The sequence below is a fragment of the Pungitius pungitius genome, chromosome 16 (assembly GCF_949316345.1).
Source record: "Pungitius pungitius chromosome 16, fPunPun2.1, whole genome shotgun sequence".
NCBI classification, from domain to species: Eukaryota; Metazoa; Chordata; class Actinopteri; order Perciformes; family Gasterosteidae; genus Pungitius; species Pungitius pungitius.
This window is the reverse complement of record NC_084915.1, coordinates 6,263,915-6,324,862: the sequence shown is the minus strand read 5'-3', so window position 1 is coordinate 6,324,862 and position 60,948 is coordinate 6,263,915. Positions and strand designations below refer to the sequence as shown.

At 40.5% G+C, this 60,948-nt stretch overlaps 7 protein-coding genes across 13 annotated transcripts; 1 reads left to right on the top strand and 6 right to left on the bottom strand.

The window, feature by feature from the left end:
- The first annotated feature begins 533 nt into the window (after positions 1–533).
- On the top strand, positions 534–11,164 carry cnih2 (cornichon family AMPA receptor auxiliary protein 2). 2 transcript variants are annotated; one of them, XM_037467443.2, is made up of 6 exons: positions 535–2,156; positions 4,472–4,540; positions 6,797–6,844; positions 7,381–7,493; positions 7,576–7,719; positions 7,880–11,164. In XM_037467443.2, exons 1-6 carry the CDS (start codon positions 2,058–2,060, stop codon positions 7,905–7,907), a joined length of 501 nt encoding a protein of 166 aa, XP_037323340.2. In that variant the 5' UTR covers positions 535–2,057; the 3' UTR covers positions 7,908–11,164. The 2 variants fall into 2 exon arrangements, with proteins under 2 accessions (XP_037323339.2, XP_037323340.2); XM_037467442.2 differs by having other exon boundaries at positions 534–2,156; positions 7,576–11,164.
- Positions 11,165–14,747: 3,583 nt separating this feature from the next.
- Positions 14,748–23,576, bottom strand: tm7sf2 (transmembrane 7 superfamily member 2). 2 transcript variants are annotated; one of them, XM_037467235.2, is made up of 11 exons: positions 23,351–23,432; positions 22,669–22,751; positions 21,778–21,974; positions 21,481–21,535; positions 20,900–21,094; positions 19,869–19,972; positions 18,151–18,270; positions 17,839–18,007; positions 17,596–17,760; positions 17,361–17,483; positions 14,748–16,068 (listed from the first exon to the last, which is right to left on the bottom strand). In XM_037467235.2, exons 2-11 carry the CDS (start codon positions 22,739–22,741, stop codon positions 15,908–15,910), a joined length of 1,362 nt encoding a protein of 453 aa, XP_037323132.2. In that variant the 5' UTR covers positions 22,742–22,751; positions 23,351–23,432; the 3' UTR covers positions 14,748–15,907. The 2 variants fall into 2 exon arrangements, with proteins under 2 accessions (XP_037323132.2, XP_037323133.2); XM_037467236.2 differs by lacking the exon at positions 23,351–23,432 and adding an exon at positions 23,456–23,576 and having other exon boundaries at positions 14,751–16,068; positions 17,680–17,760.
- Positions 23,577–24,000: 424 nt separating this feature from the next.
- On the bottom strand, positions 24,001–29,197 carry vps51 (VPS51 subunit of GARP complex). Its single transcript, XM_037467234.2, has 11 exons — positions 28,745–29,197; positions 28,160–28,289; positions 27,909–28,055; positions 27,600–27,819; positions 26,453–27,362; positions 26,153–26,368; positions 25,899–25,982; positions 25,686–25,820; positions 25,476–25,597; positions 24,950–25,037; positions 24,001–24,872 (listed from the first exon to the last, which is right to left on the bottom strand). The coding sequence occupies exons 1-11, from the start codon at positions 28,934–28,936 to the stop codon at positions 24,612–24,614; spliced, it is 2,505 nt and encodes an 834-aa protein (XP_037323131.1). The 5' UTR covers positions 28,937–29,197; the 3' UTR covers positions 24,001–24,611.
- A 301-nt stretch (positions 29,198–29,498) lies between these two features.
- Positions 29,499–38,141, bottom strand: frmd8 (FERM domain containing 8). 3 transcript variants are annotated; one of them, XR_005120028.2, is made up of 12 exons: positions 37,755–38,141; positions 36,714–36,811; positions 36,366–36,533; positions 36,005–36,106; positions 35,031–35,089; positions 34,670–34,836; positions 33,698–33,913; positions 33,478–33,601; positions 33,162–33,311; positions 32,689–32,917; positions 32,310–32,556; positions 29,499–31,145 (listed from the first exon to the last, which is right to left on the bottom strand). XR_005120028.2 is itself a non-coding variant. In XM_037467305.2 (11 exons), exons 2-11 carry the CDS (start codon positions 36,802–36,804, stop codon positions 32,444–32,446), a joined length of 1,419 nt encoding a protein of 472 aa, XP_037323202.2. In that variant the 5' UTR covers positions 36,805–36,811; positions 37,755–38,141; the 3' UTR covers positions 29,500–32,443. The 3 variants fall into 3 exon arrangements, 1 of the variants encoding a protein (XP_037323202.2); XR_005120029.2 differs by having other exon boundaries at positions 32,320–32,556; XM_037467305.2 differs by having other exon boundaries at positions 29,500–32,556.
- A 1,139-nt stretch (positions 38,142–39,280) lies between these two features.
- rom1a (retinal outer segment membrane protein 1a) lies at positions 39,281–43,053 on the bottom strand. Its single transcript, XM_037467307.2, has 5 exons — positions 42,946–43,053; positions 42,475–42,683; positions 40,442–40,872; positions 40,108–40,354; positions 39,281–39,892 (listed from the first exon to the last, which is right to left on the bottom strand). The coding sequence occupies exons 2-5, from the start codon at positions 42,622–42,624 to the stop codon at positions 39,686–39,688; spliced, it is 1,035 nt and encodes a 344-aa protein (XP_037323204.1). The 5' UTR covers positions 42,625–42,683; positions 42,946–43,053; the 3' UTR covers positions 39,281–39,685.
- Positions 43,054–44,057: 1,004 nt separating this feature from the next.
- On the bottom strand, positions 44,058–51,744 carry si:dkey-273o13.3 (repetin). 2 transcript variants are annotated; one of them, XM_062558109.1, is made up of 8 exons: positions 51,662–51,744; positions 50,392–50,638; positions 47,013–50,178; positions 46,648–46,676; positions 46,218–46,379; positions 45,873–45,939; positions 45,545–45,649; positions 44,058–45,283 (listed from the first exon to the last, which is right to left on the bottom strand). In XM_062558109.1, exons 2-8 carry the CDS (start codon positions 50,583–50,585, stop codon positions 44,510–44,512), a joined length of 4,497 nt encoding a protein of 1,498 aa, XP_062414093.1. In that variant the 5' UTR covers positions 50,586–50,638; positions 51,662–51,744; the 3' UTR covers positions 44,058–44,509. The 2 variants fall into 2 exon arrangements, with proteins under 2 accessions (XP_062414093.1, XP_037322592.2); XM_037466695.2 differs by lacking the exons at positions 44,058–45,283; positions 45,545–45,649; positions 50,392–50,638; positions 51,662–51,744 and having other exon boundaries at positions 45,874–45,939; positions 47,013–48,261.
- Positions 51,745–53,750: 2,006 nt separating this feature from the next.
- zfpl1 (zinc finger protein-like 1) lies at positions 53,751–57,215 on the bottom strand. Of its 2 annotated transcripts, none has more exons than XM_037468289.2 (8): positions 57,038–57,215; positions 56,064–56,176; positions 55,855–55,966; positions 55,528–55,721; positions 55,308–55,386; positions 55,016–55,207; positions 54,758–54,881; positions 53,751–54,663 (listed from the first exon to the last, which is right to left on the bottom strand). In XM_037468289.2, the coding sequence occupies exons 2-8, from the start codon at positions 56,163–56,165 to the stop codon at positions 54,477–54,479; spliced, it is 990 nt and encodes a 329-aa protein (XP_037324186.2). In that variant the 5' UTR covers positions 56,166–56,176; positions 57,038–57,215; the 3' UTR covers positions 53,751–54,476. The 2 variants fall into 2 exon arrangements, with proteins under 2 accessions (XP_037324186.2, XP_037324185.2); XM_037468288.2 differs by having other exon boundaries at positions 57,049–57,214.
- Between the last annotated feature and the right edge of the window lie 3,733 nt (positions 57,216–60,948).

The window sequence follows — 60,948 nt, the reverse complement described above, 5'->3', positions numbered from 1 at the left end:
ACGTCTGTTATGCAAGTAATTGGGGACTGACTTAACTGGCAAAAAAAAAAAAAAAACCATGACAGAGAATCTGTGATATTGTTCTTTTGGCCAAAAAACATGTCATTCATGTGCATGAGATTACAATGGTAGTTTAAAAAGTCTTTTATATTAGGGGGGTTGAAAAAAGATTAACAAATGTAAATATACATTTGTACAGGTGTTGAGTGAATGATAGTTAATAGTTCATGGAAAATAAATGAAAGGTAATTGAGAAAAAACAACCTCTAAGAAACAAATACAGCGCATTTCATAAAATGACGGATGAATGAAGGATCTGATGGAAGGGAAAGACAGAGGTAGAGAAATGCAAAGAGAGGCAGAGAGATGCAGACAAAATGAAAAACATTTGCAGGCTGCCCTGCCCCCTCATCACTCCATGGGGAACAAGGGATTATGGAAATGTATAAATGCAGGGGAGAGGGCGACTGACAGCCAGAGAGAGGAGAGAGAGAGAGAGAGAAATGAGAGAGCAAATAAGAGGGAGGGAGACAGTGCGATGCTATTGGTTGCCCGTTATAACATCAAGGGTGATAGAAATATTTCTCTCGCAGTCTAAGAAACAGAGGGTGAGACGGACAGACACAGTAGGCTAAGGAAACACATTCAGGTGTGTTCTTAAAATCTCTGGAAGTGATCCAAAAGAGGACTATAGGAAGGGAAATAAAGAGGGGGCGACCATGGAAAGGTGGACTAATTAACCCATGACTACCGAGAGCGATGGACATTTTTTCTTAAGAGCAGAAGATATTTCTAAATCAGAATATATGAGACTCAGCATGTAGACATTTAGCAGGTTTCGGTTTAAATTTCCTCTTCCCCCCCCCCCTCACCCAGAATTGAATAATTTATCCTGCGCATCAGCAGACAAATCTCAATGTTTTTGGAGAAATCTGGGGATGCGTCTGAGAGAAAGATGCTCAGCAGAGAATTCTGACATGGTGACGATCCAAATTGAAAGAGACGAGGAAAGAGTGGACTGTTCAGTGGCAGACACATCTCCAACAAGACACAGGTATTCTCTACTCGATATTAAGATTGGCAACGATATTAATACGTCCTTACTCAAATTATTATGAATATTGTACTCTTGTATTTGCAAGTCCTCTTCAGTGTGTGATATTGCCGTTGTGAGGATAATCCGTTTCATTCGATCATTTGAAAGTCGATACCAGTGTCTGTTGCCTCTCAGTTTGGTACATATTATTATGTTTAATAATTATTAAGTTATTTAATGATACAATTGTATTCCAAAATCACCAGATATTTGCATTGGCAGAATATAAGTCTCAACTATTTAATGTGCAAAGCAATAGCTTGTATCTTATCAAATTATTAGTTCCGTGCAGTGGTAAATAAATATTTTCCTCCAAAATCTTTGCTGTAAAATAATATATTACAATTACAACTCACTGGTAATCTGCAAACTATAGTTGTTTACACCTGTGTTAAATAGATAAACAGATAAATTGAAAGCCATACAACAAACTACTGAACTATCACAAGCCACAACCATCTGAGACAACAATCCTCACTGTTATCCAAAGACAGTCCTGTGCTTAATATCGACAAGAATCCTGTGCTTCTGCTGTCATAGCGTCAGTCAGACACTTTGGGGCTTGCGACACTGTGAAAAGCAGAAATGTGTAGGCTTTGTCTAAAGAGAAACTACATGGAGGAGGAGGAGGAGGAGACAGACATCTTGCCTGTCAGAGGCTGAAAAAGGAGCATTAGGCCAGTGACAAACAACTGTGGCTGTGAAAAGACTTCCTATATCAAAGCCAGCCCCCCCGCTGTCACAAATACAACAGAGACAACATGAGTGCAACCAGGAAAGCCAAGATGATTATTGATTTTTACTAAAACGGAGGGATCTGCCCTCCTGGACGACACAGACTCCGCTTGCATCGGAGGAGGAAACAGAAAATAACCTCCACTAAAAAGGAGGCAGAACCATAGCCAGAGAGATAGAGAGCAAGGGATTTCCCTTCCTCTCTCTCTCGACCCATCTCGGCATCATGCTGGCAGACTCAGCCATGGCATTCACCTTCGCGGCCTTCTGCTACATGCTCACCTTGGTGCTGTGCGCCGCTCTCATCTTCTTCGTCATATGGCAGGTGAGTAGCACTACGCACGCTGGAGCCACTGCACTCGCACTGAAACTAAAACAGGGGACACCAAGGGCCTGTGAGGGTCCACGCCGCATCACACGCAGGCAAGCGCAGGAGCGAAGCAAACACACAACTCCACAGGTGATGGCATTCATAAATGTGCCATCTGAATCTCAGTGTAATTATACGCGAGTGACATTCAGAAGTGTCGCTTGAAAATCCACCAAATAACGCTTTAAACATTAAGATGCAAAGTGATAATCGGTTGAAACAGACCACAGAGGATGTACATTGTTCTGAAAAACACAGGTTGTTAAATTCATTTGTGTTTTTCTTTGTCGTTTCCTTACAGCATCGGTATGCAACCTGCTTACATGCTGATGCTTTATCACCAGTATAATTCACCTGCGCTTTCCTGACGCTGACATATTCAAGAAAAAGACAGATTCCCACCAGCTGCATCCCTTCACAGAAAAGCCACTTAGTGACAATAAACAGTCCCTCAAACACGGTGTTCGCGCTTCAGCAAACTCCACAAAATGAGTACAGGGAGGCGGCAAAACACAATAATCATAAATCTGTCTACCAGGGTGTTGGGAATCTCTGCCTGCGGCATTTTGAGGGGAATTTGCAGAGATATCGATGGGCGCTGGTGCTCTCTGCTTGCTGGTTTACGCGGGTGCAGACAAAAACAAACACCAAAGCTTTGATCCCTGTCACTGGATCCATGGAGGCAGGAATAATGTGAAATATTAAACACATCATTATAAACATAAGACTTGAAATGACTAACGTGGCAATTGACTAAGTGGGTGAGACTACATATGAGTCAGTGAGTGTGCCTGTGTGTGGAAGAGACGGGTAGAAGCGCGTGTCTGGCTCAGCTTACAGCCATGTGATGGAAACGCTTATCAAGCCACGGCGATGTTCACCCCTTCCCCCATCTGCCTCCACCCACGGGTACGGCACCCCAATTCTCTCTGGCTCTCGACCAATCGCAACGTTTGTTCACAGCTACAGTAACCATGGAGCCCACACAGGGGCTCACCGTGTCGCCATGGAAACTGCATCTGTTTACAACAGAGCTAACGTTAAGTGTGCAGGGGGGGGGACGATGGGGAGCCTTCTAGAGGGAAATGACCTCCAGGACTGCTGCTATTTCAAAACAGATCTGGTGTCATTGTTAACAAATCAAATGCTTAACGGCAAAACGCCTGCTTTTTATTAGTTTTCAATGAACAGACCAAGTTGAGCGTTGCTGAAACGAACAGCAAAGCGGATGGCCTTTAACACTGAATTATTAGTACTCTCACAGAGCTATTAATCAGGGAGCTGTTCATACTCACCACACAGGGAGCTGACAGCAAGCTATCAGCTGATCACATCTACACAGTGACATTGCTATCTCTACAATTGTCAGGTGTGGTTCGCTGATGCAGGTGAAGGCAGGCAGGCAGGACTCAAACGCAGGATTCAAATTTCCAAAATGTGCTCTTTATTTAGCACAAAAACGAACAGAAGCCAAAGAACGTGCACCAACGATGGGTAGACATAGACAATGACGCGACAAGGGACAACAGGGCTTAAATACACAAGGGAGGTGCAGGTGATTGGACACAGGTGGAAGCAATCAGGCAATCACAGGACAGGAAGTGAAGCTCACCCAGAGACACGAGAGACAAGAAAACTACAAAATAAGACAGGAAGAGGACCCAAACCGTGACAACAGTGACTTTTAGTTTTATTAAAACGGACAAATAAACAAAATAGTACCACATTCTATACAGATCTCCAGCAATTCAAACAAAGCACATTGCTTAAGTCTTACAAATACATGCAATTTTGCCAAACATAACTTTGAATATGAACTGAATCGTGCCAGGTTATGATAAAATAAATGCATTTATTATTAGGAATTTGTTCTTTCGACAAATGTGGGTGTTTCGATGAACATTTCATCGTTTTCAATGTAAACTGCATGATCAGGCTTAATATGTACAGTATGTCACTTAAGAGGAGCTCCTTAGATAGTGAGAAACCACATAATGACACATGAATCACATCAGAGCTCATACACAGCACACAGCAAGAGCAAGGCAGTTATTACCTATCCACACATTCACTATGTACTTGTACAATGCAAATGTCGCTGCAGCTGCATAACATGAAGTGTGCATGCACTACAGTTCTAGGATAGTTATTACACTATTGCACAACACACGTGAGTATAGTTTATTACCAACTATGTTTTAGTTCCATGTACATGTATAACAGTATGTGCGTTTATTAGTGCTTGTGAGTAACTGTCTGTTATTTTTTAGATCATTGCATTTGACGAGCTTCGCACAGACTTCAAAAACCCCATTGATCAGAGCAATCCCACGAGAGCGGTAAGAAGCCTGCTGTTTCCCTTCTTTCAAGAACCATCAAATGCTTGGTGCACACAGAAATCCCAAGAAGAACATTCAATGATCTACGTGTAAATGCTTAGTAGAAAACTGAGGGTTCCACTCCAAAGATTTTGTGATGACCTTTAATTCGGCACTCTACATCTGAACTTTGTTTAAAGAACAAATAAATCTTTGTGCCTGTAACCTTACACAAAGGAAGCCACCCATCATCTTAAGGAAACAAGGCTTTCGAATTTATTTAGCTACATTAAGTCAACATTAAATATTCGTGAGAGAATTAATAGAATTTGTACTATTCTAAGCTTCCATCTGTAGCACCTATAAGTGTTTGCTTCGAATACTCATTTGTATGCAGATTAAAGCTTTTTTAAAGAAAGACGCTCATTTGTTTAATCTATTGAATGAAGGCTTTGTTTATATAATGAGATACAACAATAAGGAAAAGTGCAGATAAAAGGCTACAAATCAGTGTAAAAGACTAGTTACTAAATTCACATTTGAAAGAGCCTGTCTCAATCTTTTTTTGCAAAGCTGACAGCAGCTGTGAATGTCTTTTTCACAAGTTAGCTAATGTTCCAGCTCTAATGTGAGCCCACAAACCTACAAAGATTAAATGATGAGGAGTGGGAGAGGAAACTGTGAAAGCAGACTGTGGGAGTGTGGAGGCACGCCAGCTACAAGGGGGTGGACACAATAATTGCAACACCTGTCAAAGTCAATGTCAATTATCCTTTCACTCAGGTACAGATGAAATGCTAAGAAATTGTGAACATTGCAAGCTTCTTGGTAACAGCAAGGTTATCATTCAACTAACTGTCCACATACAAGACAAAAGCAGTACAATTCCTATTGATATAAAAAATTCTTACAAAACATTGTAACAAAAGAAACTAAAGACAAGTTGCCGAATCAGTTTTATGTTTAAAGTCATTGACAATGTATGAAACTTGGTAAAATAGCAAACTACAAAGTTTAACATCTTGACATTTCATTTATAAATTACAAGGCTGTTTGTCAGTGTGATCTATTCTTTTATTTTCTCCTGATACGCGATAATATTTGAATTTTTCTACTTATAGTCAGTTATTGCCCAGAATTTCATTTCATTTGTTCTGTATATTATGAATTGTCCAGTATTTGATTAGTCTTTGAGCGTATTTCCCTTGTTGGAACATAAAAGATTTGTAGTGAAGTGTCTGACCTGACAATAATCACGGCATGTGAGGGAGACTTTAGGCTGTAAAATCTAAGGAGTTACTGCAGAACAACAATTTCAAGTGTAATTACTATCATAAATTGTGCAGTTATGATAGCGGTAGATCCAGCGCTGAGCTCTTCGTGTTTCAAAACCCAGTGTTGCGGAAGGATGCCGTGCACAAAGCAAGCAAGAGGGAGATAACGACACCAAACACCAAACACACACACACACACCAGTGTCTGGCTTTGAGGCTGGATGTTGTAGATTCAGGGCAAAATCCACTTTGAGATCACCGGAGGGAGTTTGACTTTACGTCCACATTTTCATAAAATTTGCAGCCGGTGGCTCAGGCTGAAGGGAGCGGACAGCGGAGAGGCCTCAGTACTGGAAGCCATCGTCCTGTAACTAAGATTCCTCAATATATCACCACATCAGTGCGAGTGTCTTTCGAGTGTTTGGGTAAATACAGAGGCAACGAACCCCAGTGTGGTTTCCTCGAGCTAAACACATCTTCATGCTTATCTATTTGTGTTTCACAAGATAAATCAATCCAACTATTCAAACAACAATCCGTCAAGAATTCTCTGACTATTGCTACGTTTGACACAGATTAAATTAGGTCGATGAACTACAGCGAAACACCTCGTTTGGAGAGCCAAATCAAAGATCCCTCCAAGAGGCCACAAGCAGCTGGCTAGTATAAGATGGATGGTTTCATTTTTCAAACTGATCATTGAGCCCTCTCTCGTTGCCGCTAAAAGTCAATTAAAACTGCCATCCTCAGGGCAAAACGTCTGTTCCAAACACCCCGATGCTTAGTGCTCTAAACCCCATAATGAATGTGTTCTTGCTTAGTTTTGCTGAAAAGTATATATTTAGTGTTTGTATTTGAAAGCACTCACTAGGTCTATTTTTGTTGTATTATTATTATCATCATTTCTGCCTTAAGATTAATGTTCATGGGTAGACTATTCATGAATAGTAAAGAGGATGAAGGATCACAGGGATTGTTGATCAGCCTTTCTTTGTGTCAACAGAGGGAAAGGATTCTCAACATCGAAAGAATCTGCAACCTGCTCCGCAGGGTAAGTTCTAGTTATTCATTACCTGCTGATGGTGGATGACTGAAATAGATGTGCTTCAGACACGAGGAGGTCCATGCCGCACACTGTTCAATCCCCACAGCAACAGCTATAGCGTCACATCAATCACATGATGACCAAATGGCCCAATTCAAATGAATGTTTCTCAGTATCTGCTCCATGTGCAAATAGTGTTTGCTAACAATTTTCTACATATATTTGAAATGTTCTAATATGTCGCCATAACCAAACAAGTTATCTAAGCAACCTGAACCATCTCTGTCAAACTAGCCTCCAAAACCAGTACACAAAACTCTATTTGCACTCGTGACAGCAGCGAGCCGTGAGAAACATTAACCCCCTCAGTGTGAAAGTGTTTGCCTCACAGTGTGATTCTGGTTTAGTAGACTGTAGTTAAAAACCGAAAGTGCAACCCACCAGCGTTTCAGTGTTTTCCCATTGGTTGTTGAAGTGTGATTATTGATCACTGTGGCTACGTGCGGCGCTGCAGCCTGACTCCCTGCGTCTGCTCTGGTCAGTTGGTGGTACCAGAGTACTCCATCCACGGGCTCTTCTGCCTGATGTTCATGTGTGCCGGAGAGTGGGTCACGCTCGGACTAAACATCCCGCTGCTCTTCTACCACCTCTGGAGGTACATTCCCGTCGAAAGATGTGTGACAACCTTCTGGCGGTGCGGTGCCAGTGCGCGGGCCTAACGTCTCCGCCTTCCTCAGGTTTCTCCACCGGCCGGCTGACGGCTCGGTGGTCATGTACGACCCCGTCAGTGTGATGAACGCCGACATTCTCAATTACTGCCAGAAGGAGTCCTGGTGTAAGCTGGGCTTTTATCTACTCTCTTTCTTCTATTATCTCTACAGGTCAGTTCAAATTCACAATCTTCTCAATGAAGTTGAGTGAAATGAATGCTTTTTAGATGTGTTGCAATGTTTGATGAAGTTACTGCAAAAAAGCAGCACAATTACTTTTTTCTCCCAATGTTTCCGTCTTTTTTCGACCCCGGGTTATTTCCTGCTGAAGTATGGTCTACGCCTTGGTGAGCTTCTAACAGACAGGATATCTGATGGAATGAAAGGATGTATCTGTAAGTAGGACTAAGAGGAACATATGGGGACATCATTTCTTCCTCCACATCCTTCTTAATTACTGGCTTGGGTTTTCAAACGTTTGACCGTGGACAAAACGAGAAGATCAATCTGAGTGATAACGTGCGCTCGATCACACGGCTTTGACCCCGGAGACTGTCGTCAGACATTTGGACAAAGTGTCGAAAGATTGAAACTAAACAGAAAGAGGACACAGCAGGTGGTTTGCCTTTGACCAATTACACAAATTGACACTATATTTCTGAAGGGCTGGAGTTTTCCCTTGCTGCTCTTACTGATCCAGTCGTCAACTCACTGTGAAACTCCTATCTCTTAGGGGCGGGGAAACAAAATGACGTGTGTATTCGTTGATTTTAAATGTCCTAAAAGCAGGATTGTTTTGGTATCATTCCATGTATTTACGCTGATCGACACTTTACATTTCACACCACTTTTCTTGATTGGGTTATAGAATAACTATGATCAAGTTAAAATGTAAGGGAGAAATTCAAAGCACTGTAAGGAATTCAGGGGACAAGACAGGGAAAAGACTACACATCATGTTCCTTGATGCCAGCCTCGGCCCAAAGTTAAATTTCACACTGTCACAAAAACAAAGAATTAATCTTAAATTTGACTGCAAAGGTCAGTCCTTGTGTAATCTGAATTTAAAATAAGTATGTCCATTGCTGTATTAACATATTTTATGCTACAACTTAGGTTCATGCTTCCAAAGAGCTTCACGCTCAGACATTTAATGCCAAACGTTAATGTCTGAAAAAAACACATTGCACCAAATGAAGTCATTAACAGGAGTGAAAAGAATAAATGACGGCACAGTATCTTAATCTACATGAAAAGGCACTGTCTTACATCGACTTTATCATCCTGCCAGTAATTTTGAACTACAGCTTATTTATTATTTCCAGATGAAACTCGTTTGCATTTATGCTGTAGTCCTTTTTGCTCAGCAACCTTACTCTGATCCGAGGTAGAATATATAAATCGTATGTACAAAAAGCAATTAAAAACAGCAAACTATCAATGTGATATGATTAATAAGACATATCGATGCCGTGTTATTCAGTGTTTGTAACAACGTTGTTTGAAAATGTCAGATGAGACAATAATGACTCTTTGACGACTTTTTAGTTGATTCAGGAGTGTAAAGACATTGACATTGTCATTATAATACATCTACACAATCATTCAGCTTAATAAGGGACAGACGTAAGACGGTAATGATGCTGTTGACCAAGATTTGTAAACAAATGAAGCCTTTCCTCAGCTGGTGCTGCCTTTGCTATCACATGTTCATTATATTGATCTATAAGTAGATACGTGATGGTTGAAATGTGTAGTTTTAACATCCATAGACAAACAGAGTGTGATGTTTTTCATACGCCAGCTCCATGTGTGGTAAACTGTGGTGAGAACGTCTTAAGCCTAATGAGGATGTTACTCATTATGTCAGAAAATGTACTAAAAATCACAACTCAACATGAGCTTACATGATGATTTGACAATGGTTGTTTCACTTATATTGGTATTCATACTAATACTGTTTCGTTACTCTCATTCTTTAAATGACAAAATATATTCTGGAAAACTTAAATACAGAACAAAAACTTTAATAATTCACAAACATTTTAAATTTTAGTATGGTAATTTGTCAATGTAAACATATTTGTTACAGGTTAAACACAATTTCAATTGGAAGCAATAACAGATGCCAATATTAATTGGGCAATAGGGTCCGGCTGGAGGAGTAATTTTGTTTGTGTGTTGTTAATTAATCCCATGAAAGACTAAAACCAACAGTGTGTTCTTTACTTCTCTTTCTCGGGCAGCCCCAAATAAATTTGTTTTCTGCTAAGTGTAAATCTTTACAAACGTTCTTCAAAGTCAATAAGTGATTAAAACAGACACTTGTTTATTAGGAGACTAAAAGAGGAGCAAACAGAGCATTTCTTGGGTCCTGTTTTCAGCAGCAGATATTAGCAGCATATTTGCGGCATGATCATTTATTCCCGGGATTGATTTTCAAAAGTGTTAATAATTAAGGAACTTTTCCCCTAGTGTAAACTAGTACTCAATCACTTTGTTAACACGCACACTCATTTCAGACTATCATTTTATACAGGTCATGAAAACAGCATATCACCTTTTGATACTTCTAATTAGTCCCTATTCTGCATTCAGGTTTTAGGGGCATTCTTAGGACACAACGCCTTCAGAACATACTCAACGGGCGCCTTGCTGTTCAACGGCAGGTTCTGTGTGTTGTACTGATTGTTGTACATGAACAAACTTTCTTTACGACAAAAACACAAGCCCCCATTTTTGGATGTTTGCAAAGACCGGGAAGGAATGAAGGAGGGAGGCTTTGTATGCTCAATCGAACAAGTCTACACGGCATAATGTGGATCAGGCTTTTGCTACACATGCACTGTCGGTTTTGGTCTTTTTACGGGATTATTCACAACAAAAAAATAAATCTATAAATTATCAGAATGTTCATTATTGTCAAATGATGTTTATGGATCTGTAGTATCTGCTTCATACAGTGCATTACATATGCTTTACCTTTTAAGACAAATATCACAGCTTAACTGCAATAGATGATAAAAAGAAGTTTAGAAAACATTGTTTGCTCTGTGACACTGCAGTAGTTGCATTAAGAATGAATGAAATGCCAAATGTTATAAAAGCTCAGCACAATACACAGTTCTTATATCTATCACAGTCAGTTTAATGTCACTTTGGTACCAATGAAAAGTTTCGAGAAAACTTGTGGGATTAGAATCTCCACCAAATTGCAACAGCGCCGAAGCAACTTATAGTCTGTTACGGTTCCCGAAGACACACATTAGACAATACATACTGTGCCAAATGATGCTCCCATGTAGGTAATCAAGGACTCTAAAACCTCAAAACTTTGCCAACATTGTGAGTGTATGACAATCACTATTAAAGCACAGCAACATGTGGAAAAAAGGAGAAAACAGCTCAGTTGAATGTCATCATGTAGTTGCTCTAGACAAAGCATTTTAGAAAACTGTATTTAGGTATATCTATTTGTATCTGTCTTTTGTACATTTATCATCAATGTATGCTACAGTAAATTTGGTGGATTACTTTACATTTATTAGGTTACTCTATGATGTACAGTTAATAAAAAGCGATTCTCATGCCGTATTCTAATAAAACAGTAATGCCATTAAGATTTCTTGCTTGCTTCCTGCATGTCGAAGATCAGTAGTGTTTCCATCTGTGTTTTGCAGGCATGATGCTCCGCCAACGCCTGAGATGTATAGGGAAAGAAATGTATAACTGGGGGTTGTATGGGCAATTTATATGCAAGGATGCTGAGTGGTGCATTGGATGGAGTATAGAACACAAACTGCAGTATAAAAAGCTATCGAAAAAATTGCTTCATTTAGAAGTGGTCTCAGAGACTTTCACCCAAGCTCTTAAAAAGCACCAAAAAAACCGCCTCGCTGATGTGAAAAGAGCTTCGACTGGAGAGGAGGCAAAGAGAGGATGATAGCCTTTCAATACCGTCTGCGCCTCCAGAATACTAACATATGAAATTATAGAGCACTGGATGCCTATTGGCTTGCATAACAAAACTTACATCTCCACAGTAAGAGATTACTGGTGAACATGTCACTGCAGCTGTTTTACATCACATTCAACATTTTCTGCCAGCTGAATGCTCAGCTGCATTATCTTTTTCCTGGCTTCAGAATAAAAAAAGAGAGACTGCAGAAAGAGCATGTCTCTAAATGGCCACAGGGAGTCATTTGTAGGGTCTGGGAGGCTTGCTGGATTATAAGTAGTCTAAATAATGATTCAGACAGAAAAGTGCAACAATGAGGCTTCGAGCTGGCGTTCCCCCTCCGTTTGAAAAGGACATATCATTCCCTGTCCGTTCGCTGTCACCATGGAAACTACATTGTATTAGAGATTCCGGTTGACTCACTATGAGGCTCTCACACACACACTCAAATCCAATACATAGCTTTTCTGCGCAATGCATTCTTTTAAAATTTCACATTCGATCACTTACACATAAAATATAATCAATGTACGTAGTCATGGCGACCAAAACCGTAAGGCTTCTGTGCCGAACACCTGCAAGATGCTCGCACCGAAACAACTCTTTGCTCACTCATGAGACACGATTCTCATGCCATGGTTCACGCTGTTCACACTCCCTGGCTCTTCCTTTCTCAGCACTCTTCACCACTATAATTGTCTCAACTCCTTTGCCCGCTCTCCTACGTCTCTGCTCTCAGAGAGATGTTACCATGGAAACTGGTTGAAAACTGATGGGCCTGAAACGTCACAATTGGCATACACATTCAGCAAGTGCACGCACACATGCAGAGGCGGTTGCGTCTGGACACAAACACACACACACATTTTGCTCATTCATTATTATGCACGACACTCCAGAATGTTGCATATTATTATTGCTGTATGGACATGGGTACATAGAGGAAGACCACAAGGACATACTGTACACTGACTAGGTTACTGACAGCAACAAGAACATGATTCTGAGAAGTGACAGCATATCAACTCAAAGGTGGAACATTTTACTACAAGAGATAGATAAAGATGAAGACAAGACATTGTTGGATATAGATAGATGAATAGACAAGATAATAGTTGAGTGGCACACTAAAAACAACAGAATGTATTTATTTAATCATTTTGTACAGACCGTTCTGTGGCGAGTTTGAAACAACCTAAATTATAAAATAACCACCTTGATCACAAATAAAACAGTTTTCCTAAATATTTCTCTTGCTGAAGCTAACAGATTTTAGATGTATCGCCCCAAAGTAGGAAAGAGGAACAGGTGTACTTTCTTAACAATTGCTGATTGTGTCCAACAGTATTATAAATACACATTTGTCAGGTAATTGTCAGTCCTTAAAGAGACTTGAGCGTAACTTGAGCCAACTCAAGACATCCAGAAAAGAACCAAAACTCAGATATCCATCCCTTCATCTATCTTCAAAGCCGCTCATCCTTCATACAGGGTCGCGGGGGCAGGAGTCCATCCCAGCTAACATCGGACGAGAGAAGTTTAAAAAAATGCCAATAATGAATAAAAACGAGGCACCATGGCAAGAGTAGCGAGCACATACGTAAATCAATAACCTGACAATCCTCTTCAGGACTAGAAAACATCAACACAGCAAACATTACATGATAGGTATAAACAATATACATTACGTTGCCTAGCAGTGTTGACTTTCTCTTTCGTAGAGTGATGCAATCATCACGGTTGTTTGTATCATTTACATTTGCATAATGCTTAAAAAGAAGATACTCTACGTTTTGTGGACAGAAAAGTCTTCCTCTGCCCAGGTTCCCTGCTGTTCATTCTCAAAGATGTATGATCTATCTTTGAATTCTCCACTTATCTGTCTCAGTAAAAGCAGACGACTCAACATGTCTGCCCACCAATAACTAATCCACTAAACTCGCTCCCACTCCAACCAGTCCACCCGTCCTGTCTGTCCCAGACTCTGAGACAGTCTTATCAGGCCCAAGACTTTAGTGAAAGATGATGCAGAAATGATACTTGTCCTGTAAAGTAAAATTGCTACTTTCATTTGAATGGTGGTGCAACAACGGTGATGAAAGAGGATTTATCATGATAAGCCACCATGTACCACATACTGTCACAAAATATAGAATCATTTTCACACAAAACTATTCAACATTCAAATAACTATCGAATGAGAATATCAATAATATTACATTTTGCCGTTTCCTAACAGAAGCATAAAGTGTTACAATAACAAAACAAAAACAGAAGAAAAATACATATTTACATAAAATATAATATTATGTATTAATTCAGCATGAAGCCATGCTGAATTAATACATAATATTATAATAACATACCACAATGTCATTCCGAATTAGCACTTAGGGTACGAAACACGACAAAAAAGAGCTTACGTGCTAAGTAGGCGAGGTCAGGGGCCAACTGTACGGTAAATGGGCTTAAAAGGTGAAAATGAAGGTGCACATCAGCAGGGAGCTCTGTCGTCTGTGTGGGCACCTCGCTGCGATGTGACAGCAATTTCATCTGCAGTGCAAACGCAGAGGGATTTACATTTTGATTTGCCACTTTGATTTTGGACTGGCTGTTAACATAATAAATGTTACAAGGGAAAAACAGACTTGTTTTCTCGACCTTGCCTTGTTTTTGAAATGCCATGTGAACCAATTGAATCGGCCGTAATAACCAACCTAAGTAAGCACCTATTAAAAAAAACGGGTCCGTTAACAATATAACCACCTGGCATCCACAGAGTGAAACAACCTTCTCTGCTCCCAGGCTTCGGGATGGAGCACTGCTTAAATGATGATTGAGGCCATTTAGTTGTGCTAATGCAGCCCGCAAACTAATTTTTCCTTGGGAGTCATTCGGAACATTTGCAAATTCAAAGCTGAAGACTGAGAAGAAGCCTACAAGCTGGTGGGATGTCTGCTATTAAGACTGTAATCCAGCAAGACAATACATTCAAAGAGCCTGATGGTGACAGGTTGTAAGAGGTTGTTATAAACTTACACAGCTATTGGTTTTTCTTCACAGGTTGAAAAGACATTGATTCTGTTCTTCATATACAAGCTTTTGAGCTCATTCATATTAACTAGGGCCGGGACTCGATTAAAAATATTAATCTAATTAATTAGACGCTTTGTAATTAATTAATCAAAATTAATTGCATTTTAATTGCATAAATATTTGACCTGAGAACAGTGAGAAGTAATTTTTTTCACATGGATTTTTATTTTTGTTCAACCAATTCCAGCAGACAAGTGTAGCAATAGCATATTTAGAAATATAGTACTTTCAGAAATTCAGGTAGCCTATAGGTAAGTAGACCTGTAAACTATGTTTTTTTAAGTAGACCAATACTTTCAAGTACATTCAGAACATTGGTTATTTTTTCAGACGTGGACTTAGTTACCCTGGTCCTTAAACCAGTCATCTGGTGCAGTGTGGGTTGGGTGTGGGTCCTCGTACGTCCACGCTAGCTGCTAATTGTTTTGCGTTGAGGTGATACTTGAGGCTCGATGTGAATTCCTTGTTGCACAGCTTGCACACAACCACGCTCTTATCGACGCTTCCATCCGTGTGTTTATTATAATAAGATTTCCCATTCACGGGGCCAACCGACACAGTCTCTTCAGCTTCTTCGTTCATGTTCACTGTGGTTTGTTGTTGTCTGAAGTCATGAACGCTAGTTGGTGCTCCAGTATAATCGGTCCTCCGAAACTCATCCACTGAGAAACGTTCCGCGGTGCAAAAGAAAAGTGTAAAAATGCGTAAAAAAAGTTTAATGTGTTATTTTTTGTGTAATTAATTAATCTTAATTCACATTGTAATTAATTAATCCTAATTAACGTGCTAAAGTCCCGGCCCTAATATTAACACAATATTTTTTGTGTTTGGTCAGAGACTCTAATATGGGCAATTACGATACATGATCAAGTGTTTGTTTCTTATTTTTATTTGTTCAACGTATTTCCCCCATACACACAAAAACAACAAACGGCCATGGTAATATTCTTTGACCCATTCTTATCCATTAAAATAGGTTCTACTGTGTACAGGGAAATGTATTTTCTTTTTCTGGATTGAAGATTTTCTCAAGTTTATCACAATATTTGAGGTGAATGTACTCATAAGACTCTGCTTAAGCTGAACCAAAGTCCAGTGAATGCAGACTGATACACAAATATCAGTTTCCTCTGAGGTTTTAAAGCAAAGCCGTTTTTTAAATTACGAAATCCCTGCAGATACCCAGTAACTGAACTGTGTAATATATTGTGGTCTGCAGAAGTGGAAAAGAATATTCTTATTTCAAGTTATTGCGGAATGTGTGATGGGTAGTTTTGGTCCCATTCCCCCTGTTTGCTTTCCTGTTCAGTAGATATAAGGGAAGATCCTGTAGGGGACACGGCGACAGTAGGTGTCCCAAGCGAGTCCGTATTTGGCTCTGCACTGTCTCTCATCGCGGTCCTCTCGGTGAATCAGCAACACAGTGAAATATATCACATAGAAGTAAGGCAGAAGATGGGAGAATCCTACAGAAAAGACAGAAATGCATAGCAGGAGTAAACACAACATAATGACAAGTGCACACCTTCCTGTACATGTAGCTGTACATTATCTTTTCTTACTGCATTATACAAGAGCCCTGCAGTGAATTCTGGTTTCATTAAGCTCATAATGTTTCTGGTGTTGATTCACCTCAAGGGTCATTTTTTGTAGGTGTAGAATGTTTTTCAGAAAAATGTTTTAGCCTTTCAGTCAAGGTCTGGATGTTCCTATTTCTCTGTGCAGGTTTCATACCTCTTTTTCTTTTTTAAAATCCATAATTTAGTTGGTTATGACTTTTGCAATGGAAATGAAGGCAGATTCTACTGTACATCTCAATTACAAAGGCAGCTCCACCATGAGTCACATTTAGTTTGAATAATGAGCAGAATGTGTCGGCTGGAACTAAAGTCTGACAAACTCCATTTGAGGGAGTGCGTTTTCGAGGGAATATATGGCAGCGTACAGAAGAACAAAGACCACACTTTGTTGCTGCCTTTATTGCTTCTGCTAAAAAAAATAGTGTTTACTTATCTAAAAAGGGAAGGAAGGAAATACAATGCTTTCCTGGAGGCAACCAAAGTGTCTTGATAGCGCAGTGTATCTGAAGATATTGGCTGATTTGTACGTCTTACTGTGTTAATTTGTCGCTGTAAAAACTGTATTTTCATAGCTACTTAGTTACTTGCATGTGGACTCACACACATCGTAATGATGTGACAGTCCCCCCAAGCTTTCAGGCATATTTCAGTTAATTGTTTTGATTGTCCAGCCTGCAGCTTTATTGTATTTGGTTCAGCCTCACTGCTCTGATAATGGGGTTTTCAGCCGCTTCGTCCATCTGTTTTCAGTGGAAAGCTTTAGAAACCCACTGCACACTATTTGCACAACATTTAACAACAGACGCACACTAAGCTAAGCCTGGAGCATTTTGTGTCTGGTTGATGGACGGGATGATTTTAGACAAACAAATAACAGAATGGTCTAAATCTGATTGAAAAAGGGCACCAAAGAAACAAACCCCTGCTTTCAAATGCTATATGAACCAAATGGCTCGGCCATGTAACAGACCATTACCAAAGATGCACTCATTCATAAGCACCAACTCAAAAATAACTCCCCCAATGGAAAATTATGCAACTTAAAATGACCTTTTCAATCCCGGTGTGAATACCGATTTTGGGCTTTGGCTGTCAGACAAAACGAAGGGTTTTATCAATAAGTGTTATGGCTCACTGTATGCAAAACATGTCTTCTAGAGGATTTTAAGCATTCCTACCACATGGCAGGGACCATGCCAGAGCCATGAGGAGGTCACCGAGGTAATTGGGATGTCGGACGAGCCCCCACCAGCCAGACACCAGCAGACGTTTCCCTGTTGCTGTGGCGATGGTCTCCAGTCCTGCAAGTGGAGAACGGTGATATATAAAAGGTGCAAGAAGTGCAAGTCCTTCACATATCAACACCCACTTCACTCTGTTATATACAGCATGTGTTGGGACACATAATCATACGTGAAAGAGTGCAATGTGGGAGTATTTGTCTTGATTCAGAAAACACCAGCTTGAAAAGGGCCACAGTCTTGAAAGATGACTGACTTGCAACACTTGGATGTGTGGGGTCTCGTCTGAACTGGTTCTTCTGTGAGTTGGATTTTCTGAAAATATAATATCCAATACCTGATGGCAAAGAGATAATTGTCAATGTTGCGATCTTTAACCGGCACACACAACATATGGGAGATGAACATTGATTACCATTCAGTGCTATAATGGTTAGTGATCCGAGGGAACTAAGCGCCTGCGGGTGCTCAACAAGGAAGGAGGCCTGCAGGCCGTATGTGAAGGGAACCCAGGCCAGGTCGCCGAAGACCAACATGAAGCCAAAACCATCATGCACAATGTCCATGGTTGTCAGAACAGCCTCCTGTATTAAAACACACGGGATAAAGTAGTAAAAAACACTAATGAAGTTATAAGGATCTCTCACCTTGTGGTGTGCCATTTATTTAACATGTGCAAGGCCAGAAATGGTAATATGTGTATGGCTTAAGGATGCTCAGTACTCACCTCATTCCACAGAGCATCTGCCACATACAGCAGCTGGAAACTGTTGACCAGCATCATGGCGAGTGAGGGGGAACCGCGAAGCTCCACCTCTTTCATCATCATGCCAAGGTTAATGACCACCTGAGAGGTGAAGTGAATACTGATGAACAAGCCCTGCAACATTTTTTAGCTTCACTTGCCAAGTATTGAATGCCAAATTCATTAAGTGATTAACTGGATGCAAACAAAAATTCACCGACATGGGAAACATCAAACACACAACAAACAATGAGACAACAAGAAGACTTGCATAAAAACTGCAACCCAACACAAACATTCAATCCAGAGACAATAGCCTAATACTAAGTGGCCTCCTAATTAGGTTCCTATTTAGATCTAAAGCAATCCAATACATCAGCACTAACATAAATAATTCATCTGCTATAATAACTGCATTGTTGGATTTTGCGAACATGACAAGTGTTCCCATGTATATGCCCCTCCTCATGTATGTAAATAAGGAGGAAAAGAAATCACTTTTGACTGTGAACTCAGGAAAAAACATTACTTGAAGTTACACATTTCCAAAAATGTCACTAAAAACTGAATATGATAGGCTTCGTTAAAACAGAATTCATGGGACAGCTGTTGCTGTATGGACTTGCATGGGTTGCACAGACTAAAGTAGCTACGCAGGGAACGTTACCATTAAATAAAAAAACAAGTCTATAAAAATGGACAGAGAGGGTAGAGTTTATTTATGCAAAGTGTGTGCATTACGATTCTGATGCATCCATGACTGCAGGTTGTTAAGTTTGCCATGAGAACAAAGTGTTTTTTGTTTTTGTTTTAAAGGTCAAAATGTTGAAATTATAACTCAACTCATCTCTTCTCATGATTAGCTCAAAAATAATACTTTCCTGAATTGATCATTATTGTAAGACATATTGTTCTCCCTGCAGTATAAAATGATTTATCTTTCCCGGATCTAACATATCACACATGCATAATGCATGAATCAACATTTAATACTCTATTGAGAGTATTGAGAGGCTCGTTATTGGTTTATTTATGCATGTTTTTAAAGCACTAAATAATTTAGAATTATTAGCCCTTAAAATGTCATTTTCAGCAATTGTAAAATGTTCAAAGTTAAAAGTATATCGTTTAAACATTCAACAGGAAACACACATCTCCCACACACTGTCTGTAGCCAGTTGGTAAAAGCTGTTTCTGTCCTCTCCTACGCACCTGGCTCCAGAACATTCACATGTGCAAAGGTTTTACTGTTTATACTGTGAACGCAGAGACAAAACAACTTGAATAAAGGACTTAGTATCTTGACAATTTCCAGAATGACTCACTCCTTTTACTGTCTCTTAAGATATTTTTTTTCGGACTAGTGAGGATACAGAGTAACCTGCTGTAATCTTCTATATTTCGCCTCGTGATTCTGACTCAAACATAAATGATCAAGCCTGCCCTGAAACAAATGTCTCACTGTGTCAGGTCATCAGGGAGGAAGGCTTTTGATTCTGACTGCTAATTATTGTGGAAGATTAGTGGAGAGCTACATTGCCACCTGCTGGTTGGTGGGCTCTCTAAAACAAATCAAAAAATTATCTTTGTATTAGAAAATAACAAAGGCTTCATTTCAGCTTTTAGAAATGACGACTTAACAAAGTTTTACAAAACAAATAGAAAGTGAATTGACAGTTCACCGCTGCAGATTAACTCACCCAGCCAATCAGACCCGGTCTGAGCTCACAGAAATATTTAAAGTCAAAGTTTCCAATCCGGGGGTTCAGCTCCCGTCCGATGAAGAAGTCATAGAGGGGATTTCCTAGACAGGACGGAGGAATGGAGGCTACAATTAATCCACAGGATAACAGGACAAAGTAATTCTGTGCTTTCAGTGCGCAGGAACAGTACATTTACACATCATTTTAACATTAATGAGATCCTCACCACCTTATTGATTAAATATAAACCAGGGTTTTGTATGTATACATATTGTTATCCACACTGACGGCTCTATTCAAAGGACATATTTATCATCAGGTGTCATTAAATCTGGTATTAAAATTGTCATTTATTGCTTTCTACCCTTTTAAAGAACTACCTTACACGGAAGAACAGTAATGAAGGCCGGAAAGCATTTGTATTTTCCATTTTGTTTCATCTTACAAAATGCTTGCAGCTGTGTGAGGCCGTACTTTGAGCTAGATGTTCACGCTGTCATTATATTAATATGCTCACAATGACTACAAAAACACTTAACACAGAGGAGGCATACCATTAGTTTTAGAATTATTTAAGCAGGTATATATCTTCATCTCTTTAGCCCATGACTTCTTTTATTCAGCTTTCTCAAACCTACATTTGGTTAAAAACACCATTTACCACTTGATTAGCTCCATGTGAGCTGAAGCACCATGAAGTTATAGTGTGGCACCGGCACCACAATCTTGTTGTAGCCTTGCTGTTTGTGTACTTTCAAAAACTAAGATCAAACTTAACCATCAGCTAGCAGAAACTGTTCTCTGGGTTTTTTGCCTTCAGAGGCTACACGGTGGAGCAGGTGGGTCAGCTTCCTCGACAAGAGGATTCACTCGATGCCCGCAGGCTCCTGAAGAGCTCGGCCGTTAGATAATTACTCACAGGAATACCAAAACTATCCAACAACAAAAGAGGCCTGCGAATGCACACTAGGAACTATTATAAAACAGTAAGACGGATGCATCCTTTAGTGGTGAACCTCCCCTCTCACCTGTGTTTCCCCCCAAAGCAAGAGCATGAGACGGAACCCAAAAGGAGCGGATGTAGAGGTAGATGGAGAACAGGAATGACAGCGCTATTGCACACACTGCTAGAGGCAACAGCAGCTCAAACAGAGACCCCAGCGGAGCCCCGAGCGCCAGTAATAACATCAGCAACACGCCGCTGACGCACAGGCCATGAAAACCTGAGGGAGAGAAACAAACTAAGCTAAATGCTGCAGCCGAGGGGAGAAGGATGAACAGACACACACAGGCAGGTTTTAAAAGAAATGTAAAAAAGTTGGAAGTGATAAAACTTCTGATTGTGTAACTAAAGTAAACTTTAGCTCAGGGTCCCACTTGCTTGAAAGGGTTAAGAGGCCAAACTAAAAGATACATAAAGAAACATGACTTTCGGATCCTCCTGGGAAAAGTATATCAGCAGGTAAATTGCGCTGCAGCAGAGAAAAACAAATGTGAAAAAACACATAAACTGTGAAATATCCAATGATATAATGATAAATAATGATAAAATTAAAACAAATAATGTGCTGCAAGGCTCATGTTTTTTAAAGATCAGTAATGTATGTACCATTTATGGGATACTTGAGGCGCGTTCCATCCCTCAGCGCTAATCCTTGCGACACCTGCAGGTAAATTCACTCATTTTGAATTTGAACAAATTAAATATTGAAATAAAAACCTGAACAATTGAATGCGACATTAAATCTCTTTTTCATTATTTAAAACAATTGTCGTTTATTACTTTCTATCCACAGTGTCTCCTCTAAGCTCTTATATGCACTCAAAATATTTTAGCCAAACGTAGCACTTCATTTGATGTGTTCATAACCAAAGCCGGTGTCACTGGTAATTTAACGAGTCTTACCTTTCCTAGCGGCATCGCGTAGAGGAGGCCATGCAGAGCAATCCAGCCCAGCAGAAGAACGGGGGCCACAGGGTCCCATAGCTGGTCAGTGGAGGGGACGGCAGGGGGCCACTGGAGCAAGCTGGCCCCAGGGGATCGGCTCACACTGATCAGGAACAGCACCGTCAGCGGGAGAAGGACGGGTATGCATACGGCACCTGGGAGGGATTGTATATTAGCAAGTGGGATAAAACCCTGACTATTATCGCTGAGCAGAACTACTGTGACGCAATAAAGAGACATCACTGGGAAAAAGTAATAGTGGGGCAGAGTGGGACTATGTACTGTACCAGATAGCAAACGTGGGGTACAAAATAAATTAAATAATGAATCCTGTTGAATCGCTGCAAAGTAGCAAAAAGTCAGCGGTCACGTTCAGTTCAGTCAAATGTGAAATATTAACTGTCCACAATGACAAATCTTATTTGGTTTGTTGTGTTGATTCATAATTAAAGCTGTGTTGAACAGTCTCCTTCATGCTATGATCTTGACATCAGTAAGTTTAATTTTTTATTTCTATTGTAACAGAGCTCTTATGAAAAAACAAATATCCTGAGACAGTGTCTCTGTATCACAATTAATAAATGAGTACTAATGCCAGCAGTAAACCTCCTTGTCATTCAGCTCTTCCTTTTGTTCACTAGGAAGTACGTGCAGCTCTTCAGTATCGTAGTAGTGTGAGCAAGTGGCAAGCACATGACGAAAGTACATGAATATATACATGACATATTTTAGGCTTAGCTGCAGCATAGTATCAGTGCCGAGTTTGTGGCATGGAGGGAGTAGGCAAATGTCCTGAATAAAATGATTAGTTGGTGGCTGCAAAAGGCGATGAGACCTGCTGTGCCTCACCAAGGGTTCCTCCAAATTCCCTCTCTGTTTCGTGTAAGGATCTGTGTTTGAGAGCTTGACTGTTTGGCCTCATTATTGGTCCCCTGTGAAAATAATCAAGAATTAAGATCAAAATTAAGACATTTCGGGAAGTAAAATAATTGTAATTAGATGGAAAATACAATTGGCACAAATGACAGGAGGAAATAGGCATCCTTGTTAATGGCAATTTTTAACAATGTTCTGTAGTTACAACCTGAGATTACTTATTTTAAATGTATATTATTATGTTATACTATTATGTATTAACAGCTAAAGTTGACTTTGGCTTTGCTAGGATTTACATAGAAATGTCAAACTGTGAAAGAAGTTTTCTTGTAGGACAGAGGAACAGATGTCGACTCGCCAACAGGTGATACCATTTCATTAGTTCAACGCAGCATCAATTTACCCGATAACGTTAAATGCCAAACTTAAAGCACATCAGTTAAAGAAACGTGGACTGTGGAAACACGTTTTAACTTTTATTTTTTCAAAGTCTGTGAAACAATGTGGATGTGCACTTTAGGGTTGTATTGCAGTGTTATTACATCGTGTTTGGAATTGTAACCCAGAGAGACAAAGTTCAGGTTGGTTCTTGGGTGTCCGAGCGGCTACACTCCTGATATGAGACCAGAGGTCGTTTCAGTTTACTGTCCATTACCTGTGGATTATCGAAACGCGAGAGAAACGATGGCTTTCCAATCAAAATACAGCTCAATCCAAAAAACCCAAAGCCGTGTGTCTTGTAACAAATGAAGCGTCTTACCGGTGTAAAGCACGGAGGTGTGTAGACGGGACTGGGATGGTTTTCCAATCGATCCGACCATCCAGCAGCCTGCAGATGGAAACGCCCCCGAAACACGGTGAATAGCAGGAAACTGCCTCTAAGCCAATCGGATTCTTCCGTGGTTATCAGAAGAGGGTGGGTACAAGAGGGTTAGACCAATCAAAGGAGCCCATCAGGTGGCGACAGCGCATACGAAAGAGGAATGGCTACAGACGTTAAGAAATAATGCATGTTGGGTTTTTTTTTTTACATAATACAAGGATAGTGACTCATTTGTGATTTATAAAACGCCCGTTTTAGGTAGTAAAATAATATTCCTTATGTATGTTAATATTGGACTACAGACCTAATAGAGAGCCCTAGCCCTTCCACCCTGTACACATAAACCTTTTTATAAATGATAGTTCAAAAGGGCCTAGAAAGTGGTGAGGGAGCCATTGCCCCCCCCACCCCACTTCTTGGCTGTTGTGATCCCATCACAGAAACACTGACTTAACCAACTTCAAAGCAAGAGTTACTGTGAATCTGTTGTAGTTAATTTAATGCATACGATAGGGATTACATCATCAAAAGGCATTCAGATAGCATATTATTCAGCAACAAAAGCTAACAGACCTTAATATTACAGGAGAAGAAGTTTCTCTTCAGCTATTTATTTTCTGTATTCACATTAAACACATTTTGAAAATCATGTCTTATATAGTTGCTTTTATTAGTGATAATTCATGGACTTTTATCTTTGTATGAGAGGGGTGTACTTTATTACACTCTGTATAATTGTGTAAATTACTGTTGTAATATTAAATCAAGTACTCCAGGTTCATGTGCACTTTGCAGGGCACGGGCCTAGATGTGGTGTTGAACAATCTCAAATTAACTGAATCTCTGACAACACAACTATGTTGGATTTTCTTCATTGTTGAAGGACTTCTCTATATTCTTTCAGTAGTTTCTGCTATCATTCTGCCAGTTTTACATGGTATTATGAATCTCAATCAATAGATTAAACAACTAACAGTAAGTAAAGAGGAAGTGTTTAAATTTGGACGCATGATTCCAGTGTATATTGTCCTTCGGTCTGGATTTGTGATCAGGTGTTTGGAGAAGACTCGCTGGCTGTGCTGCACTTTGAGCTTTAACCCCGCTCACAGATGACTTCGATCACACTCTGTTCCATCGGGGCAGGATCCAGGCAGCGGTGGGCGGAGCTTCCCACTATCTCATCCAGCAGGAAGTGTACCAGGTTCTCGTCGGAGACAAACCGCCACAGGTACATCTGCAGGTAGTGGCAGTCAACCTGGATCTGCTGCAGCCCGAAACGGCCGAAGGTGCGCAGGCGAACACACTCCAGGAACGTCTTTAAACTGATTTTTATAATTCCAGTTATGACGGAGACCTGGGACAACAAAGGGCTGTGTGAGTGAGAGAGGTTTTTTCACTTAAGACCACCCAACCATGAAGACCTGCACCCACCTTGTTGAACTCAACGGAGCTAAAGATGTCAATCCTCTCAGAAAACAGTTTGTGTATGTTGCTCAGTAGATTAGTATCCATGGGAGCACTGCAGGCAGACAAAAGACAGATCAGGTCAGTCCACAATTAGCATAAATACATACATTTTCATGATTTAAAAAAACAAAACAAATCAGTAGCTGTGTGGTTGTATGCCTTCACACAGGCAACATCTAGTCAAGCACACAGGGACTGAAAAATGCACGGTACTTAATGGGGCTCAAATGTAACTGGCCACAGTGACAATAGTGAGAAGTGATGTATCTTGACTTTAGATTCAAGAGCTCTTTTGTTATGGCCTAGATTTACATGGTTTCCATCTTTACTAAACTATTCCTACATATAGTAGCACCCAGCTTCATTCGTTCATTCACACTCGTACAGTCTGATATGTGGTTAACATATTAGAACGCTGTCTGTAAACCAAACAAACCCAAAGCCACTGGAGGACGACTCTTTGTCACTTTTAGTTTTACTGCCCGGTTACCTTGGCGTGTAGCTGGCGGCGTAGCGAGCTTGCTGCCTCGAGCTGCTGTAGACGGAAAAAGTCCTTTTGCTGGAGTCACTGCTGTGGGCTTTCCTCACACCTTCCTCGTACAACAGACCAACCTGAGGTAGAGCAGAGGCGACTGATTAGACGGCCTACTCCTACACGGTGAGGAAAACAAAATGAGTTTTATGTATTGTGAGCAGTGACCTGCACGTCAATCGAGGTGGTATCCTCTACGACTCGCTTCATCACAGCGCGGACATTGCGAGGCTCAATGGTGTTGACCCAGTCCCGCGTTTCAACGCTCTTTCTTAACATCTGGGAGATTATCAGTCCTTGAACCTGCGGAATTATTATTATTTTATTTTTTTAATTGTGAGACATGAATGTTTGTAGGATTAATTAAAAGAACGTCTTTACCTTTACATAATGGTTTAAGAGTTTCTGTGCTGCCTCCCTGGCTTCTGCACACAAAGTCGTGACGGGTGTTACAGGACTGTGGTGCTAAGAAAGTACAATAAGGAGAAGACCTGGGTTTAGACATTTTATAGGTTAATTTAAAAAAACAGAGAAATGCATTCTACAAGAATAAAAGCTGTTAGATAATGTATTTTACAGTGTAATATGGACATTTTTTACATAAAGCTGCATTCATTAGGTGAGGAGCCATTTACCTGCACAAGGAACTGTTCATCTGTGAGAGTAAGTATGTAGGTGATAGTAGAGGTCTCGTAGTCCAGGCACAGGCGAGACAGCAGCAACAGAAGGGCCGGAGGAGTCGAGCCTCCTTTGTCTCCGGCATTGTCGCAAAACTGCCGAGAAGACTGGCAGACAAACTTGATGAAGCTCACCACCAGGCTCTCACGTACACCCTGGCTGCAGAATTCCCCCTATAGAGAAGACAGACAGGAACAGCGGTGTTGAAAATGACTTTCTGAGGCACCTGGCAAACAAAGAAGAAAAAAAACATTCACCTTAAAGTACGGCTTATTGGAGAATGTAATGTCCTTTGCTGTGAAGAGATGCACTGACGCCAACACTGACTTAATCTGATTGAGAATGGAGGCTGATAGGGAGGAGAGCAGCTCTGGCAGGCTGGTCGGAGCATCTCTGCCGGAGGCCGCCCCCCCGAAATGGGCTCCCCCTCCGGCCCCTGAGGCACCAGCAAGCCGAGGCGTCGCCAGGGCCTGCCGCACGTCCGTCAAGCTGTCCATGTAGAAGCTCTGCAGGGCGGAGAGGTACTGCTTGACGCGCTCCGTTGCGGCCCGCATCACAATCTCTGTCCCCTGGTGCGGCACGGCGGAGCCCGGCAGCAGTTTGGTTACAGCCTGAAGTCTTCGGTGGAAGCGGTCGAGTGCGCGGACCAGGAGGGAGTTATCCCCGACCCCTTTCTCCTCTTGAATCCTCCGCTCCACCAGCGAGAAATACCGGGCAGCCAGATCGTCCACAAAGGCGTTCAACTTGGCATTCGCCATCTGGGGGATGTTTTTGGACGCGAGCTCGCCCGTCCGAGCGTGGGTGATGAACAGTTCTTGATAGGATGTTATGACTAAACATAAGCTGCTGACAAACTCGTTGCAACCCCTGTCAATGAATTCCAGGATGTCGGTGTTTGAGGTGGGAGAAGGGATCGCTCCCGTTTTAGGGAGTTTATCGGTCGGAGATCCGCAGGCTGCAGCCGACGGCAGCCTGCGTGCAGGAGCATCTTGTATGGCAGTGCCGGACGGGTACGGTGTTATCTCCGCTTCCAGACCCTGGAGCTCCAACTCTAGGCGAGACCTCGCATGGCTCAAGAATTTATCACAGAGCTCCTCGGCTGGCTCGTCCAACTGTAGCAGCAGCTCCACACACTCAGATAAATCTTTAGCGCTTGACCCTCCATCCCTGTAAGGCCACAACAAAACCGGTAAAAGTAACTTATCTGCAGGAGGGTTCAGCATGAATGTAGCAAATTGGCAATATTAGTTTAATTGAAATCAGGGAAAGATAATGGAACAAACTAGAAGAATTTTAAAAACTAGAAGAGTTTATAGAATTTTTTCTATGGTTAAAAAAACGACTTTTAGGTGTGAGATGTTTCCTCACAGTAGAGTCTACAAAGTGAATGTCAGAGATTCCTACCTGAACTTCTGTCGAAGCTCCTGTGCCAGTTTATCCATGATGGCGTGACAGTCGTCCTGGATTCCCTTGAAGGAGGGCAGGTGGCTGTACTGCTGCAGCACACAGCGGGCCCGGCGGTGCGATCTCACCGCCTGAGCATAGGCCTGCAGCTCCAGACACTTATTTAATCTGGCAGGCAGTTCAAAGAGAAATTGCAGCTTCCTTAACAGAGTGTGAACCCCTAGGGTGGAAAATGAGACCAAAATATGAGAATAATCACCTTGAAGTCCCTAAAATAGACACAAAACAAACTTCCAGTTCAGGCCTCACCTGAGAGTTTGGTAATCTGCGCATGTTGGTCTTGCAGTGTACCACTGATACTAGCACTGAAATCTGTTATTGCCGCCATGTTGGCAGACAAGCCATCCATTTCATCCTCCATCTTTTTGAAATCGTTCTTCATCTTTCTTATGGTGTCTGAAAATAACATGCAAAAGAAAGTTCATCGATCCACAAGTCGAAAATGCAAAGTCAAACTACATTTCATCAGTAACCTAACAATGAGCAAGACGTTGCCTCACCTGTAGCAGATATGAACTTATTGTAGTTTTCGTAGACCAGCGTCTGCATGTCACTGTCCAAAGAGCGGATCTGCTTGACCATGCAGGTCTCCTGGTCCATCAACTCTGCAAGGGAGCACTCCCTCCTCAGCTGCATTCGGACACAAAACCAACAAAGGACAAGATTACATTTAAACATTATATAGATGCAATACTGAGAAAGCAGCTTCCTTCAAAACATTCCATCATTCAACAGAGAGCAACTAATGCAGTGTGTGTGTGTGTGCACATAGAACTTCAGTTGCAGTGTGCTTACTGGTATTGTTTAGTAAAACTATACAGTCCAATTCTTTGTGTGCAAGTTCGATGATACATGCATTGTTCTGACAGCGTTTTTACAAAAGAGACGTTGCAACACGCCACCTCTTCAAACGGTCAGCTGATGGTCATACATACACAAAAATCCTTAATTAAAATATTATCATAATATATCCCGAAAAATAAACAGAAAATTGCACTATGGGTTATTGTATTATCAGTGGCATGCTCAGCAACTATTGGGATTCTCGTAGAAACACAAGGGTTTAAATTAAAACAGTTGGTCACCTTGTTGAGGAATACTTCGTGGTCAAAATGCGGCCCGTTGATGTCGCAGGGATCCAAGGACTTGGCCTGCTCCGCGGCCTTTCCCTCCTCGTTCATCCCGTAGTAGAGCTTCAGCATGCCGTGTACCCTGCGCTTCCTGCTGGATTCCTCCGACTCTGACAGCGCCACCAGTCCGTCCTCCTCTCCGTCCATATCGCGCCCGGTCGGCTGGGAAATGTACAAACGATAATAAACCAAGACGACGAAGGCGTCTAAGCTGGAAGGAGAAAACTACAGACTTAAACGTTAACTTTGTTCTCTAAAGTGACTGACATTCGTTTAGTTTAGCTGTCTGCTCTTAATTCGCTTATATTGCTGTACAATTAAATGGAAAATGGCATTTTTGTCCTGATACACAAGCTGCTAGCTTGAAAACGTCACTGCTTCCGGGTTTGTAACCTATCCGATGTTACGTCGTCGAAGAGTAAATATAGTCAAGAGAATAAGCTAAGTACTTACGTTAGGAACGTAATTCTAGTTTGACACGGCGCACTTCCGGTTAACTTTTACACAAATATAAAGGTTTCAATAAATCGGTACTATAGATATTTATCATTTTTAGATTGTCAGAAGTAATCAAGTACATTTATAAATGCAATGTGTTGTGTGTACATACACAAAATAGAAATAAGATCTTTATTTCACTTCATAAAGACTACAAAATAAAAAAACTAAATCCACCTATGTTTAAATCCATTTATTTCCTAATGTGGGAAATAGGCTGCATTGTCAATGCTCCCATGAAAATAAGTACATTCATTTAGGAATAGAATTTAAGTAAACAATAACGAAGAAAGCTGAAACAAGTTTAGTAGTTGACCATAACTCAATCCTAATCAGGCAGCAGGAATCAGTGCTAAATCGTACATTACTAATCGTACACATACAACAAAAATGTTTACCATAAAAGAGAAAAACCTGAGCCTAAGATGCTGAAATGGAAACTAGAAAAGAAGAAACCTAAACAAAAAAATACAGCTTTTCTGGTTTTGTCTTAAAACAATTAAATTTTATTGGTCAATGATTAAAAATATAGCAAAAAAGATATATTGCATCATGGACAATTCAATCAAAATTCATTCAATTCATCAAAAAGAGAATAATATCCTGTGATTCACTCAGGCCTTTGATAATAGTAATTATTTATAGTCAAATTGCCTATTAAATCATTTTGGAATTAACAGTGTTGCATCACTTACATTTCTGCACATTACACAACCAATATATGTAGCAGTACATGGGTTGGTGAGTTATCATATTGGGGCTGTCAGAAACACAATTGAACTTTTTGGGAAGACACTGAACAACCATCACATAATTAAAGTTAATGAAGGAAAATACATTGTGACCAAAGCTGTTTTAATATGTTTAAATTAAGTTCCCACCTTATTCAGTGCCTCAAACCAGAGCATGACCCATTTTCCCCATCAGGCTTTCATCAACAGCAATTGTCAGCACTTACTGTACAACGGGTCAAAATGTATAGAAATACAAAACATATTGCAACAAAATCCCACAAAATAACAGTTAGTGTCAGTTAAAGAAAAAAATGACATCAGTACATCAAGGCAGGAAGTATTAAACACGCTTTTTACCCATTTATTAGAAGGCATAGATATTTTTATAAAGGCAAACTGACCCCTGGGTGCAGAGGAATCACAGTGCACTGTTCAACAGTAGCCCAGTGTTGTTAAGCAGCTAATCAACAGTCGCACATCAGCCAGGGAGAATGAAATGTACAGGCTGAAAATGTGTGAAATATATTACAAAACCAATTCGTTTTTTTTTTTTTTTTTAAATCAGTCCATCCGTGGTTTCCAACGGTCATTCAGATCCCCACTCGGTGCAAACAATCAAGGCACTTAATGGTTCTGCAGAAGAAGAAGATAACACTTTCAATAACTAATTTTTTCATTGTGTACTAAACCGGTGAGTATTCGTAAATGAAATAAAAAATGTTCTGTCATAATAGCCAACAAACAATACAAAAAAGGGTTCATAAACAGTGTATTAGTTTTCAATAGTGCAGTATCACATGAAGTGTGGTCTGCTGTGGAATGCCTACTCTACATTGTGACATGCATAGTGTTAAGTTAGCAACAATATATTGGGCTGCTGCACATTTATGTCCAAACGTATAAAAATAAAAAATATTCTGCAGGTTTCACGCTCAAGAGAATCAGGGAGAACACACGACTCCTCTGTATCTCAAATCAAGGGAAGGCCGATTTACAAATGGCCATTGTTGAGGTGAACGCGTTTGTTAAATGTACAGCAAAGACAGGAAGTGCCTGTATCAGCAGTAGGGTGAAGTTCAGAGGACACTCCGAGGACTCGGCCACGAGGTGGACCCGGCCGTCTCCTGTGGAGAGTTACAGCAGCTTACTGTGATGCAGCACATTAGAGAGGCTTTAGTTTACAGACTGAGATTTGAACAGGGTCATGTAAGCTGTCATATGCACAGAGTACATAGTCTTGTCCAGTAAAGCACTTGCTCAGAAATTGGGGATTTTATAGGTTTTAGAATAATTTAATCAGTATGTACTTCAACAAGGAATAAAGTGTGCTGATTTTAGACTAAATAACCCCTCTACTCCTTTGAAAAAATGTGAAAACAGACGTCAACAACACTTTGATACAAAAGGTAGCGTTCCTCGACCTTTTTCAAATTACTCATATGATCGTGTGAATGAGAAAAAAAAACATTTCTAATGGCAAATCTTCTAGGCTGCAGTTTTAATTTCTCAAAGTTAACTTTTGCGATTTGGAAGTTAAATTGAATACGAAATGCTGGCCATTCACCAAGAGGAATAGGAGCCTGGTGCAATAATAAATTGCCAGACGACAGCTTTCAATTGGATAATCTTGTTATTCGTACCGTTTGGTTTATGTGGTCCTTGACTCCAATTTGAGTGTTTAATTGGTACAAATCAATTCAAGCTTTCCAATGAGGACTTGATAATGGATCATTTTAACTTTAAAACTTGATGCCGTAAAATGTCTATTTTATCACATTCATTCAGAACTATTTTTTTAAAGTGTGATGTCCGAACTGCACTTTCTCACCACAATGACTAGTTGTGGATATCATCAAAAAAAAATATTAAATCCTGTGCTTACAAGAAACTTCAAAAACACAAATAATGTGCTCCTACTCTTATCGATCAGTAAGATGCCTTTAAGTTTGTCCCCTGATGTTCTTGATATCCAACCCCCAATACGAGTAAACGAAAGTAATGCAGTGGTTATACTCTAACGAGGTTTAACAAGTTCTAGTAAAAACAGATCCAGAGTGCTGCTGAAGGGTCAAAACTGCCATGAGATTCTATTCACTCATCAATTTGAGTTGTTGTTGTCTACAGTTGTGTGGCTGGTCTCATGAAGGAGAACGCTGTATTGTCTTTACTTAAGGCCATAATGAACGGCCAATTCAGTTTAACATTGGAAGCATACGAGTTAGGAGATCATTTGTTTTTTCACATTACTGTCCTCTCTTGATACACACACACTTCAAAAAGATAAATACCATCACTCACACCTGGATCCCTCGCTTGGTCCTTTGCATATTTGTATGTCATCCTTTTAGTGTCTTTTTACATCTCGGTGTACAGTGTTCAGGTTTGGTCTTCGAGAGGCAGGGGGCTGAGCCAAACATCGAGTTTAACCTTGCTCCAGATTCTCCGTCACTTGCACAGCTGAGTATGAGGGAGCAGACACCTGGCGGGTGAAGAAGGACGCAGCTCTTTTCGGCTTCAAGCGTTTGATTTCTTTTCCTGGAAGACAACAATAGACAATTACTGAAAGACAACAATTGACTACAGGGGAACTTGTCGTAGTATGGAAGTAGCTCTGGAAACATTATACCGCAATTATGCTTGGACTGAAAAGGTGAACTCTGGGCTCACCATTGTCCACGTAGCTGATTGTATTAAGCGAGTGCACCCGACTGCACACCACGCTGCTTTGCCTGCGCAGCATCCCGCGGCGTCCTCCTCGTGCGCTCTTGTTGCTGCCGTCCTCCTCAGCAGGCTGCTGAGACAGACCCCCCTCACCGTCCATTTCCGCTGCAGCTCCTCCCTCGGACACGGACTTCAGCTCCACACAGAACTCAATGAAGCCGATCATCAGCTCTGCCTGGTTGACGAAACAAAAGTAAACACTAATGAGCCTTAAACGTATATACATCATGACAGCTGTGTTATCTTTTTTTGAACCACTCGCACAAAAAAGTTCAGATTATCCCCCTTGGATTAGGGCCTGCATGGATTATATAACATCTCTTCACCATCTGTTGTTAGGTAGGAGATTTTACAATGTGCAATCAAATCACATCGGATGATGTTGTGAAAAAGGTCAAAATAGACAAGCATGTTCCGACCTGTTTTGAGTAGATCTTAAGCAACTTGTTGACAGGAGTGCCGTCTTCATCTCCATCGAACTCCAGCCACAGAATGTGCGAGTCCCCCTGCTCCTCAGGGTAGCTGTGGTCCCAGGAAAGCTCATTGAAATGCAGGCCAAGCAGCACATGCTACAAGTGATTGGGTTCCAACCAGAGAAATCAAGGTTCAGTTCATGGGGAGAAACAAAAACTGCTTTCAGTGTATCAGCGGTGTGGACCGTGATTATCCAAATACGCAAACACAAAGGGTGAAATGTGGCCTCATGGTGTCGCTGCTACAGAGCCGTCGACTCACTTTCTCTTTGACGTCCATCACATAAACTCCCTCCAGGCAGATCCCGACATTGACAGCTTTGCGTTTGGCCCTCTGCAGAATCCCTTGTGCTGGTTTGTCAATTTCCCCAAAGAAGAAAGCGCACCTGTTTGCGTAGTTAATGCCAATTAATACCTAATACATAATAGATTTGACCAAAAAAGAAACCAAAGCATGAATGGCTGGTTGTCCAAAGTCCTACCCGTAATAAGGCAGAGTGTGACATGTGTTGAGGTACTGGTGTAAGAGCTGTGTGGGCTCTGCAGAGTTTCCAGCAGGTGGGCTGATCTTTCTGTACTCCTCCATGAGTTTCTGTTCCAGCTCCGTCTGACGGTTCGACTTCCCTCTCAGAGTGGAAAGCAAACCTCCAGTTCCCATGGCAACATGTGCAGGCAGAAAAGAAGACAGCTTCTTCTTTCTGTGGAAAGCAGATGCAGCTCATCTGTGGAAATCTGGGCTCAGCAGTATGGTAAATCCACTATTCCTTTGATATAATGTATTGTTTGATCCATCTTTATGATTGACGGGGCGCTTAAAAAAAGGATTGCATCAATTCAACCCTTTCATCACCCTACTGTGCCATTCTACTTTTCTCCTTAAAGTCATTTTATTCTCCTACATTTTGGCTGAAGCAAGGCATCCACAGGGGCCGGTACACACTTCTCCATTTTCTAAAAAAGGCAAACTTTGAGTCAACTGGGAACTCATCAAAAATGTCAATGTCTGTAAGCAGAACGTCAAGTAGGATCTGTTAAGTTGTTTTATAGGCATGCTATGAGATGCGACTGCCTGAGATATTGTTCAACTAATGCTACTCCAGCTGATCTATATTCACTTTCACCAAGCATGTCACGCTGCCACATCCATGAGCCAAAGAGGGTGCACGTGGGAAATCTCCTGCACAATCCTACAAACTCGCACCTATTAGCATTTTTTCAATTTGAGCTGAATATTAAACTGTGGGTGCATTGCATGCCTTATGTATACAGCTTAAGCTGCCAGAACATGTTAAGCGCGATTTTGCAAAAGTATTGAGAGAACTCTAACCAAACTTCAATTCCTCCCTCACCCCCATTGACTCCTTTATGAGCGACTGAAGGGTAAACAATTCGCTCATCTCAAAAACTACCAAAGCCACATCCACAATTGCTTTTCAGCAACCTTTCGAACTTACCTCAAGGTAGTACTACATTGTTGCCCGTCAAGACCGGTTCCCTCATCGAGAGCGAGAGACAAGGCTCCCAGACCAGTCCAGTGCTCGGGGTCGCAGGGGTAGCGCCCCGTCAGAATATTTCCCCTGGCCTCCTCGTACAGAAGCCTCAGCACACCCTCGTCCTCTATCTGCTCAGGAGTACCGGGATGACAACGACTATCCATCAGTCAACAGCAAAGCTAACTACAACTTTCAGACATGAACCATAAATCTATATCAAAACCCACTTAGTCTTTTGTGCGTCAACAGATTTACAAAATGTACCTGTGATGAATAACAATGTCTTAAAGATTCCCTCATATGTGTGATTATTGAATGCTACCTGCAGCTCTTTAGATTTAGGATAAAAGACGTTCCGACGGTACTGGAGACATGGTTCATCTGAGGAAAAAGCAGAGGACGATGATTGATTAGGATTTGGTGGACTGTCATTTCTTTGAGTATGTTCGAGGTGATATTCATCCCAACGCCCAGAGCGGAGCAGTGGAGCAATAGTGTTGGACACTGTGGTGAAAAACCCACTCCAACACACTGCTCAGACTCCTGTACTGCGGGAGAAAGACCCATCTACTCAACAAAAATATATACCAGTATTGACTGAATGTATGAAGTGGTAAGTTGAAACAGTTGCGTTTTATTTCTTTGCGATGCACTTTGCAGCAAACTATCTATCAAAACTGAAAGACATTTCATTTAACATGACAAACACTTTTGAGGGACAGTATTTTTAATTGAACAATTAGAGTTTATTGTTTATCAAAAACAACTGAAGGTTTGGTCCAATTAAAATGTTAAATGGCCGTGTTTATATGAGCGGATGGTTATTTATTTAAAAAACGTAACAATTGTACATTAAAAAAACAGATTTACCTTCATGAACAATTCATTTGTCCTAGAAAGCACCAAAGATATCTACTCTATACCGTATAATGTGTAATGTCTTATTTTTCCCTGAGTGGGTTCTCACTTCATGCTGTTTGACAACTTCCAGGTTTTAGTTCCTTGTTCTGCCACAGCTGTTTAGATCAACTTCTTCTTTTTTTCAGAATATTTCTTAATAAAGTGATATGGATTTTTGGCCATACCATGCAGCCCTACTCTGTAGTCACTGAGCCTTAGTTTATCTCCTTGGATTTTTTATTATTATTTTTTTTTACAAATAATCAGCTTTTTTTTAAATCTGAGTTTAATTCCTGCAAGTACTCTAATCCTTACCATACTTGGCTTTTCCTCCTGATGACTTTGGGAAAAAAATAATCGCGTGCAAAGACAGAAGCAAACAGACAAAACGCTCACCTTGTGAGATATCTTCTTCTGAGGCCTCAGTGAAGCGATACAGCAAATCCTGCCACTGCCGACACAGTTTGTATGGTTGATGTCTTGCCTTTAACTGCAATTCTGAGGAGCACAGAGGAGGCAAGCGTCTGAGATGCGTCTGATAGCCTGTGATTCTTGTGCCGCTTTCTATTGTGACACTGAAGCTACTAACATCAATGTAAGGTAAAATCATTGAAAGAGAAAATTTATGCATGAATAATATGCAATATGTGATATTTTGTAGCCAGACAACAATATCTATTTGGAGATAAAAGCGCATGCACACATTGCCAAATAAAAGGTTGCAGGACTTGAGCGTAAAAAGTATGGAGTATCTTACCAAGCAGTGGAGAACAAAGCCAAAAGGCAAACGCATCCTGCGCAGAGTCAGGAATACGGACCGCCTCGCGAACGCTGCGTCCCAACTCCTGCACGGACACACTGCCGAGCCCTTCTACCGTTAAGTGCACGGCACTGTCCCCACTGATGTATACGAGCACATCTTGAGCTGTGGGGGGTGGGGGAGAAACACAAATAAACAAACAAATTGTTTTAAATGGCACCACATCCAAATTGCACTTTTTTTTAAAGTTACAAATAAATAAAGCATGTTAGGAAGCACTGGGTTATTCCCCCCCCCCCCCCCCCCCCCCCCATATGAGTAACAATGATATTTAATGCACTATACCACGCAAAAGTGTTGCCGAAGAAGCAACACTTCCTCTTTGCGAGTGATCATCTGATGAATCCGGAGGAAAACTGCAGTCGTCTCCATCCATCTCTTCTCTGAAACCCAATGACCAAACGCAAGACATACACCAGAAGATCATGTTTTTATCATGGAACATGAAAACTCTGCATAAGTGTGCAAATTTTTAGCCACATACAGGATGTGATGGGACATGCTTTCAACATAGATCTACATGATATTATAAAAATCAAAACGGCATATGGCTAACAATGGAGACCAGTTAAGGGGTTATGTGTCGCACATACGAACATTAGGAAAGAAAGTAACTGATTCAGAGGGGACTAATACATATAAACTTATAGACATACATTTTCTGAATAAGTAGCTGAATCTTCCTTCTTGACATATGCATTCAGTCTAGTTTAGATAAACAAATAACTGCACCTGCGCCACCATGTGGTATTAGTATTTTAGTAGTATTACTTAAAAAAAGAAAAAGACCCCGATCAACCAGAAAATCCTATTCGGCTTCTGTTGACCTCACCCAGTTAAGCGTCATTTATCACATGGCCCTGACCTTTGCATGTTATTAAGCAGCGTTTGTACGGCATTTAATAGGACTTTTGACATTTATATAACGTGTCAATAACGGCCTAAATACAGAGGATGCCGTTATAAAGACAAAACGGTGCAATCCCAAGGCCCGTGGAACAGGGTTAGCTAGCTAACGTTCCCCGTGTCCTATCGTGACATCCCCAAAAAAAACCAAACAATCTTTGAAATACCCCGGTGTATTCAAGACCTTTTTGGTTATTCGGTTAACTAACGAAGCAGCCGCCCGAGCGAATGTTACTTGCGAATTGAGCTTGACATTAAACCTCATTGCGACTCTTTTAGATGCAATAGGACGTTTCAGGCATCAGTTGATGACGATATGGTCACATTATTAGTTCGTTAGCTCCCTTTAGGTGTTTTAGTCAAACAGTTTGCCTTAACGTTAGAGTAATGTATAGAGTCAAGCAAAAAAACACTACCTACCAGACGTTACACGATTTTGTTGAATCCCCTCCTCTTGCTGCTTATGAGGTCGCCAGGAGAGTTAACGTTACTTTTGTAAGTACCGTCGCTAAAGACACGTCAAGTCGACGGTTCGCTGTTACCAACTGGCTACAGCTAGCCGCTTGTCCACAGCTAACGTTAGCTCCCTATGGGCGGCTGAGGCGGTTAATGGTGAACGATCCGTTCATTCTGAAACGCCCTTAACTGGGCGCGACCATCTGAGTTTAAACACCACTTTAAAGGAGATGTTCATCAGCGAGGTAGGTATTAAAAGAGCGAAATCACGAAACGTACAAAGGACAGGTTTGGAGATCGCTTGAAAGAAGACTGGACACCGTTTTAACGCTTTCTCACGATGAAGGTTCAAAAGGTTTGATCTTCTAAATGAGTCGAGTTCTGGTTGATTGACGTCATCGCGTCTTGAGCTATGCAGGCAGCTGATTCATTTTATTTACAATATTTTCTCTATGATAGGTTGTTACTAATATATTTATTCACAAACAAAAAGCTAAAATTAGATTACGTTTTTACTAGAAACATTTTCAATAGAAGTGCTCTAATAGGCGTACTACACTCAAATTTATGACAAGCCTAGTGTTCAAAGCCAATGTACCGGGTGTACCATATTGACATGTTAGTTGTGTCCTGCATGTGGACAGTAATACTATAAGCTTCACTGTCATACAATAATAATAATACCATTATGTGAGTAACCTCAAAAATGACTAAATGACTGAATCAAAGAAATACCCTATTTCCAAAAGAGATTTTTATTTAATGACGGTGACTTACAATAAGTCTTGCTTTGCAACCTCAGCATTATTGTATTTTATCAAGCTATTGGCGGGTTTCTAACGTAAAATGATATCTAATGACAATCATAATAATGGACAGCTTGGGGTGAGCTGAATCAGTACAATTAAAAACCAGGTAACGTAGATACTATTGTGACAAAACAGATTGGATATTCTGCATTAAGAGTACAAGCGTCTGCGATCTATGTTGGTGATTCCAAACCTCAATATGTTCCTGTTTTGAGTCGGGAGGTTACTCAAGACAGTCATGTTTTTGAAAGGACCTTCAATAACGCTATTCACCTGGATTGAAATTAAGCGGATTTCAGAGATTGAACAAGAGTTTTCCCATACTGGAAAATAATTAATAATGAATTAATATGAATTCCATATTTTCTGTTCCGTATAAATCATTTAAAAAAGCAAAAACCTATGGCATAGTTGTCTGCATATTACAGACATCTGACGCAGGTGTCTAACTGCATGGACAGCGGGTCGAGTATTAACAAATGCGATTATAAGCTTAAACAAAGGTCTCAGAGTAGAGGACACACTTGACGCCTTCCACTGCATTACTGACATCGTTATATTAATCTTGGCGTTCCCATTTCTTTTACACACTCTCAAAATGGAGAACCTATTATTGATGGTGACAGCTGACATTTTAAGTATGTATCAAATAAGAAGAAGTAAGTGAATCCACTCTGTAAGGCATTTAATAATATCAAACTTTAATAAGACATTGTTACATTATGTCCAATACTCTTGTTGTGTAGCAGAGCATAGTGCCTCATGTTCTACTAACCTTATTTAACATAAAAATAAAACTGGGAAATGATTTATTTTGAATGGAGATGTTATTGACAATTATCTGAAAAACCATAGGCTTAAAATAAGTTCTGTGGGTTATCAGTTCCTTATATGGAATGTGAAAAGACAAGAACAGTAATATAGGAAAAAATTCACTTCACCAGTGATGGTCATCAGACAATATAAAATACTATCAATAGATCTTTGAAATTGTAGACATTTGTCATTAATATTTTGCTTTTAAAATTGAAATAATGAATTATCTCTTTGTAAAAATTATTTACATCTGTGTCCATCATATGAACTTTAAGCGGAAGCAGGGTTTCCAGGATCTCCCTCTTCCACCTGGTTTGTGAGCAGGAAGAACTTCATCACAGGTTCGATGTACTCCATGACGGTTTCTTTCACCGATTTCTCCAACAAGTACCCTTCTGTCTCAATCTCTGTATTCTCATTCCCGGCCACTGCCTCCATGGCAGTCTGTAGTAACCGCAGGCTCACCAGCACAGAGCCCTGGCAGGGAGGCAGGGGGAAAGATGGGGGGCAGGGGAGGGCAAATGTAGAAACAGATTCCATTCCATACGTTTTGCCCATCAGCACAAATTCATTTCTAAATCAAGTCTGGATTCTCCTAAATTAAGTTGCATTTTTAACCGGCGTGTGCTGTATTTACATAATTGTGGGTGGTTGCTCATGAAGACATGAAACAATATTAATATAAAGTATACCTGTAAGAGGAAGACTGACATTACTCCAGCCCCGATTGCGTTCATAAGGCCCATGTAGTAGTTGACCAGGGCCTCCCTGCAGCCTCTGAGGTAGATATTGAGCTCCTCGGTTTGGTATTCATAGTTGTAGTGAGCCGAGTTGTTGGTTAGCTGGTACTGGATGCATGGCCGCGGAGAGCTGGGGTTGCAGCAACTGAACGGGACTCCATCTACCAAGTAACGCCCATCCACGTTGCTCTTAACCCGGCTAAGGAAATAAAAGATACACAATGTGGTTTTCATATTGCAGGTACTATCAGAGGTATTTGTTTGTTTTCTATGTGGAACAACTCACTCCTTCACTTCCTTGGAGCTGAAATCAAGGTAGCGGTTGCTGATCCACTGGACCTCAAACCAGTCCCTGAAATCATTGTTTCCACAGCACTGAAACTCCATCTGCAGCCGATCAATGTTCTGTTTCAGGAAGCAGCGCCCCGGGGTGTCTGTGTCCTTGTAGAAGCGGATGCCGTTCTTCAGGCCAACCTTAAGGGATGACTCCAGGCTGCCCTTCATAGCATAGCTCATGATGACGGCTAGCAGCATGAGGACAGTGAAGAAGGCAGAAACAGCAAAATAGGGCTTCAGCATGGTCTTCCAGCGAGGAAACCGGCCCGCATCCAGAGCATCCTGGCAGACCCTCGTGGCAAAGTAGTTGATGCCCAAGGACGCCAGACCAACAATCACGAGGGTGTTGGGCACAAGATGTATATCTGAGTTATCCATTACCTGCAAGTGAGTCCCATAATAATAATATTCAATACAAATTGTATTCGTTTACTATACGTTAACATACAGGTTGTTATAATGATGCATAAAATTTCAACAATTGTGGGAAAATATGCTGCATATAAACAAAAGTACATAACAGACACCCACCTGGAAATACATGCTACACATCAATCAGAAAAAGCTCAAATAGACTTCAACACTTTGTCTATAATACATACCTCCGGAAATTTTTTCAATGTATGTGTAATCATTTTATTAGCGGCACAACAGTCAGTCACAGTTTAAACAGAGTTTAATGAGTAATTAGTTGCTCACTTCAAGCCATTGGCGCTCAGCTGTGTTGTTTAAGTACACCCACAGTAGTTATTCCCTCGCAATGTCTAAATTCTGCTGGAAGGGTTGATAAGTACACCATTAAAAACATAAACGATTGCAAGTACTGTAAGTAAGTGCAAGATATGAAATCAGTTTTTATCAGTCTCTCGTTAATCGTTAAATATGCATATTATACATTATTCTTCAGTGAAAACGATGGGAGGAAAATCCGAGGGGTAAACGTCAGTGCAGTACATGACATGTTAAAAGAACATTTCTGTGAGCCTTGTAGAATCTGCATGTTATCTTATATGTCTGTAATTTTCTTTTTTCTTTAACTGTCAATAACTCTTAGTCATGCTTACATTTTTTACAGCAATACCAAGAAAACTTTCATTACATTTTTTCTTGTTCCAATGTGAGGGTTTTGTGCACAGAGCCCTGAGGCAAACTGTAGCACTTTAATTGTACTTATAATGGTTCTTATCTATAATAAGTTGTAAATCGGCTTAATAGATGAAATTGCATTTTCTTGTTTCTTGTTTTCCTGAGTTTGTATCCTTACGGTTGAAATACACTTATTGTAAGTCGCTTTGGATAAAAGCGTCAGCTAAATGACATGTAATGTGAGGTAATAATTTTTGATTTTGGGCTATTAAAAAAAAAATTGAATTTAAAATAAATACCAGATTTTCATACTTAAAAAACACATGAGACTGCATCAATAACAAAGTTTCAAATGCGTTGCAGTTTTTAATGGTGGAAATTAATGAATTAGGCAAAGCTATTCAAATATAAAATAAAATCAATTCAAATAAGGTTGTGCTGGCGCCCTTCAACCGCTGGATTAAGGTCGTTAAGACTGTCAGAGCATGGTTTATTTAATGATGAGTCAGAATCCAAAGTGAGTCACTGGTGCATTAACCTCTTGTATGTCTCTAACAAGGACATATCTTTCATTGTATCAGATTTAATCAATCCTCCCAAGACAGGTTCTCTCCAAAAAGATTGTACCAACAGCAACGTCCCAAAAGGAAAATATTTATTGAAAAACAGTTTAGAGTTGTATGTGTTATCAGTTACTATGTTGGTTTTCCTCCCAATAGGCACACAGTTGGTTTACTCCTTTATAGCTACACTGAGAAACATTATGTCACACACTTTAAGTTACTACACTATTGAATGTTGCAATGTGTTGATAACATAGAGTACATGTTAAAGACATATTCGTAAACCAAAATACTTTGAAATGAAATTCACCAAGTTTTAGTCAAATTTGAATACCTCTGCCCTCCTCCGGAGCTCTGTCTTCAGGATGCAGCCCAGGCTGAAGGTGATAGCACCAGCAACTGTGGTACACCAGGAGAGCAGCCACAGTCCTTGGGCTAGCTTCACCCTTTTCTCAAAGGGGAACTTCATCTTCATGACCACCATGGTTGCAGCGAGGGAATCCGAACAGGGGAGGGAGAGCAACGAAGTCACAAGGGTATCTTCTGCCAGGAGGAAAGAGAGGTCAGAGGCAGGATTCAGAGATGATGATGACAAAATTGACATTCAACACTCAATGAAAAATAAATTTGTGGCTACTGAGCGAGCACAATTAAAAACATACTGATGCTTTCTTTGGAGATCAAAATTTGACCCAAGGATTACAAAGTCAGGGGCGTTTTGTGAAAAATCCTTGGAGAATAAAGTTTGACAGCTTCATAAGTTGTGCATGCCCATACAAACAGATGGTAGAGCATCCAAATTCACCTTGTTTGTCTCCCCAAAAAGTCCAGAAAAAAATCCTGTTATCTCGACCGACCGCTATGTACCATCCAGTGTGCCACACAGTGGATTTGGCACACTGGGTTCGGCCAACCTGGATGCGGCGAGCGTCTTAACACTAATGCCTACCTATCCTATTAAAGTGCTCCGTGAATCCAGGCCATTGTCTGCTCAGCATCCATCACTCAATACAAAGGGACATAGATAACAAAAGAAATTGAACCTGACACGTTGATGGATAATATGATAAGCCAGTGTCTGTGAACCACTTGTCATTGAATGGAAATATAAACTGAAGTTGATTTGACAAGGAAATAATGATACATTATATCTATTTAGATCAATAAATTCAGATTTGTATTTGACGATAATTTCATATTTTTATGTTATTTAGGTTCTGCAGAATTCAAGAATGTCTCAGGTATGGTCTAGACAGCATAATGAGACTCCTTCTGCCTCCCTGATGTTGTTTTATGTTTACTGTTTAAGAATGCATTTGCAATTAAAGTATGCATTTACTGTTAAATTATGCATTCGCAATCATGCATTTACTGTTTAATTATGCATGTATTATTGAAGTATGCATTTGCGCCCCAAGGGTATAGAAATCCTGACCCAAGAACTACAACAACTTCAATCTCAATGGCGTCCTTTCAGGAGAGATGGGCTTATCTGGTGCAGTCTTTGTAAGTTATGCCTGTCATTAAAAACATTTTAATTGACAGGCTATATGTACTCTGGCCCTGGTCATTATCCTCAACTTCGGAAGTAAAACAAATGTAGGCAGTTATTTGTGTTTCATTTGGTTTATTTAATATGACATGGACAACGGCGAAATATGAGGATCTTTAAACAAACTTATGGAATGTGTTTAATTGTGAGCAGGTTAATTAGACTGGACAATAGTTATAATATGCAATGAAAATCTATTTCATATACGTATTTAGAATTACACCATCATTTTTACAGTACATGCTAAGACTACAGTGAAATAGATAAGCAGGAAAACAATGAAAATAAAATATTCTATTATTTTGAGATGGATCGAATTGTGCTTGACACAGCATTAAACAATGTTTTACACAATGCATGGATCCTATAAAATGAATATACTATATATGAATGTATATGTTATCTACAATAAAGCTAAAAGAATAAATTGTTAGAACAGCTAAGGAAATACCCGTTTCTGTTAACATATACAGAAATATAAATTATCAGCTGTAGAGAATGTTTCATTGTACAGAGAAATATAGTTAATGTTTAAATACATTATTTCGTTCATTGGTCTTCAATTCCACATGGGATCTGCTTGTTGTATTGATCTCATGCTTTACAGGCTTGTTTAAAACTACAAATATGTGTTCGTGTCTGAGGAGTCTTTTTGCAGTTTTGACTGAAAGGTTAAGCCTTATAAAACCAAATGTTAATTTGAGGGGCCAAAACTCCAAACCACTGAAAAAGAGCTTTATTTAATTTTTTAGGATGAATAAAGATTAAAGAAGTAAATTAGATTTCACACCTAGTGAACGTTGCACTCATATTTGGGTCACAGCTGTGTTCGCTCCCCTTTCAACGCGTCATCTGGAACACCTCCAGCCCTGCCGTGAACCCCGGCCCTGCCATGCCCTTGACCTTCAGCGGGTTGCGATCCACATATGAATTGACTGAGCATTCGCTCGGCCGACTCCAGGGTGGCCAGGCTGCTATCTGTCTCTGATTTCCTGTTTTCTATTGGCCGGTCGTTGCTTGATCTCCAGTGATGAATGATCTCATTATCTAAATCCTTGATCACTTCGTGCCCTTGCTGGTGGAGGTCCATCATGGCCTCCGTGCCTCGTAGCTCCTTCTGCGTGTGGTGGCGGGCCAGGGGGATCTCCTCCAGACTTGCTGAACGGATCAGGATGGCAGAGCCGATGTTCGGGCTCGTGGTGAACATGTATGTGCCCTCGCCACTCATGCCATCAGACAGGTCCTTGTTGTGAATGGTGAACTGGAAGTGCGGTACCTGCATTGGGCATGGAGAGTGTCGTCTGACAATTTCCTCACCCCCTGACTCGCTATCTTTGTCCACGTCCGCTCCCCGGTGGCTCCATACTTCACCTCTGTTTGATCCTGTCAGGATAAATCGTGGGGTCTCGTCGCCCCTCTCTGACCAGTCAGATTCCTCCTCCTCCAGAACTGGCCCGAGGGATGCCTCCTTTTCGTAGTTATTATGGCAGTCCATGAACTGTACCGGAGGGGGAGTGATGGGGTGAACCATGTGATCAACAGCAACATCGGACTGAAAATGGAGGTCACTTTTGTGGAGCTCTGATGTGACCTTTTGTAAGGAGAGGTAGGAAATCAGTGTTTTGAATAAATGATGCAAAGGCGTAAAATAAAGTAAATGAACTAAAACAAAAGTACTAAAGCTGAATGCTGAATATGCATAGAATCATTTCAGGCTATTCTATTTCATTTGCATGTTTCAATCATTTGTTTTTTGTTATTGGGGCATATACACCTTCCACCCCTGCCTCTGAACACATTTTTGAAGCCACATCACTTTGTCTATACTGTAAGAGGGAAGTAAAGATCTTACACTTAATGGTTGCACACTATTGGCAAATTTAGCATCAGAGAGCTTCTCTGTCAGAGCTGAAATACGCTGGTTCAACCTCTCACGTTCTCCTTCCATACTCTGAGCCTGAAACAAAAAGTACAGGAAGCGCAGTTGTCACAAGCAAACATCAGTAAGTGCGGAATAATCAGAATTACCCCTGCCAAGAGTTTTTAAGTCTTATAGATTAGCTTATAGAGATGCTTCATAACTTGCGTATAATTCTAAGTCTTTTAAAGAAAATGTACTGCATATTTCCAAACTTGTTTTTACAATCATATTCATGTTTTTGATATGAATTCATTCTCACCACCGAATGAAGCTTTTGCTCTAGAAGGTTATTTGTCTGTTGTGTGGAGGAGCAGTTGTCATGTAGTCTGAAATAAGGCACACGCAAAGAGAGAGAAGTTACAATGAATTGCAGTTTACATAAACATTCTATGAGGTGCAGTACATATGCGTTAATTGCAGCTATACCTTTAGGTCTGAAAGACGGATAGTTAAAAACAGAGAAGTGACAAATTGATTTGATTGATTATTTATTTTCTATTCCTGAGATCTGTGAAAATTGACGATGTCCAAATGAAATATAAAGATGACTTAAATTATCTGTGTTTAGTGAAAGGAGAAAAAGTGTTGTCTGTGCATTTGTTACCTTTTAAACCTCTCTGTGAGGTTGTTAAGCTCAACACGTGTCCTCTGAAGTTCTGCCTCCAGAAGCTTTTGGCTGCTCAGGAACTCTTCTCCTAAACACTCCATTCTCACTGCTGTCTTCAGCAAACTGTGATGCAGTACTTCATTCTCCCCCTGAAGGTTCCTATCAGGTATAATAACACAGAGAAATGGAAATGTGTGAAAAAGTGCATTAATTAATGTAATAATGCTCAATGAAACATTTTGGTCGCTCTCATAACTCACATTTTAAAAATTAGGTATAAAATTAGACAGGTGATTATTTTCTGTGACATTTACATGAAAAATAGTATGTGTGTAACAAAATAATAGTTGTCACTTGGACTACGACCACTGCACGTTAACAGCACGTTAATTAGTTTAATTAGATGAATTATTTGAATTAGACTTACTTGATTCTACCATGTTCGGGTTCCTTTTCCTGTATAAAAAAACAAAATGCCTTCAAATAACTAAATCTGGAATCATTTTAATAATGGTCAAATAAAAAAGCAAAATAATGAAAATTGAAAGGAGAATAAAGAACCTCACTTTTGAGAGGAAATTTGATTACCATTAGTTTGGGTATAATAGCCAATCTATCGTTCTATAATAACTGATCCATTGGGACATGCACACTGTGGGGCAAATCAATAGACATACAAATGAGTGGAGCATTATTACATAACCAGTTAATCAAATAATGTACTACAAGGGGAACTATTGACTTGGCGATAATTACTGTACGAATGGCTTAACTCAAACAGAAATGTCATACTTTATGTAATGATGAGCCAGTGAAGCTTGTCTCTTCCTCATCATGACTGGAAGGGCTGCTAGTGATGCTTGGTGACCCCGCCTTCCTTGAAAGACATTCCAGCTGCCTGGGTGAAGGGGGACTGCTGAAGGGAGGGAACTGAGGGTTGTTGTCAAGGTCAAGATCATTATTTTTAGAATGGGGCTGGTTAATATGCGATTCAGGTGGATGTCCCAGACTATGACTTTTGCTATAGTGATCTCCATGGTGATGCTGATGGCCCGGAGTATTGTGGGATCCATGGTGATGCTGATGAGTTTCACTGTGGTGGTCGCCATGGTGATGCTGATGGTCTGCAAGTTGAGGTTGATGGTCAGCACTGTGGTGGTTGCCATGGTGATGCTGAAGAGCTTTACTGTGGTGGTCTCCATGATGATGCTGATGAACTTGACTGTGGTTGTCACCATGGTGATGCTGATGGTTTGGACTGTGGTGGTCTTCATGGTGATGCTGATGAACTTCACTTTGCTTGTCTCCATGGGGATGCTGATGGCCTGGACTGTGCTTGCCTCCATGGTGATGCTGATGGTCTGGACTGTGGTGGTCTTCATGGTGATGCTGATGAACTTCACTTTGCTTGTCTCCATGGTGATGCTGATGGCCTGGACTGTGTTTGTCTCCATGGTGACGATGATGGTCTGGGCTGTGGTGGTCTGAATGGTGATGCTGTTGAGCTTCATTTTGCTTGTCTCCATGGTGATGCTGATGGTCTGGACTGTGGTGGTCTGCATGGTGATGCTGTTGAGCTTCACTTTGCTTGTCTCCATGGTGATGCTGATGGTCTGGACTGTGGTGGTCTGCATGGTGATGCTGTTGACCTTCACCTTGCTTGTCTCCATGGTGATGCTGATGGTCTGGACTGTGGTGGTCTGCATGGTGATGCTGTTGACCTTCACCTTGCTTGTCTCCATGGTGATGCTGATGGTCTGGACTGTGGTGGTCTGCATGGTGATGCTGTTGAGCTTCACTTTGCTTGTCTCCATGTTGGTGCTGATGGTCTGGACTGTGGTGATTGCCATGGTGATGCTGATGAGCTTTACTGTGGTGATCTCCATGGTGATGCTGATGAGCTTCACTGTGCTTTTCTCCATGGTGATGCTCATGCCCCAAATTGGGCTTTTCTCCATGGGTATGCTTATGGTCTACACTGTGGTGGTCTCCGTGGTGATACTGAAGAGGTTTACTGTGCTTTTCTTCGTGATGGTGCTTAAGGTCTGGACTGTGGTGGTCTTCCTGCGGATGCCTATTTAATTTACTTTGGTGCTTTACATGGTGATGCTGATGAACTTTGCTGTGTTGGTCTCCATGGGGAACCTGGTGGTTTGAAGTGTCTCGATAGTGGTGATGCTGATCGTGTGGACTGTGGTGGTCTCCATGGTGACGCTTATGATCTTGACTCTGGTCTCCATGGGGATGCCTACAAGATGTACTGTGGTGGTACCCATGGTGATGCAGGTGAGCTTCACTGTGGTGTACTTTATGGTGATGTAAGTGATCTCCACTCTGGTGTACTCCATGGTTATGATGAATTGTTGCGCTGTGGTGATCTCCGTAGTGACGTGGTGTTATAGGGCCTTCAATGTTTGGTTGGTTGCTGTGGCGGTAGTGAGCTGAACTGTGATGGTCTCCATGGTGATGTGTTGGGGTGTGGTGGTTGCCATGTTGATGGTCTTGACTATGGCCTTGGTGGTCTCCATGCTGATGGTGAAAAGAAGATCTATGATTGTTGCCATGTTGTTGATACATTTTTGCACTGTGATGCTCTCTGGGTTTGTTATTTGGGTGGTCGTGGTCTCCACGATGATGGTCTCCAGAGTGACGGCGGTGGGATGTGTTGTCATGGTTTTTGTGATGGTGGTCATCATAATGGTAAGTTGGGCTGAAATGATCCTTATGCGGATAGACAGGACTGTTGCGATGTCCGTGATGATGTTGCTTACATGAGCTGTCCCCATGATGATGATGACTGGAAGTGTGATGGTCTGTCCGGGGATGGTAGTGGTTGTGCCCATAGGACGGTGAATGGGAGCGACGCTGGGAATTTTGTGACCATGAGTGATGTCTTTTTAAACAGCTAATATCAACGCAGCTTCCGGGACTGTGATCCATGCGATGGGGTGAGTCCGGAGAACGGTGATGGTGGTGGAAAGATTTAGACGGATAAAGACCAGAGTGTTTGCTGGTATGGGAATGCTCGCTGGAGGTAACTGACTCTGCACTGGCATGCCGACTCCTCTGCTGTGTGTGTTTCTCTGTGCTGCCTACTCCTTTACTAGATCTAACAGAGACCTGCCCTGTACGGCAGAATCCATGAGCATTTGTAACCCCAAGAGTGGTCAGTCTCATTGGGCTGAGAACCTGCCGAGTGATCTCATTGAGGAAGGCAGAGAACTTCATTTTTTCCTTTGTCAAATTCTTCTTAGCTTCACCTTTTCCCCTCTCTTGTTCAATTTCATCTTGGTTTCCATGCCATTCTCGTTCTTTGGGTCGATTGAGAGCCTCCATGGATTTGGCTTTGCGGAAACATTCATAATTTCCTGAGCCTCTTTTGGTCCTCTGTCTGTTCTTAAGGGTGCCATGAGTGGGGCCACTGTGAGAAGACTTGCCTTTCTCCTGTTTGGCACTGTGCCTGTTTTGATGACCTCTTTTATCTATCAACGGGGCTGTGTCGTTGTCTTCATTTTCAAAATAGTTGTGCTTCTTGGAAATGTCTGTACATGACTGTGAATGGTGGGGCTTCTCACTTGGATGTCCTTCAGAGCACTTGTTGCTGGTCTCAGAAGACAGGCTTGAGGAGGAGGAAGATGTTGAAGAGGAGGAGGACAAAGAAGAAGAATTGTAGGAGGGTGTTGACGAAGAAAAAGAAGAAGAAGAAGGAGATGAAGAAAAGGAGGAAGAAGAGGAAGGTGTTGATGGAGAAGAAGAAGGAGAAGTAGAAGAAGAGGAGAAGGAGGATGAAGAGGAAACAGTTGAGAAACTCAGGAGAGATTCTGAAAGAGAAGCATGCCGATGGTTTTGCTCGTGATGGCTGTGGTGAGGATGATGAGTCTTGTCATCATCTCGCTGCCGTTGATGGTCGGGTTGATGATCACTAAAAATGCCTTCCAACGCTGTTGAATGAGTGACGCTTTAGAGAGAAAACACTAGTGTTAAGACGCCCTGGATGCCAATACAGTTGCTAATGAAAATGATCATTCTTGTTGTAACAATAGTAGACGTAAAAAGATCTCTGAAATATTGCAATCCTTCTTGGTAAAAACAAACGCAACTAAAATATAGTATATAAAGTTTTGAAAATCATATCATGCTGATCAACTGAGGAAAACATTTCCAAACTTACCCATAGCAAGCATTATCATCTGAACGATGACGAGTGCCTTGATTTTGTGAATGTTGCTTAATTTGCTGAGATTTTGAGTTAGCGGTCTTTCTGTGTTTGCTGTCTTTTTCTTGATGGTCGCTCATTTCAGTCTTATGGCCTTTGATGCCTCTGGTGTGCGGATGAGGATGTAAAGATTGCAAATATTTCTCCATCAACTGCCGCTGCAGCTATGAATCGTCCGCAGCAACTTGCACAATATTGATCCCTACGGAAATGGGAAATAATTCAGTATGCAGCGAAAACTATTTTTTTGTTTGGTTACAGAAATAAACATGGTAATACTTTTTTTCATACTATCATTGCTGCAAAAAAAAAAAACCTGGTGATGACATAACAGGTTAACAGTAGTTACCGTTACCGGTTTATTACAGTATTAACTGGATAGCTGGTCAGTTTTTTGCACATCTTTTTCACTTGTAAAAAAGTGTCAAAACCTCCATAGAGCATAGATATTTATAGTGTATTGATAAGATTTCTTATCTACTCTCTCAAACACATCATGCTCTCTGATCTACTATGAATGCCCATAATAGTAAAGATGCAACTTATAATAAATTATATGTGCAAATGTCTTACGGATAATCTTGAATTTTTATAAACAAGAAGTCGACTGATGGGTTTCTAATACATTACGACTACCTGAACTCCCCTATACATACCTGCACAATTAGCAAGCACTCATGGTATGCTATATAATTAAAAAGAACACACATCAGAAATGATTCAGTTGAGCCAAGTTCAGCACATAAGGATGCATGTGTAATAATGCATAATTTCTCACAAAGCTTCATTTTTGGTGGTAAGAAAAGAGTAATGCGTTTTAATGCATTTAACACAATCTACTGCATCAAAAGTGATTTCTATAATCAATTTGAAAGAATCGTTAAGGTTTAACAACACCCACTGTTGTTAACCCACCATGTTTTTGTGTAGACACATGACGCATTAGAGATGGATTAAAAGTCAGTACAAATGCCTTCGTAATCCACTATACATGTGGTTGTCTTAGAAAGTCTTTATTTGCTTCTAAATGTTAATTAAGGCAATGCTAGACATTGAGGTGCAAATGTGAAAATTTATCACATGCATACTTTTGTTTATATGGCAGCTCGCAAATAGTGCTATAAAACATTTCATCCCAAAGAAGGTTCTCCGTTTTAAATGCAAGATAAGTCACCTTCCAAAAGCAGCTCATATATTTGATCATGCAGCCAATGTCTGTACTCACGTTCTCAAAGAAGCCTCTGGAATATGACAGGCAATGGTCTTCATTGAAACACAATTATAATCTGTGATGATGCGCCTAATTGAACTGGTAGCCACTGTGTGAAGACCACACACACGAACATCTCAATATATAGTGCTGTGCCATCCAATGACAGAGCGGGCGGTGGTTGCCCTTTGCTACTAAATTTATCAATCTCTGTTTACTTTTTCGACTTATCCTAGTTAGATGATGTACTATGAACATATTAATCTAACTCAAAATACAATAATCATATGATCAACACATAATTTACATTCGTATAAACTATACATAAAAAATGCACAAAAAAATCTTGTTTTAATGGACATTGGCAGATGATCTCAGATTTCCAATTAAATCTACTGAGTTTTTTGTCTAGGGTTTTCCAAAGAAGTTTAGCAAATGCCAATGATTTCCTTCTTTAACTGTCCTGAGCACATGATGATGTTTAGATTTCTTAAAATGTAAGTCTCACTTGAGCAATGATTTCTCAGCCTGTAAATGGGTTATAACAATGGGTGTAACAATGTTGTAAAACCTTTATAATATATTTCAAATGAATGCATTAGATTGTGTTAAATGCATTACGATGCATTACTCTTTTCTTACCACCGACAATGAAGCTTCATGATGAATCACGCATTACTATGGATGTATCATTATGTGCTGAACTTGGCTTAACTTGATTACTTTTCTTTTTAATTATAGCATACTATGAGTGCTTGCTAATTGTGCAGGTATGTATAGTGGCTATTTAGTGTGTTAGAAACCCACCGCTCAAATTCTTTATAACAAGCTAAGAACCATATAACTTTAAGGTAAAAGAGTTCATCAAACATATATTCTTTCCCACTTTTGATTGTCAATCGTGTGAACAGAGCCGATTTCCTTTTTTTTAAACTGTTAACTTATTATGTGAACTGTGTGCTGCCCACAGTATGCACGCAACTACAGTGTCAGGTTATTGATCCAGATGTCCCTATTATGTCAGTGCAATGGGCAATCTAATAACTCACAGCTGACAAAGACATTGAATTCCAATAGTGACAATTGCATTTTCACATTACACAGCATATTTTTTATATATATATATATATATATGTAATGTCAAGAAATATATCAAACATGACGTACAAACATGAGTACGAGTGCAAGATCCGTCTTCCTTGATGTCATTTTGTAAAACGTGTGGTCGTTGCCGCTGGCAGGTTTCCCTCCATTAATGTTAAATGGATGAAACAGATGCACCGGGAATCAATGGAAAAACCCACCCTGCTCTGACCGGTTGGCCAACGAAATGGAAAGTTAGATGAGGCAACCAGCATTCACACGTAAACACGTGACGAGTATGTAAAACACCGATGTGTACACTTGAAGGGGGATGTGACGAGGATTCCCAAGGACAGCATGTGACGATGTTGCATTAAACAGGATGTCCAGTAATGATTGCAGCACCCTCCATGTGAAAGTGATACATTTTTATCACATGCTCATTATTGCTATACTTTAAAAAAAAAACAAAAAAACAAATATTTCTGAGCAGGAGATACAGTTTGACCTCTGTACCCGTCCTTCCTATGAACTCCTTCCGGTTTCAGGTTGAACAAAACCTTCTCTATCTATGGCCAACCGTTAGGATGACAAGATTTCACATCAGATCAAGGTTTTGCACTCTAGAAGTGAGCTTTTGGCATCATAACGTACCACTAGTACTGCTATGAATACTGTTATACTTTCACCCAAGTAAAAGTTGCAATACCACAAAGTAGAAATACTTTTTTTGTGATTGGAACTATTTCGTGCATAGCCGCATCGACGAGCAGCATGAGGGGAGATTTTTAATAACATTAAGTAATTCAACAGTATCTAACTTTTTTTTATTTTACAGAATTTGATTTCAGAGGCAAATGCCAGAAAAGGTTTTTTTGTTGAAGTCTGATGTGTGAAAACTTTAAATGTTTTTAAGCTTTTACCTTTAGTTATAGTACTACAAAATATATATAAAAGCATGTAAAAACGCATATAAAAGTCCCAATGGTCACTTTCAAGGACAAAACATTTTAATACGACATTCTGTGGTATTACCATTTAATAGACAGTCAAATAAACATCAGGAAAATGTACATACAGTATGTATCACAAATCTAAAAGCAATGCACTCAATTTCAGAAGTAATGCAGACACCCAGAAATATTCATGTATTCATTTTCTGTGGGGCATATTTGATTTAAGTGGTGAGGGCGACATCATCTCTAAAAGAGAAAACTACAGCCGCTCAAAAACAAATCAGTGTGTGGAGTCAGTTTACAAACATGTCAACGTTACTCAACGTTTATGCAGCTGATCACATGTCTTTCAGCTAACAATGTTCTTTCCACATCCGAAGGGTTTGTGGAGTTTCTACTGAACTGAAAAAAATCAACAAAGATCACTGACAACTTGGAGTTAGATTTGTGAATATAAATACTACCCCTCTTCAGCAATAACCAGACACTGCTTTAATGTGCACCTCCCATTGGTCCCCCTTTGCAAGTTGCTTTGCTTGGAATAGAGGAAACTTGTAAATGTTGTGAGATGTCTTTATGGTCTGTGAAAGGCCACGCCATGTTCCTACTGCGAGATGCCAGAGATTGCATCCATTACACAAAAGGTACAGCCTCGTTCTGTTTGCCACTTAAGTTTGGTAACTGGCTCCCTCTGCTGGGCGAACCAGGTGTTAGAACGTTCCATTTCAGCTTGTTCTACACAGGCTTATATTGTGTAACACAGAAGGTAAAGACGGAACCAATGCTGGTCATCAGTTTTTCCCCACACGAATGTTGGGGTTAAGAAGAGGATCTAAATTTGGGTCGGAGCTAGCGGAGGCACGTCCAAGTTTAGCCATGATGATGATCAACGTAAAGAATCCCAGGACTCCTACCACAACGAGCATGAAGACCCGCTGCTTCCAGGACATCGACGTTCTCTTTCCCCCCATGCGATTTCTGACAAGATAATTAAAAAAAGACAATAATTAGGGCACACAATGACATTTGCGTAGAAATTTGTTCATAGTGCAACGCAGATCATGACACTAACTTGAGAATTTGAGCAAACCAACTTAATGCTGGCCGTCGCCGGTACTTGTCATCGTCAAAGTCAATCTGGGTTACAGAGCTGTGACCGATGTCCCGCGTGTCGTAGATCTTTCTTGGCGACGACGCTGGAGAATAATAAAGAATGTATTATGATGGGAGGCAACACAGAAGGTTAAATGTGTTTAAAGGCCCTTTGGATAGATGGGCATTACTTGAAGAGCAGCAAGCGTGAGATTAAGCGGGCCTTCCATTTATTTACCTGTGTGTAGTGTAACTGTGTCACGCGTAGTGTCATTAGGGAAGTTGACCATAGATTGCTCTTGCATATTTGGGTCCCCATTTTTACGAGGACCTCCGAGGTCTTCCTGTGCCTGAGATGGGACGGGAATTGGTGGTGGGTTGAGGCTGGCGTTGTAAGAGTGGTTGGGGTAACTGTTACTTTTTTCTTGCGCTGTGGAAAGAAAGAAAGTGTTGACTTGACCACTCGAAAGATATTGTGTGATTAACATCATGAAAATGTAATTTAATGAAAAGTGGACATTAAGGCTCACCATCAAACGTTGACCAGTCGGTGTAATCAGTGATATCATTAGCTGTGGTCTCCTCAACGATCCCAACGGGCTCTTCAATCTGTCAGTCGAACATGACATTTTATCTATATCTGACATCTGTATGCTTTAAAGTTTATGTAAAAACATAACAAAAACGTGATTGTTGTTCTAGAAGTCTATCTAATAGCTAAGAAATCATAATGTAACAATAGACCCTTACCATCGGCAGCCCTAAACCTGCTCTAGCCCAGTTAACAGATGACAGGTGTTCTTTCAGCACATCGGCAATTGGGCTGGCAAGGTTGGAAGGGGGAAACACTGGACCCTGACAGGTGGGGCACTGGTATCCCGCTGGAGCCGTATGGAGGGGCAGCCGAGAGGCCAAGTTATTAAGACAGGACCAGTGAAACACATCTGTGGAAGAAATAAAACAGCTTTATGTAACAGCGACAATGCTGCAATGTCTAAAAGTAAAAACATGTTTACTGTAAATCGGTGTATTTGCTCAACACAAGTGAGTTAATACTAAACACGAGGATCGTCTCACCATAGCAGACCAGCCTCACAGTGTCTTGAGCATTTAGTGGATGATTACACAAAGTACAGTTGGGGTTGTAATCGCTGTCCTGTAGCCATTGCAAATATGACTGCACGATACACTGTAGGGCACCAAGTGAAAATACAGAAGTGTAATGAGATGTGAGCTTTTATGCATAACATAAATTGATATGAAAGAATACCTATTGACTCACTGACCTTGTTGTGGTTGGAGACCAGGCAATGCTCGCACACATTTACACGATGTTCAAAGCAGAATAAATTGGTCACCTTTCTCTTCGGACACTTGCATAGACCCATAGCCACATTCGCTGCGTTGCAGCAAAACAAAAAGAAATGCAGTTTTAATACGAATGCCAACAGCAAAAGAAACTTACTGTTCAGTACAAGTTAAATGCAGAAGCATAAGTCATGTTAAAGTTTACTCAAACACAACTGTTGGATTATTCTTATATATTATTTTTAAACTAAGGGGCAATATAAATATACTGCAATACAAAATATATATAATATAATATAAAATATGGTGAGCTTTTTAGACACGGTACCTACTTTGACAAATTTGGTCATTTTGATAACTTAAGGTGTATCTTCCAGGTTGCCATGTAAATATTATTGGATGGATCCCAAATCAGGTTAGTACCTATTGTACACATTGTAACCGAGTAATGCTGCAATTGAGCAGCAGTAATGACAGTCAAATCTTCCATGTTATAGTTATCACGGTAGGGTAAACATACCACAATATTTTCACATAAGCGAAGGTTAGCAGTCAATGACACAGAGTAGTAACATTGGATCCTAACGTTACACGTCACCTCCGTTCGTGTGAAAGCGCAAATATTCTGGCTGTTGCATCAGTTGACAACAGCTAAAATATCCGCTGCATTAGTCTTGTATGACTACGCACCACATGCATGAGTACACTTGGTGTAACGTTGCAAAGTTAAAAGTCAAAAGTCCGTTTTTCTGTTACATCGTTATGCTTCCGTCCCAACAAAGAGATCATCTCAGCGAGAACACCTCCAGGAAGCTGAATCAAATAACATTTATCTGAGCTAACATCAGCTGCTACCTTAGCTGGAAGTTGTTAGGCGAGGTAACGTTAGCGAGCTAATACGGCTAGCTGTTAGAGTTGAGGAAGTTCCCACGTAACGTTAAATGAGAGATACGTTCACATTACCTGATACACAGACTTTAATCAAGTCCCGTTTGCTTCAGGTGTCGTTCTGGAATCGTCATTTAAGCTTTGTTGTCAAATATAGGAGCAAGGCGTCTCCAGAAGCTGTCATCAGTAAAGTTAAGGGCAGCTAGCTGCTTCCTTCCTCTCGCTGTTTATGTGCCACGTCGCTTCCGCTTTACTTTCTTCTTCGTGGTTTCTTGAAACAACCCAACAGCTTCACTCCATCTATTGACCCGGAGTTCACGTTGCTTCAGATTCCTTTTTTTTATGTTTTTTTTTTCTATTAGGTAATTCTCTGTATGATTGCTATACGACTAAAACATTTAACTCAATTTGACTCGTGATAAACGGTTCAGTTTCTTGCAAAATACAAACACGTTTGCTTATATTCTGAACACGGCCATTTTGTTTCTTCTCTTCTTCTGTTGTTGACTAATGTCATTAATCAATGTGAAAGGACGTGTCGAATCATACTGCACTGGAGGAGGGAGGCCCTGCTTTATTTTACATGCACAGGTGCTTTACAACATCCAAACTGACACACAGTGACACTGTGAGTTATATGAACGAAGATAAATGATGTGACAGTTTACCATCATCTTCTGTATGAGAGATTTATGACTTTAAATGCATTATTCCTCGATATCACATATGTCTCTCTGCAGGTTCTACAGTTTCTTGTGGACACTTGAATGTATATGCATTTAAATGTTTGTCATTCTGCAAAAAAAGAGGGTTATTATTATTTCTGTTTTTATTGTATGGAAAGGAGCGGCATCGGTGTGAGGAGATTGGGTTTCTGAATGTAATGTTGTGGGGGGGGGGGGGGGGGGGGTTCTTATAAGGGCTCCAGACAGTGGCAAAAAAGACAGATTGCAGTTAGTTGGTTTAGACACCAGATGGTGTACAAACTGACAGTCATTAATAATGTATTGGCCATTAGCGAATGTACACAGAATGTTGGGTTCCATCCTTCAACCATAACAACCATGTCTCTGTAGATCAAGAAATTCTCCTTGCATTAGAAGAAGAAAGTACATTTAGTTATAGATACTGTATGATTTATCATCTCTGTGTATGTGGGGGATTGTCTTAACACATCATGAGTGATTGCAGAGACTTATATGTAACTACCTAACTTAAATTACCGCAAATATAGGTTATAGCATGCAACAAAAGAAAATAAGCCATAATTGAAACAGTGTTACAATGAGCCGTAGCTTAAAAAATTGAGACTAAGTTCTATCCTGCTGTGACAGGTGTTTAAAAAAATACATATTAATGACATCAATGTTTGCACAAGGCTGTCCTTTCATGCGTGATAATGATTTTGTGTCTTTACAGTATGCATGCTGTCTGTGTAGATGACCATGCATGTATTTGAGAATGAGAGTACATTTTGTGTCCCTTCACAGTTCACTGCACATGCAAAGTGCCTGTAGGGGGAAGCAATGGAAGTAAAATGGGAAAATGAAAAAGCCAAAGAACAACAGTCACAGTCCCAGAAGTGCAAAGGAAGGAGACAGAGATGTTCTGTACTATAAATCTTACTTTAGTCTAAGGCACTAAATCCAATTACGCCCCATTAAATAAAACACTTGTTTAATTAAGAATTGAATGTACAATCATTCTTCAAATTTTTGCATGGCAGTTAAAAAGAAGTACATTTGCAAAAGACTGTACAGACTGTAAAATACTGTTATTATTCCTTTAATAAAGTAAAATTTAGCAATTAGTGGATTCAATAAGTGCTGAGGCAGACTATTATCATCCACACCTTAAGACCTCTTTAAGCAGCAAACTAACAACTCTGGATTTGTGTTCACATTCTCTAACTTATTATAAAACTAAATGCCATTATGCTAATGAGCATGACCTTGTAGTGTCCTCAGTGATGACCAGACACACGTATAAATCACTAACAGGGGGTAAGGACACTAGGAAAGGGCATTTGAAAAGCACCCAAGCTATCAGATGAAAGGGAAATCTAAAGACAAATGACAGAGGATCCAGAGGACAAATCAGCCCTGGAGCTGAGGCAGCTGGGTCTGAAAAGACAGAAGAGGGTTGTCGGGTTGGGGGGGGGGACGGTGGGGGCATTGATTGATCGAGTCTGGCAACTATTGATCAGCTATCAGCTCTATCTGTGGAGAAAAGCGTAAAGATTCCGGCATGGCTTGTAACGCATCGGTTTTCTGATGTAACTGTGAAAGGGATTGGCCATAAATTAGATGAGTGCTGAAAATCCAGATGGTCCCTGGGGGCTGTTGCTGTCTGGAGTTATGACTTTTTAGGTGTCATACTTTAAAATGTGTTGCATTTACCACACTGAAAAAAAAGCCGGTAAGACCAAACATTGTACTGACAATCTGCAGTTCATTCAGTTTGGTTTTCATTGTGGATTCAGGGACGTCTCAAAAACAGTGAGAACAACAATATTTTTGTAAATTCTGTCATCTCGTGTTTATCATTGTACCTTCGGACATGTTTAATCATACAACAATTTTTTTTGTTTTTTTTACAAACCTTTTATGACTGTTGGCCTTGTTTAAGTTTATCTTGAAAATATGTTCAGTGCAAAACAGGTTAATTAAAGCAACAATAAACTATATTTAGCCAAATACTTTTTTTGGGGAGGATAGAACTTCATTTTCAATTTTTTTGGAGTGGTGTGGCATGAACATTTTTCTTGAATGATTCATAGACAGCCTTAACAAGATAAGACCAAATCATGGATGCACTAACATTTAATAGAATTATTCCATTTTCTTTCCATAGATGGTCATTAAATTCAGGGTGGTCATTTCAGAACTTTGTATCTGTGACTTAAGGTGATATGAACATGTTTTTGTTACAAATTGTCACTGTAAACTGTGCAACAACACCAAGGATTGAATTGTTCATGTGCATCTATTTCTAAAAACAAAGACTACAAAAGTATTGTGCAGTCACCCTATTTCAGTGAGTTGAATCCAATCCATTAAGTATAAAAAAAAGTCAATGATTCTGTCGTGTCTGTTGTGTTACTATAACAAACAAGGGAAATCAACATTTAAATTAGAAAAACAACCTGAAAAAAACAAAAGCCATTTGTTTAGAAGAAATGTGTTTTATTTGGGTTCCATATTTGTTTGCAGTCCCTGAAACAATCCATCAGCCCTTTGGGGGTTCTGGTCTCAGGAATAAAATGACTGCATTTACCCCATTTCACAGTTAGCTTGAGCCATGAAATACATCTCACTGGTTGCTGTATAGTTGTTTTTTTTTACACGCTTGTGTGTGGAAACCAAAAATGAAGCAAAATCCAATCCATGCTCATAACCACATCGTTTAATTTCTAATGTAATGTGGATACTGTTACTTTATGTGGACGGTGGCTTGGAGGCGAATCCATCAGCCTTTGCTCTGAATGAAATTGGATTGAGTGATTGATGTATGTATGTCAAGTGAAGGGCAAAGAGACGGACAAAAAGAAACCGCAGCGTTTGAGCGGGTCAGGGGAGGGGAGTCGCAGATCTATGGATGAAGCATGGCCCCCTGATGGGGGAAGGAGAGCATTGAATCAGACAGAGATAAATGGAGTGTGTGAGACAGAGAGAAAGCAATTCAGACATATGCCTGCTGACCTCAACCCTTTTTCCGCCCCAACTAATCAATACAGGGAAATGTGTGTGTGTGTACGTGCTTATTTAGAGGGAGGGAGGTTTTGTCTGTGTCCCCCCCAATAAAGATCAGCAACACGGTGACATTACCTCAGGCCTGTCCAACTCATCGCTGGCCCCATAACCTTTGCACATGCCTCTATTTCATTTCAGAGGCTGTAATCTTGTAAAGGACTGAGAGGTCTGGAGCACTTAGCCTGTGCTTGTCACAGAGCTTGCTGAGGGGAGTGAGAGATAA

What these genes read in the sequence shown, in the direction of transcription:
- frmd8 (XM_037467305.2), bottom strand. Translation starts at nt 36,804, where the DNA reads ATGGATGGAGACGACTGCAGTTTTCCTCCGGATTCATCAGATGATCAC. An exon ending in TTCGGCAACACTTTTGCGTG is followed by an intron (nt 36,534 to 36,713) that starts GTATAGTGCATT and finishes CACCCCCCACAG; the next exon opens with CTCAAGATGTGCTCGTATAC. An exon ending in GCTTTGTTCTCCACTGCTTG is followed by an intron (nt 36,107 to 36,365) that starts GTAAGATACTCC and finishes TGTGCTCCTCAG; the next exon opens with AATTGCAGTTAAAGGCAAGA.
- vps51 (XM_037467234.2), bottom strand. Translation starts at nt 28,936, where the DNA reads ATGGACGGAGAGGAGGACGGACTGGTGGCGCTGTCAGAGTCGGAGGAA. An exon ending in ACGAAGTATTCCTCAACAAG is followed by an intron (nt 28,290 to 28,744) that starts GTGACCAACTGT and finishes GTCCGAATGCAG; the next exon opens with CTGAGGAGGGAGTGCTCCCT. An exon ending in GAGCTTCGACAGAAGTTCAG is followed by an intron (nt 27,363 to 27,599) that starts GTAGGAATCTCT and finishes GTGGCCTTACAG; the next exon opens with GGATGGAGGGTCAAGCGCTA.
- zfpl1 (XM_037468289.2), bottom strand. Translation starts at nt 56,165, where the DNA reads ATGGGTCTATGCAAGTGTCCGAAGAGAAAGGTGACCAATTTATTCTGC. An exon ending in TGTGAGGCTGGTCTGCTATG is followed by an intron (nt 55,722 to 55,854) that starts GTGAGACGATCC and finishes TTTCTTCCACAG; the next exon opens with ATGTGTTTCACTGGTCCTGT. An exon ending in TGGTTTGCTCAAATTCTCAA is followed by an intron (nt 54,664 to 54,757) that starts GTTAGTGTCATG and finishes TTATCTTGTCAG; the next exon opens with AAATCGCATGGGGGGAAAGA.
- tm7sf2 (XM_037467235.2), bottom strand. Translation starts at nt 22,741, where the DNA reads ATGAGGCCAAACAGTCAAGCTCTCAAACACAGATCCTTACACGAAACA. An exon ending in GACCGGGTCTGATTGGCTGG is followed by an intron (nt 18,271 to 19,868) that starts GTGAGTTAATCT and finishes TTCACCTCTCAG; the next exon opens with GTGGTCATTAACCTTGGCAT. An exon ending in CCCACATTGCACTCTTTCAC is followed by an intron (nt 17,484 to 17,595) that starts GTATGATTATGT and finishes CTCCACTTGCAG; the next exon opens with GACTGGAGACCATCGCCACA.
- cnih2 (XM_037467442.2), top strand. Translation starts at nt 2,058, where the DNA reads ATGCTGGCAGACTCAGCCATGGCATTCACCTTCGCGGCCTTCTGCTAC. An exon ending in AGAGCAATCCCACGAGAGCG is followed by an intron (nt 4,541 to 6,796) that starts GTAAGAAGCCTG and finishes TTGTGTCAACAG; the next exon opens with AGGGAAAGGATTCTCAACAT. An exon ending in CTCTTCTACCACCTCTGGAG is followed by an intron (nt 7,494 to 7,575) that starts GTACATTCCCGT and finishes CGCCTTCCTCAG; the next exon opens with GTTTCTCCACCGGCCGGCTG.
- si:dkey-273o13.3 (XM_062558109.1), bottom strand. Translation starts at nt 50,585, where the DNA reads ATGGAGAAATATTTGCAATCTTTACATCCTCATCCGCACACCAGAGGC. An exon ending in CCCGAACATGGTAGAATCAA is followed by an intron (nt 46,380 to 46,647) that starts GTAAGTCTAATT and finishes TATACCTGATAG; the next exon opens with GAACCTTCAGGGGGAGAATG. An exon ending in AGCAAAAGCTTCATTCGGTG is followed by an intron (nt 45,650 to 45,872) that starts GTGAGAATGAAT and finishes TTTTTGTTTCAG; the next exon opens with GCTCAGAGTATGGAAGGAGA.
- rom1a (XM_037467307.2), bottom strand. Translation starts at nt 42,624, where the DNA reads ATGGTGGTCATGAAGATGAAGTTCCCCTTTGAGAAAAGGGTGAAGCTA. An exon ending in AGCTCCAAGGAAGTGAAGGA is followed by an intron (nt 40,355 to 40,441) that starts GTGAGTTGTTCC and finishes TTATTTCCTTAG; the next exon opens with CCGGGTTAAGAGCAACGTGG. An exon ending in TGTCAGTCTTCCTCTTACAG is followed by an intron (nt 39,893 to 40,107) that starts GTATACTTTATA and finishes CCTCCCTGCCAG; the next exon opens with GGCTCTGTGCTGGTGAGCCT.